We start from the raw sequence: 72,089 nt of genomic DNA on the forward strand, positions 1-72,089 counted from the left end.
TCTTTTCACATAGTTCCATATTTCTTGGATGCTTTGTTCATTTCTGTTCACTCTTTTTTTCTCTAAACTTCTCTTCTGACTTCATTTCATTAATTTTATGTTCAATCACTGATACCCTTTCTTCTACTTGATTGAATAGGCTACTGACACTTGTGCATGCATCATGTTGTTCTTGTGCCATGATTTTCAACTCCATCAGGTCATTTAAGGTCTTCTCTCCATTGTTTATTCTAGTTAGCCATTTGTCTAATCTTTTTTCAAGGTTTTTAGCTTCCTTGCAATGGGTTCGAGCATCCTCTTTTAGCTCAAAGAGGTTTGTTATTACTGATCTTCCAAAGCCTACTCCTGTCAACTTGTCAAAGTCATTCTCCATTCAGCTTTGTTCCATTGCTGGTGAGGAGCTGTGATCCTTTGGAGGAGAAAAGGTGCTCTGGTTTTTAGAATTTTCAGCTTTTGTGCTCTGGTTTCTCCCCATCTTTGTGGTTTTATCTACCTTTGGTCTTTGGTGATGGTGACCTACAGATGGGGTTTTGGTGTGGATGTCCTTTTTGTTGATGTTGATGCTATTCCTTTCATTTGTTAGTTTTCCTTCTAACAGTCAGAACCCTCAGCTGTAGGTCTGTTGGAGTTTGCTGGAGTTTCACTCCAGGCCCTGTTTGCCTGGGTATCACCAGCAGAGGCTGCAGAACAGCAAATGTTGCTGCCTGATCCTTACTCTGAAAACTTCATCACAGAGGGGCATCTGGCTGTATGAGGTGTCAGTCGGCCCCTACTGGGAGGTGTCTCCCAGTTAGGCTACTTGGGGGACAGGGACCCACTTGAGTAGGCAGTCTGTCCATTCTCAGATCTCAAACTCTGTGCTGGGAGAACCACTACTCTCTTCAAAGCTGTCAGACAGGGACTTTTAAATCTGCAGAAATTTCTGCTGCCTTTTGTTTAGCTATGCCCTGCCCCCAGAGGTGGAGTCTGCAGAGGCAGGCAGGCCTCCCTGAACTGCAGTGGGCTCCACCCAGTTCGAGCTTCCTGGCCACTTTGTTTAGCTAGTCAAGCTTCAGCAATGGCAGACGCCTCTCCCCCAGCCTCGCTGCTGCCTTGCAGTTCAATCTCAGACTGCTGTTCTAGGAGTGAAAAATGCTCTGTGGGCATGGGACCTGCCGAGCCCGGAGTGGGATATAATCTCCTGGTGTTCCATTTGCTAACACTGTTGGAAAAGTGCAGTAGTAGGGCGGGAGTGTCCCAAGTTTTCAGGTACTGTCTGTCACGGCTTCCCTTGACTAGGAAAGGGAATTCCCTGACTCCTTGCACTTCCTGGGTGTGGTGATGCCCCGCCCTGCTTCGGCTCACACTCTGTGGGCGGCACCCACTCTCCAACCAGTCCCAGTGGGATGAACCTGGTACCTAAGTTGGAAATGCAGAAATCACCTGTCTTCTGTGTCACTCATGCTGGGAGATGTAGACTGGAGCTGTTCCTATTCAACCATATTGGAACACACACTATGGTAATCAAGATTTTAATAAACTTTGTTTTGAAAATAGTTTTAGATTTACAGAATGTTTGCAAAGAAAGTATAGAGTTTCCCTATAAGTTGCACCCAGTTCCCTCTATTATGAAAAAAGTACATTAGTATTGGACATTTGTTAGTTTTTTCTATTTGATACATTAGTAACTAAAATTCATTCTTTATTGGGATTTCTTTCCTTTTTATCCCCCTTTTTTTTTCTATTTCAGGATACTACATTCCATTTAGTCATGTGTTTGGGAAGGAAGATAACAGGTTAAGTACAATTTTTATCATATGATATCAAAGATACACAAATTATCAACGTGGCTTCCATGCTTGGTATTGAGCTTGATCACTTGGTGGAGGTAATGTTTGCCCTGTTTCTCACCAAAATCCACCAGCTTTTGCATAGTATACTCATTCAAAGGAAGTCAATGTGCACAGCCTGAACTTAAGGAGTGGAGAGTTATGCCTCACCTTCTTGAGATGAAGTATCCAAACAAACTACTGAAAATTATTCTACAGAGGAGATTCTTGGTTTTTTTTCCCCATTTTCAAAATTTATTCAATGATCTCTTTCTATCTGTGTGAATTAATGAATATTTATTTCAAACTTTGGTAATAATCCATTAGCACTTTTTTCATGTTGTTGCTTAGGTTGCTTCAGCTTTGACCATTGGGACTTTTAGTGGGCTCTTGTGTCCATTAGACATATTCCGTTATTGTGTGTGCATGTGTGTGTGCACCCAGCACTTCTTTCCTTCCTTCCACAATAGGCTGCTCCAGGCTCATCTTGTATATTTCTTGTTCAACCCTAGAATCTACCATTTCTCCAAGGACACTGATTTCTATTTATTGGAGAATGGTTTTAGATCTGAGACCTAGGTGCATAAGCTCATCGTTGCTGGGGTTTCATAGCTTCTAAGCCTTCTCAGGTGATAGAGCAAGAAAATATCTGAGTGTACACTAATCTGCGCATTTACGTGTGCCTATAAAGATGTTCATATGTAAATACCTGTATCTATATTTGGCTAAGTGTGAATTCATACTGATGTCTTCAATTCTAATTAATTGATTATCACTAGGATCATTCTAATCTCTTCTCTTCTTATCTATGAAATCCCTCTCCAAAAATAAGAAACCTCACACCATTATTTGCCATCTATTAACTTCATGGTGAAATTCCAGGATACATGTATTGGAATACCAAAATTGCTAACCATAGACCTGGAAATAACTTTATCATTGGAAATACAATGCCTATGCAGTGTCTTTTGCCTTACTTTCATGGATTCCATTTATTTCCAAATTTAACCAATCAGACTTTCTTTCCTATTTTCTTCAAGAACAGCATACTTTTCATGGTGAACCTAGTTGAATGCTGTGATTTGCATTTTTATTATCAAAATAATGTATACATACTCTTCTGAATTTTTTCTTTGCAATGTATCATTGTCAAAATCCAATGTATTCTTTATAACTGTTTTTAAAAATAATTTATTTTATTTATTTCTGTTTTAGAGATGGGATCTCACTGTATTGCTCAGGCAATTGCTACAGTAGCTATTCACTTTGTGATCATAGTGTGCTGTAGCTTTAAATTTCTGGGCTCTACCAATTCTCCTGCCTCGGCCTCTTCAGCACTTAGGGCTATAGGCATGTACCACTATGTCAGACACATAATTCTTTTTAAATGTCTGCCTAGAAATCTGTTTTTGATGCACATATATATGTGTGTATGCGCATATGTGTGTGCATATATTGAATATGTATATATACTTTCCCTTTGTAATTTTATGTTGAATGGATACAGCAGGATGGGTGAGTACACACGCACTTTTATCTCCGTCATAACAATGAGAATGGAAACAAGTGTCAGTAAAATGCAGTTAGATAAAAATTGTAGTGATCTCTGGGTGATCATAAACACATTTTTCAAGAACATTTTCAATTTTAAAACTTTTCTATATTGAGTATATATTAGATTTAAATATGAAACAAAAATTATGAAATAAAGTATATTAAATATAGACATTTCTCTCTATGTATTTCTCTGTATTTATTTCCCTTGACATGTTTTTTCAATTTCTTCAACTTCACTTATTTTTTAGTGTTCCAGTAGTTACTTATAGTAAATATTATATTATTGTTTTCTAAATGAAACGTAATTTGCATTGTTGCATAGTGAGTGAGATAACAATACCCACGCACCAGCTGAAAGCTGCATAATATCTTGTCTCTAAAACTTTTTGCCAGTTGGATAATAATATTAATATTAAAGTTAGATCTAGGCTGGTTCTGTAGTTTTACAATTACAAATTGTGATGCTATAAACATGTGTCGGCAAGTGTCTTTTTCATATAATGACTTATTTTCCTCTGAGTAGATACCCAGTAGTGGAATTGCTGGATCAAATGGTAGTTCTACTTTTAGTTCTTTAAGCAATCTCCATACGATTTTTCCTAGTGGTTGTACTAGCTTACATTCCTACCAGCAGTGTAGTGTTCCCTTTTTACCACATCCATGCCAACATCTATTATTTTTTGCCTTTTTAATGAATGGAATTCATGCAGGAGTAAGGTGGTATTTCATTGTGGTTATAATTTGCATTTCCCTGATAATTAGTGATAACTTTTTCATATGTTTGTTGGCCATTTGCATATCTTCCCTTGAGAATTGTCTATTCATGTCCTTTACCCACTTCTTGATGGAATTATTTGTTTTTATCTTGCTGATGTGTTTGAGTTCCTTGTAGATTCTGGATATTAGTCCTTCGTCAGGTACACAGTTTGTGAATATTTCCTCCCATTCTGTGGTTGTCTGTTTACTCTGCTGAATATTTCTTTTGTTGTGCAGAGTTTTTTTAGTTTAATTAGGTCATATCTATTTATTTTTATTTTTGTTGAATTTGCTTTTGGGTTCGTGGTCATGAACTCTTTGCTGAGGCCAATGTTTAGAAGAATTTTTCTGATATGATCATATGGAGTGTTTATGATTTCAGGTCTTAGATTTAAGCCTTTGATCCATCTTGAGTTGATTTTTGTATAAGGTGAGATATAAGAATCTAGTTTTGTTCTCCCACATGTGGCTTGATACAACATGGAATATTACTGTCATAAAAAGAAATGAAATAACGGCGTTCACAGCAACCTGGGTGGAGTTGGACACCATTATTCCAAATGAAGTGACTCAGGAATGGAAAACCAAACATTGTATGTTCTTACTTGCAAGTGGGAGCTAAGCTATGAGGATGCAAAGACATAAGAATGATATAATGGACTATGGGGTCTTCAGGGTAGAAGGATAAAAGATTACAAATTGGGTACAGTGTACAATGCTTGGGTGATGGGTAAACCAAAATCTCAGAAATCACACCTAAAGAATTTATGCATATAACCAAACACCACCTGTTCCCCCAAAACTATTGAAATAATAATAATATTAAAAGGAAATAGATACAAATAGAATAAATTTAGATCTCTTTATTTATAATCATGTTAATTTTGGACATTATTGCTTTCTATTTTTCATATCTTTTGCAATTATATTTCTAAGTTTTTGTTTGACACAACCAACTTTTATAGAATAAAAATCAGTCATTTTGTATTATTATTTTTAATTGACATAATGATTATACATAATGGTAAGGTATAGTATTATATTTCCATACATGTATGCAATCAGTAGTGATCAGTTCAGGGCAATTGGCATATCCATCACCTCAAACACTTATCACTTTTTTCCTTTGACATACATTTTCATAATATTTTCAGATAGGAAACTAGTTTTCTGAATTATATATTTCCATTATTTTTGTAATCTGTGATGTCTCTGAATTATCATATTTAAGTTGCTGTGTTGGTTACTTTTAGCTTTAAATTAGAAATCTTGAAACACACTTACTATTAAGTAGAACTTGTGTGGAATTTTTACTTCCTTATTGAGTGTTTGGGTCAGGCGTTCTTTCATTCCAGGTGTTTATGCTTTACTGATGAAATAAAATGCATGTAGTATTTGATGCTAATTTGAAGCTGACCTCTACAAACTTAGTTTGCATTGGCAATAATTCATTTAATGGATTTCTCAACTAATCAGCCACAATTAATTTATAGTCTTTGGTGCAGAAAGAAATTCCAAGCAACATGAGCAGCCAGTCTCTTTATAATTGTGCACTTTCAGTGCACAGCAGTAACTCACAATCAATAGGTAGTCACATCTGATTAGCATCTCAAATTTAGAGAGTGCACTGTCTCACTCTCAGAGTTCTTAGTAAATGGGAATGCATCTTAGAGTTGGAAAGTGTGTGATTTTGGCCTGTGTTAACCAACATTCCCCATTCTAAATCAAATTATCAATCCAACAAATGTGTAATTTCTAAGAACTGGATACCTTACTCAAAGTTCGAGAGCTTTCAAACGAACATGGAGAAGAGTTTTCCCCTTCGGGTTCACTCTTATTCTCTTTAAAATTATGTCAGTCACAATTCTCAGCTGATCATCTATGTATCTGTACAGATGGATTATTTTGAGGTGTAGCCTACCAGATTCTTCAGCTCATCTCCAACGAACTTGTCTTTCTTCCTGCTTCAGCCACCCATTCCAACAGTTATACCCTGAGACTTTATCTTACCTACTCAAGTCTCCCTCCCCGAATATTTCTAAAAGTTCACTGTCTTCTTAGTGAATCCTGCCTTTTCATATCACCTTCTCACATACTGAAAATCTGTCAAAAGTTTGGCTCCAAATACACAGTCTTCGATGTACTAATCTTGCCACAATTTACTAACAACCCCATTTATTCTGTATGTTCCACTTAGTTTATCCAGTTTAAATTAGCTGGTCATTCCTTATGCCCTTTCCCTTGCTTGCGATCAAGACTACCTTTACCCCCTTGAAAGGGCAATAAAAACTCTGGTTAAATTCCTACCTTGACAACCTCATTTCCTGTGCCCTGAAAGCTACTGTGACTGGAGAAAAATGTGTAACCATACTGAAAGGTAACCTTTTCAGTTCCCAGTCCCTGTGTTGCATGTAGTCATTCATTCTCTTCAGCAATTGTGCTACCTTTCTCTACCCCTTTCTCAAAACTTTGTATCTTGTCGATTTTTCTCTAACCTACAACACTGCTTCCCCCATTCATATTCAGTTGATATCCTTACTTTCTATTTCACTGGGAAAGTGCGTTTCTTATATCTTCCTAGATGAGTTCCCACATATTCCAGCTTCTCTCTTGTTATTGGTGGTTAAACATTTCTCACTCCAGTTAAGACCAAGCCCTCAGGGGGAGGATTTGTCTATCTGTTCACCTCTTTCAATCTATCCTCAGCACCACAAACAGAGGAATATTGTTAATTTAAAAATCAGATCATGTTGCTATCTCACCTCATTGGTGAATGACTATAGAAACAATTGTTGTTTATTCCCCAATAACCAATTTCCCCCGAAACCCTAGCAACATAATTACTAACACTTTACCTTAATTGCTCACTACCATGGATACCCCCAACATCTCTTACTCATTAGAACCGTTCTGCTTCTGAAATAAAAATAAAAGTTAGATTCTCTAATCTTAGCACAGCATGATATAGATAGATATAGATATATAGTTTCATTTCTTTTGCCCCATTCAAATAATTATGGAGATTCCCAACATCTGACTCATCTTTTTCTTTAAATTAGGACCTTTGATCATTTTCTAGTAGAGTATTGACAAAACTTCCATTCTGGTACATATGACCGCATTCCTCAAACATATTGATTTTTTGGGGGGAGCATTTCACGTAAAAGCCTAGATTTATGCAACTATAAACTTATGATGACTATTTCAGCTGGGCCACTCCGTTACTCAATAACTTTTACTTTGGGAGTCAGTTTTCTTCCTGTCTTCTCCCTGTGCTACCCACCTTTATTCCTCACATTCAAACATTTCCTCCTTATTCTTAGCAATGATCTTCATTTCTCTGCAATGAAAACAGAATCTTTAGGCAAAAGCTTTTAAAACTAGGCCAGGTGTGGTGGTTCACACCTATAATTCCAGAACTCTGGGAGTCTGAGGTGGGTGGATCACTTGAGCCCAGGAGTTCAAGACCAGCCTGGGCAAAATGGAGAAACCCTGTCTCCACAAAAAATACAAAAAATAGCTGGAGGTGGTGGTGCTCGTCTGTGGTCCCAGTTACCCAGCTACTTGGAGCCTGAGGAAGGAGGATTGCTTGATCCAAGGGAAGAAAGGTTGCAGTGAGCCATGATTGTGCCACTGCACTCCAGCTTCCAGCCTGGGCAACAGAGTGAGACTCTCTCTCTTTCTCTCTCTCTCTCTCTCTCTCTCTCATACACACACACACACACACACAAACTTCCAAAACTACATTATTACCTACAAATGTATGTTTAAATGTCTCCTTCTCCTATGTTACTGATAGAGGTATTTCTTGTGCAAGACTAATCCTTTCCTCTTTAGATTGTGTCTAACACACCTTCCTAAGTAGACTGAAGCCCCAGCTCTTATTGCAACACATTTTTGGTGCTAACTTCTTTTCACCAATCTGTCTTCAACTTGTCCCTTACATTTTAGCAGTTCCTCCACTCTCTGGCAAATGCCCTTTTCTTTTCTTACTGGTTTTCTCTGTAATCAGTGTCTCCAATGTCTTCAGTTTCATTACCATCCATAAGTAATTCCCCCCACACCAATATATATTTACAGCCACTGTCTCCCTGGAGCTTCGGGCTTATGTATCACAGCTCCCTAGTAGACTTTCATATGTGGATGACTCACATCCACCTTAACCTGTTCAAAGGTTGAATCTACAAGATTCAGCTTCATTTTATCTCAGAGGTTTTCTCCAATCATTTTATCCTCTGCTTAAATTGCCCAGATAAACCAAAATATCTGTTTAGTTTTTGGGTAACTAAACAGGTTCATTTTATTTCATAGGTTTTCTCCAATCATTTTATCCTCTGCTTAAATTGCCCGGATAGATCAAAATATCTGTTTAGTTTTTGGGTAAGTCATGTTTTCATTTGCTCTTGTAATTGATTTTTACAGTTATATCTGTCTACTCCTCTGACCTCTTCTAGGTCACTCCGGGTCACAATCAGACATTTTTCCCTGAGTAGCATTTACATATACATGGATTCTACACTTCTTCCCATTCTGTGTTTCTCTAGCTCCTGGTACCCCCTCCAGGCTCCATTTATCTTATTGTTTTGTTTGAATAATTGTCTGTTTAACTGACAATATTATTACTTTCACTGAAATCGAGATAAATGCCTCTTTCTATATCATTTTTATCTTTACAAATTGATAAAGAGAAGATACCCAATAATAGTTAGTAAAATAAATTAACTGTTTTCTTCTCAGGTAGTAAATATAGAATATGTTAATATAAAGAGACATTTTATTCTTCTTAAATATTTAAATAACTTATAGTTTTGCAGTATAGCATCATGATTAGAAAGCAGAAGTTATAAAGAAGAAAAAAAATCATTTGAATACCCTGAAGACATTCTAAAAGTCAGAAATGTCTAGACATAGAATGTCAAAGCCTAGGAGGATGGGAATCCCGCACATCCAAGGCTGCACGCCGACCATGGAGGAATCATGTAGAGGCAATTCATTTATGTAGTGAGTTGTATTAGGATTCCACAAAAATGTGCTGCATTATGAACACTTTGAAGACACTGGAAAAGGTTTGAGAGTCACATATATTATTCAAAACCTGCATTCAATTTTGCCAGGGGTAACAGTGAGATCTTAATCTGCATGGGGGAGAAATGGTGTCAGCACCTGTTGTTGGTCTACACTAATATTCATTTCCCCCAATTCTGAATCTGTCTGTTGGCATTAGTAGGAATAAGAACAAACACATGGTTAAGCTTGCAGTAAGACATCTCAGAGACACCACGATTCAATCATGATCTCCAAACTCTGAGGATTGTGTCTGAGGGTATCTTAATGTTTCTAAGAGAATGAAGAATATAAATTTAGAAGCAGGACCTGCTTCATAGGATGCCACTAATACAGTCACATAGAGCGTGTGCTAGGGGCTAAATGTTCTGTGGTTGCTGTCCTGAAACTCTTAGTAGTTTTATCACTGAATTTGTGTTTCATAAGATATGTCTGATAGAACAATAACGCACGTATGAGGGGCTTGGTGTTTCAGCCACACGCAGTCCCAGCTCTCACTGCCTCCTTGCCCACTGAGCTCCCTCCTTTTGCCCCTGTACCATAACCACAACTACCCCCCAACTGAAACAGTTATCAGGAAGTCTTATGTGTGTAGATGTGGATGAGTACATTCTGCTGTCACCCTCTGTTCCTTGGTGAATACTTGAACTCAGGGGAGGGTTGGGTCATCTCTGTGCTGAACAAATCAGTGACCATCCCATTTGTGGCTTACAAGGTCATGGTACCTTTGCTGGACAACTCTGCAATGGCCTTTCACCCACCCGCAATTTAGGTACTGAGCGTATCAGGCAGAGAGGTTACAGGGAGGTTGCAATGCCTTGGGTGGCACCTGGCCCCCATGGGTTGGGAAGGTAGGCTCTGGGAAGGGATGTTAATGTCCTCTTCCTCAGCTGGTGTCCTGACTTTTCATTTTGCTCTGGGCCCCACAAATTACGTAGAAAGTATTATCTGGAAGTCAAACACATATTCATTAAAAAGGAGCTTCTAAGCTCCTTTTTAAAAGGGAGCCTCTAAACTCCCTTTTAAAAGGGAGCAAGTTAATGATAGTGGAAGTGTGATTTTTTTTTCTATAAATGCTACATATATCTATCTGTGTTTACATTTAATGAAAGATTTTCATACAGATAAGCTTGGAAAGATAAAAGGAAATTTTGAAAAATTTAAGACAAGGATAGATTCTATAAGGAAATAAATAGTTAAGCATCAGAAATGTGAGGTACTTTCACGCTTGAGTTTAAGTATGTATTTTTAAAGTCTTTTATAGCCAAACATCCTTAAGGAATCTGTGGTACCTTTATACTGTGATTCTAGTCTGTCTCTTTCTGTTAACATATTTATGTTTTCTTAATTTTGCAGTCCTATAATAACACAATGCATAGAGTAATTGGATACATGACTTTTGCTACTTCAAGTCTCTAAAAGGTTATTCAGGTACATCAAGTAAGTTGCTGTCTTCAATTTGGCAGGACTAGTATGATAAACTCTAGCTTGTTGAGTCTGTTTCAAAAATTAATTAAAAAAAACCTTTAACTCACATTGCTATAGATAGATAGATAGATAGATAGATAGATAGATAGATAGATAGATAGGTTGATACGTGGCCCAATAATAGGTTCTTCTCTGTTGTCCCCACCCTCATCTTTGAGGCTTAAAAGGCCTTGGGTGTCTCCTATGAATGCAAATAAACCAGAATTTGTTGGGACAGGATGCATCCCAGTAACTTCCTGTGAAATACTAACTGATTAAATTTCAAGTGCCCAACCATCTTTTTGGTCCATTACCTCTTGGGACTAATTCATGGAAATTAAATGATACATTAACTTAGAGGTCAAAGTCAAATGCGCTGCCCCAGGCAGGAATTTTTGTTCAAATTTCCATTTTGCTTGAAATAAAATTCCTCTTACACTTCAGTAGCCTGAATCCAACTTCCAAGCTCTGTGGTGACTGGTAAAACATCCACCAAAGTTCTTTTCCTGGACAGAGAATCCTATTCTGACATTCATTTACCCAGAAAACCCTTGCTGCCTTGAGTGCTGCCTGTGACAGCAATCAACAAGTTACAAAGATTTTATCCAAATCAGGGTTAGATAACTGGGCTTGGGACAGTTTAGTTCATGTGGATATAAACTCTCCTATCATTTTAATACCACTATCCTTCTGAAGTTATGGTCTACGGAGGTATGAAACTATGAAATGAGAAGGCAAACATAGGTTAACCAAAACTCTCAATAAAGATAATACTATACTAAATCATCTTTGAATTTAGAAGTAATTAAGATATATAGCAGAGATACATTAAAAGATAATAATAAATGTTAAAATAATAAAATTATAGAAAGAGACACTTGAGCACTCAACAATAACAAAAAGCCAACATCATATGGTATCTTGGCATCAACTTCTAAGCTAATAACCCTCTACTCTTCCACACAGATAAGTAAATTATTTTAAATAGTATTTCTTTGCTTTCAATCCTTAGACAAATTTGACTGCTTCACACAAATATGGGGCAGGATTATTGATATGGTGTGGCTGTGTCCCCACCCAAATCTCATCTTGAATTGTAGTTCTCATAATTCTTACATTTTGTGAGAGGGACCCAGTGGGAGGTAATTTTATCATGGGGGTGGTTACCCTCATGGTGTTTTTCTGATCGTGAGTTCTTGTGAGATCTGATGGTTGTATAAGGGTCTTTCCCCTCTTTTACTCAGCATTTCTCCTTGCTGCTGTCATGTGAAGGACATGTTCTCTTCTTCTTCTTACATGATTGTAAGTTTCCTGAGACTTCCCCAGCACTGTGGAACTGTGTGTCAGTTAAACCTCTTTCTTTATAAATTACCCAGTCTTGAGTATTTCTTCATAGCAGCATGAGAGTGGACTAATATAGTTCTCATAAACATCCTTCAGATAAGTTGGACAATTTCATTTTTCAGTGACTCTCATTCTTTCCAATTTTTTTCAGGGCTTTTCCAGGGCTTCTCTTATAGATTGGTGGGATTCACACTTCCTTCTTGACATTCAGATGTCCGCCTTCTTCTACACTGGTTAAATTCCCCAGTATGTCTCCACTCATGTCTTTCTTCTTAAAACTGACCCCACATCCTTACTGTTCTGATGTCCCACACTCCAAATGTCACCCATTCACATGAATCTATCAAGGCACTGTAATTTTAACAGATTTTCCAGGAGTAAAAAATGGTAAATTATATCACATGCTTTTGAATCCCTGAGTTAAATCTCCTCAGCTGAGTTCAGCTGCAGCTATGGGGAACAGTTTGCTAGAACTCAGCCTCAGACTGAAAGCATCCCACGTCACTGTCATTCTTTCCTAATAATCATCTCCAGTCTTCTCGGAAACATGCTCAACTGACATACAAACATAGTCTGAAAATTGGAGGAGGGAACACTCTTGAGTACAATCCTTCATTCTCCTTTTCTTCATATGAATAATTCTTAGAGGCATTATTTCTAGCCACTATTAAGTTATGTGTATATGTGACCCACAGTCTGATGTCACCTACGTCTATTGTACCACGGAGGCACACCAAGGTCACACCTTTGACTTCAGGTATTTGGAGGCACACTGAGAACCAAACCCAGATCTGGCTCAGAGATGGTTCTGCTCAATATAAGTTGAATGATCTGATTATGGGCTGATGTACTAAGCCCCAGTCAAAGAAGAGAAGGTTTGGACATGAGAAATAATATTCCCAGAGGGTAAAATGGTGAATGGTATGTAGTGATTGTCTACTTTGTATGGGGGCAACAAAGGTATTGTGATAAATACACACATGAACTTCTGAGCTGTGGCAAAGAGTTGGCCATTTAGTTAGGGTCCTGGAATGACCTAGACCAAAAGGTCTGAGATAAAGGCAAGAGGCCTGAGGACAGACCTAAAGAGTAGGTCCTTAGTGTGTAGTTATGAGGTCACAAGGCAAGGCCCTCAGGAGAACACTGCAGAGCAAGAATTTAACCATTAAGTAATCATCTCATACCGAGGATGTCAGCCAGACTCTATCCTTGGTCTCCCAGCACTTGGATATGTGCCCATAAAGAGAGTAGCTATTGGGGTGACAGATATAACACTTGGATCCTATAGGAAAGTTTCACTCTTACCAAGGCTGGCCTTGGCCGCCTGTGCCTGACTACTACTCTCTCTTGAGGAAACTAGAGGAAACTACTACTCTCTCTTGAGGAAACTCAGTGGCAGATTGAAGTCCTTCAACTCTAGATTTGCACACAATGAAATTCACAACTAGCCCACATATGTGGTTGGTGTTCTGTTTGAGTTTTCTCTGGTTTTACCCCTATCTGAAGGCCTACAGGATATCTGATATACTGACGGGGAATCCTACATAATATTGTCTGTGTCCACGAGATGGGTTTTATGCTGAAGGAAGTGGAGTGTTTTATACATAATCATAAGACCCACTGGCCCTGCTATACTGCATTCACAGGAAGCAGCTGACCTCGCAGAGCATTGGAAAGGCCTATGGAAAGCTCTGCTAAGGTGACAGCACACCTTCCAGGTTGAAACCGTGCTTCCAGGATGTGGTGCATACATTCAGCCAACCCCCATATCCTAATGTGGATCTCCACAGTAAAAATGCATGGTGCCAGAAACGAAAAAGTGGAAGTTAGAGTGACCACTCTCAACTCTGCATCATCCCAGTGACTGACTTGAAGACTATTTTTTGCTTTCCTTCTCCACAACTCTTAATCTCTGCTGAATTAATCTCCAGAGGAGGAAATGTGCATAAAGGTAATTAGAAAATTTTCTACTATCTGGTTAATTTGGTGTTAGCATGATGGTAGACCAACAGGCACAGAAAATAACAATTAATTTAATTAAATAAAGACTTAGTATTGACGGTAATGAGAAATAGAGAGATTCCTGAGCAGACAAGGATGTGTCCCTAGTGGGGTTCAATCTTCAGGCCAAGGGCAGTCTGAAGCCTGAAAACTGAGAGGCCAGTTCTGGACACAGTCCATGACTGGAGTGAGAACTTCCATCCCCTTCTTATCCACTCTCTCTCTTTTGGTTCCTTCTGAATGATGCCTTTTAACCAATCAAATGGTGCCTTTTCCAAGCCTACCTATGGACCAATCAGCACACATTCCCCCATTCTAAGCCCATTAAATCCCAGGTATGAGCCTCACAGAGAGCAACCCCGTTTTGGGTTCTCTTTCAATACTGAGAGTTTTCTTTCCATCACTCAGTAAAATTCTACTCTGCCTTACTGGCTCTCCAGTGTCCGCATACCCTATTCCTCTTGGTCGTGGGCCAAGAACCCGGAACTCACTGAACTGCAGAAGCAAAAGAGCTGTTAAGCTCCTGCTTGCTGAACTGGGAGTGGTGGGAGTGAAAGAGCTCTAAACACTCACTCCTGCTTGCGGAGCTATGGGAGAGAAAAAGCCACAACAGTGTGACAGGAGGGGCGATAAACCTCGATTATCACAAGGAACCAGTGTTGCTGCTATGTAATCGTATCTGAGAGAAATATCCAGTCAATCTTGGAAATCCATGGGTTCCACATCTGTGAATTCAAGCAAATGCAGACCTAAAAATTTGGAAAAAAAAAAAAAAAATACAACAATAAAAATAATGCAAATAAAACACAGTGTAACAACTGTTTATATAATACTTACATTTTATGCATAAATATATATATATATAGAGAGAGAGAGTTTATTTTCCTCCTTCTTGTACAAGATTAAGCATACTATGCACACTGAGTTTCACTTAACTATGTAACTTGGAAATCACTGTGTATCAGATATAGGTAGCTTCCTTGTTTGTTTTTATAACTAAATACATGTAACATAAATGTTCTTTTTTCCCCAATCTCTAACTATCATAGACAATGCCACAATTAATCATATTGTACATGTACCAAAGTTGTATTTCAAGTCCATGTTTAGAATAGAATTTTAGGAAAAGAATTGTCGGGACAAATACATACGTAGTTATGCCAGATATTTGCACAATGTTTCTTTAATGAGAACTGTACTATTTTGCATTTCTAATATCAATGTATTAAAATTGATTTTCTATATCCTCTACTCATCAGTTCATTCTCAAGCCTGTAATCCCGGCACTTCGGGAGGCCGAGGCGGGTGGATCACCAGGTCAGGAGAAGGAGACCATTCTGGCTAACCTGGTGAAACCCGTCTCTACTAAACATACAAAAAATTAGCCGGGTATTGGTGTCACATGCCTGTAATCCTAGGTACTTGGGAGGCTGAGGCAGGAGAATCGCTTGAACCTGGAAGGTGGAAGTTGCAGTGAGCTGAGATCATGCCAGTGCACTCCAGCCTGGGTGACAGAGCAAGACTCCATTTCAAAAAAATAAAAATAAAATAAAAAATGAAAAATATTCTGTTTAATCCAGGAGCATATCTACATATTTGTATTCTGAACTAGGTAATATTTACACCCTTCCACTTCATTTAACAAAATTATTTTAAGTAATCTTGAAATGCATAATACAAATGGACAGAAAAAATGCAAATGGTGAATCTTTCATTTCATAGAAATTAGTATATAAAATAAAGCCACTTAAATAATGTAAAAACACAATAAAACAATACAAATGTGAATAATTTAAAATGATAATGTAAACTTTATTAGTGCATTTTAAACAAAGCAGCCAAGTGTACCTACATTTTGGTTTGTCACAATAGTGAATAATACATTTACCACTTCTGTTAAATTTTAACTTCTGGAAATGTGTTACTGGCTTAGTCAAAATTGAGGATTTTTTTTTTTTTTTTTTTTGCATTTTCTTGTTCTATACACAGTATAGTCAGAATAGCAATATTGTTTATTTCTTAGCAGATTAACACTTTTACATTCATTCATTTTTATTTTTAATATTTTCTTTCCATAAAACAACAGATATGCAAATATTAGAAAAAGTATTAAACATAAGGATACTTTTGTAAAGGGCTCATACAGTACAATTTCACAGCAAATTCCAGAAATGGAGATATTACCCATTACCTTTTTACTGGGAAGATTATTGCAGGTGTCGTATACCTCCATAGTCAGGACATTTTAAACACAAATTAAAATAGCAAATCATTTTGTATACTGTGATGCATTTGGTGTAATTTGAGTTATTTTGGATTGTATTTGTAACTAGTCTGCTATCATTAATTGTACCATATATATGTACATACACAAACACAAATACACACACACACATACACAAGTACCGACAGGGGCTGAAGGCAAAGCTGGTTATTTCAGATGCCTCTTACTAACTTGAGCAAAGTTTGCAGCTCAGTCTGCATTTATAGGGAGCTAGTAGTATAACTGAGAGGTCCCCATGTTAATTTCCACACAATGTTTATTAAAGGATAAGTAATAAAAATGTGGAACTTTAAAGCTTTAATGAATATTAATAAAACTCAACAATAATCATAGTCATTGTTCAAAACTTAGCTCAACACATAATTTTGGGGGAAAAGAATCATCAGTGACATCATTTAGAAAGACCAGCCCTCAGTTATCAGGAAAAGCAGATAACTTTCTCATTGGTTTTATGACTGTTTTTATAGGAACTACTGACAATGAGCTTCCTCAATAACTTATGCACAGGTGTAGACTTTGCCTGTGACCTGGGGTACAGAGCTAATCCCATGACTCAGAGTTTTCACATTCAAATGTTTAAAGCCCCAACTTTGTTATTTATATATGTTAACAACTTACTCTTTGTTAAATTATCTCTCTGGATCAAAAGGTTACTATTCTTGCCCTCGTGTAAATAGCCTTAGGTCTCCTATCTTCATTAATCTTACATACATAATTGAATCCTATGTAATATACATTGTATTTGAAGCTTCAGTTATTCTTGTGCAAAATAAAGGCCAGGTCAAATTGGCTCTCCCAGCTTCTTCAGCAACTTAACTGTCTGTGTACGTGTGCTTCATGAAGAGAAATGATGAAGATAATCACATTCACTGCTTCTTCCTCATACACCAAATTATATCAAAGTTGTATCACGCCAGAAAGAGGCCAGGTCCTATGTCTGACCGGTTTGTGATTGCTTAGTTAAGTCTTGGGTTGAACTTTACTTTATTGGATAGGGGATATGTTTGTGCACCCAAAAGTACATGAGACAGATTTCCATCGATTTAGGAAGTTTATTTTGTCAAGGTTAAAGACACCCCTCTAACATAGCCTCAGGAGGTCCTAACGACATGTGCTCAAGGTAGTCGGGGCACAGCTTGGTTTTATACATTTTAGGGAGATATAAGACATCAATCAATGTGTGTAAGATGTACATTAGTTTGGTCTGGAAAGTCCCCACACTTGGAGTTGTGGGGACTTTCAGACTGAGGTAGAGAGAGACAAAAGGTTGCATTCTTTTGTCTTTGATCAGCCTTTCACTGAATACATGATTTACATATGAGAGGAGGGTAGAGGCGTAATCACATGTCTTAGTTTGGATTAGTGAAACAGTAGGGCAGAGGAGCAATCAGATGTGCATTTGTCTCTTACAAGCAGAGGGATGACTTCCAGTTCTGTCTTTTGTCCACAAGAAATTTTCTTATGGCAAATTTTGAGGGACGTATGCAGTTTGTGTGTGTGTGTGTGTGTGTGTTGTTGTTGTTGTTGTTATTGTTGTTGTTTTATTTTTGTAGCTATCTTATTTAGGAATAAAATGGAGAGCAAATTTGCTTGAGGCAGGTCTCAGCCTTACTTCCCTTTGGCTTAGTGATTTGGGGGGTCCCAAGATTTCTTTGCCTTTCACACATTAATCTTAGGAGAACCAAAGAACAACACTCCATTGTAAGATAATGAGACAGTCCCTTCAATCTAGGCGAGAAGCATGTCCAATCTGCAGTGACTGACAGGAGGGCTCAGTTGGTGGAGTTGGGTTGCCCATGGCTGCCTGTGAGGCAGGAGAATAGGGTCCTGGAGGCAGGAAACCTGAGGCTGATTCACGCTGACTTCCTAGAACTAAATCAAAAGGAAAACCCCCACTTTCCACACCTAAGTAACAAAAGGACTTGAGGCTAATCCAGAAAATTTGAAGTATCTCTGACTGGTTGCTTTTCACAGTCAATCAGATGCTTGTGTAGGGTGTAACCTTTGTAACTTCAGTTCAGCCTCTGATTGGTTGCTTTCCACAACCAAAAGACTGATTGCCGGCCACTATATCATTTACACAGGGTATATGTAAATGAGTAACTGAGTAACCAATGGGAAACCTCTGGAGGGTATTTAAAAATCAGAAAATTCTGTGAGGGGGCTCCTGAGCCCCTGTGCTTAGACCTGCTCTCACACTGTTGAATGTACTTTCATTTTCAGTAAATGTCTGCTTTTATTGCTTCATTCTTTCCTTGTTTTGTTTGTGCATTTTGTCCAATTCTTTGTTTAAGAGCTAAGACTCTGGACACCCTCCATTGGTAACACTAGAAGGTTGGTCAGGATTCAACCAACCTCTGTAGCATAAAATAGGACAAGCAAACCAGCATTTAGAGGTACTAGCAATGACCAATTTCAAGCTCAAGAAAGGTGGGTGTGGAGGGGTTGGCCATGTTTTCAGCTCTACTAGAGAACTACAAGGACAACTGATGCAGGGAGAAGAATGACCCCTTCTCTAGGCCACCACATGCTTCGACTGTTTAACAGCACATGCCCGTGGCCAGGAGAATGAGAATGTCGTAAGCAGTCTGAACGTTAGAGGAGGCAGACAGTAAGAAGAAAGAAATTGCAAAGGCTTCTATGAAGTTCACAAATGACTAAAAAGTCTGAGAAACTCTCAGAAATAGCTGGGAGACACTCAGATGAGCTAAATCATAGCAGACTATGAACTAATTTTTGATTCGTACCCAATTACGGTTTTACATTTGCATCTAAACTAAAATGCATTTTGTTTTAAATTAACAGGAGGATAACCCAGCTGCAAATTCAGTAGTTAATTGTGTCATTTCTTCACACCACCTATAAAGAGGCTGGGATAATCATTGCTTCACTTTTAATCTATTTTCAAAGTATTTTGCTTTTAAACTGCATGATATCCCCCACTTTGCTTATTCCTTTAGTGCCACCAATTCCAGTCCCCAATTGTAGCATATCAGGAAAACTATAAACTCTGCCTCTCTGTATACTCCACCTAAACAACCAATTCAAATTAAATTGTACATCACTGGGAGTATAGTAGAGATTCTCCTTTCCTTTGCTTTTGTTTTGTTTTGTTTTTCTTGTTTGTTTGTTTTGTTTTGATTTTTGATACAAGGTATCTCTCTGTTGTTCAGGCTCGAGTGCAGTGGGATGATCATGGCTCACTGCAGCCTCAGCCTCCTGGGCTCAAGTGATCTTCTTGCCTCAGCCTCCTGAATAGCTGAACTACAGGTGCATGCCACCACATTCAGCTAATATTTGTACTTTTTGTAGAGATAGGGTTTCCCCATGCTGCCTAGGATTCTCAAACTCCTGGGCTCAAACGATTTGCCTGCTTCCACCTTCCAAAGTGCTGGGATTACAGGGGTGAGCCACTGCACCTGGCTGAGATTCTTTTCTGAAGTACGTTTGCACAATGTCACACAACGTCAAACACAAAGTCATGAGTTTTACAGTCAAGTTTCTTTTTTTTAAATCTTTATTACATCTCTCCAGTCCCATCTCGTCTCATAGATTGCAGTCTTTCTGTGCTAGAAATGGAAAGGGTTAAAGCAAAAATAATTGAAAAATACTAGACACATCAAATAATTTGAGGTTCAAAACCACACAGATTCAAGAATACAGAGTTAAGACAAATAAGTAAAGAACAAATTACCTTGCACTTTGGTAATGCAGTGTGTTGCAATTTGTGTGCTGTGAGAAGCTGATTCTGAGATGAAAATTAGCACTGGAAAGCTTATTAGAGGATGTTCCCAGAATTAACACCTGCAGAAGGGAATTAAGGATAAAACTAATCTGTGATGCTGCCATAAGGAGTCCTTAATAAACTGCATACAGAGTTGTAAAGAGAAGCCCTGAGTTGAATCAAAGGAGGCAGAACTTTATTCTCTCACGTGGTTTAGTCAGGCCACGAATGTCATTCTATAAGAAGGCATGACTCTCGGTGAGGCAGGACTCCTGAACTGAGGCAATCTCTGTAGGGGTGACAGCTACAGGCTTTCTGCTGGAAGTATCACATACATGGGAAAGGGAGTTGTTCATTCCTGTGAGAATATGTGGTGGACTCATCTTAGCATCTGCCACACTGTGATGAGTTGGTCAAGTGAAAATTATGGGGGAAAAAAGTTCCTGTCTGCTTATGGAAAGGTCCAAGACTAAAATGAGAATTTAATATATTTGGAAATTTCTGGTACTTTCAATGACCATAATAGTAAGAGACAGTAGATGAGATTGGAGAGATACAGAACATGCTATGTATGCTCCACTAAGAAATTTGATTTTTATCTCATTGAGTGACCAATGAGAAACTGAGAAACCACCGAATGATGGTGAAGCTGGAATTAGAATCATGCAATTTACATTTTATAGGTAGCTCAATTTATTTATGAAAGTCTAACGCTTTTGAGTTCATTATAGACTATGAAAGCATAAAAGGTATGTCTTCTTAGCTATTTTTCTTTTCTTTTTTTTTTTTTTTTTCTTTTTTTTTGAGACAGAGTCTCGCTCTGTCGCCCGGGCTGGAGTACAGTGGCCGGATCTCAACTCACTGCAAGCTCCGCCTCCTGGGTTCACACCATTCTCCTGCCTCAGTCTCCCGAGTAGCCGAGTAGCTGGGACTACAGGCGCCCGCCACCTCGCCTGGCTAGTTTTTTGTATTTTTTAGTAGTGACGGGGTTTCACCGTGTTAGCCAGGATGGTCTCGATCTCCTGACCTCGTGATCTGCCCGTCTCGGCCTCCCAAAGTGCTGGAATTACAGGTTTGAGCCTCCGTGCCCGGCCCTTAGCCATTTTTCTGTACCACACAACCTTGCAGATTCTAGTTGTTCAATAGATTTGGAAAAATGAATAAATAAATGGAACTATTTGCTTGGTTGGGTGGTGATGGGCTTGATTTGAACATGTGGTGACCATGAGGACAATATCAAAGATCAACAATATACAATTTGAATTTTGTTCTTATTAGAGGATGTTCTTGGAATTAACACCTGTGAAAAGGAGTTAAGGATAAAACTATACTCAAAATAAACATAAAACATATTTGTACTCAAAATAAACATTAAAAATTTAACAGTTGTTTTAAAATACAAAGGACATTAAGTAAAATTCGGCATTTAAGAAATGCTCTCAAGGGCTCAAGGCTTCATGCCCATTTCTACAGTTTGTGATCCTTATGTCATTGCTAATTGGAAAATATCTTTTATGTATATTACCTAACATGGTTATTATATTAGAACAAGTGTTCATTGCACTTTTAATTCAATATCTTACTAGAGACAACAAGGTCAAGAAACAGGCAAAAATAATTTCAAATAACAAACACCACAACCACAAAGGTGAGCCAAAAAAGCAAACACTCGATGACATTCTTTTTTTTTTTTTTTTTTTTTTTTTTTTTTTGAGGCGGTGTCTCGCTCTATCGCCCGGACTGGAGTGCAGTGGCCAGATTTCAGCTCACTGCAAGCTCCGCCTCCCGGGTTTACGCCATTCTCCTGCCTCAGCCTCCCGAGTAGCTGGGACTACAGGTGCCTGCCACCTCGCCCGGCTAGTTTTTGTATTTTTAGTAGAGACGGGGTTTCACCGTGTTAGCCAGGATGGTCTCGATCTCCTGACCTCGTGATCCGCCCGTCTCGGCCTCCCAAAGTGCTGGGATTACAGGCTTGAGCCACCGCGCCCGGCCAACATTCTTAATTATTAAACAGCACTTATCTTTGTTGAGTATGACTACTGTAAAACAAATATATCTATTTATAGTGAGAATATATTTTAATACTAATTCAGACAATCAAATCTACTCTCGCCATATAACCCTTTTCTTAGAATTGTCTGCATTCTAAATTTATGTAGGTATTCACAAAGGTTTCCATGCCTGTAATTTTAGTCTCAGAGTGCAGAGAGTGAGAAAATAAAACAGGAAAGTAAATACTTGGAGAAGTAATGGCTAAGTATTTCTTGGTGAAATATACCAACCTAAAAACTCAAGAAACTCAGTGAACCCTAAGTACGAAAAAGGAGAGTCCATGAATTACACCACAGTCAAACTTCTGTAAACCAATCATGCAGAAAAATTGAAAAGTCAACAGAGAAGAAAAGTATACATTACATTAAAGGAAACAATTGTATGAATATAATTCAAGAAAATTCATCTGATAAGATAATTCAAGTATAATTAGAATGACACATGAACTTGGATCTGAAGAAATGAAGAAAACATGAAATGACAAAAGTATTATTAATTATAACAATTTCTTTAAAATTCTCTCAAAAGTTTAAAGAGACACAATGGATAGGTTAAAGCAATAATTGTAACATTGTGAGATCCATAACATACATATATACAAAATATATTTCAACAATAAGGCAAGAGGTAAGAAGAATTACACTGTAGTAAATTGCTCATATTTTATATGAGGTGGTACAATATGAACTCAAAGTAGACTATGATATTTTAAATAAAACTACTGTAATTTTCACAGCAACACTGAAAATAATTTTTAAAAATTATAACTAAAATGTGGGAATTAATTGAATTAAAATACTAAGATAAAGACAAGTCCATTAGTTTCCTAGCACTACAGTAACAAATTACCACAAACTCAGTGACTTCAAGAACACAAGAGACACTTATCGTTTTTTTTTTTTTTTTTTTTTTTTTTTTTTTTTTTTTTTTTTTTTTTTTTTTGAGACAGAATCTCACTCTGTTGCCAGGCTGGAGTGCAGTGGCCGGATCTCAGCTCACTGCAAGCTACGCCTCCCGGGTTTATGCCATTCTCCTGCCTCAGCCTCCCGAGTAGCTGGGACTACAGGCGCCCGCCATCACGCCCAGCTAGGTTTTGTATTTTTTTTTTTTTTTTTTAGTAGAGACGGGGTTTCACCCTGTTAGCCAGGATGGTCTCGATCTCCTGACCTCGTGATCCGCTCACCTCGGCCTCCCAAAGTGCTGGGATTACAGGCTTGAGCCCCTGCGCCCGGCCAAGACTTATCTTACAGTTCTGGAGGTCAGAAGTCTAAAATAAGTCTCAAAAAGCTTTGAAAATTGAAGTACTTAGGTATTTTTTTCTGGAGATTCCAGGAATCTGTTACTTGACTTCTAACTTCGAGAGGCTGCATCATTCCTTGACTTATGGTTGCATCACTCCAATATCTGCTTCTGTCATCGCAAGTTTTGCCATTTGACTCTGACTCTTTCCACATCCATCTCATATTGACAATTGTGATCACAATAGGTCCACATGGTTAAATCAGAATAATATCTTCATATGAGTCTCTTTAACTTATTCACGTCTCCAAAATTACCTTTGCCACATTCACATCTCCTAAATTACCTTTGCCATTCATAGGTTCTGAGCATTACTAAAGTAGACATATCAGGGTGGAGGAACATTATTTAGCTTACCACTGTAAGAAACTTGAAACTGAAAGAAAAGAAATGGGATACATAGAAAATAAAGAGTAAAGTGATATACTTAAATTCAATTATACATAGTTATATTAAGATAATCACACACTAATGTATGATTACATTACATGTAAGTGAACTAAACACTTTAAACACAAGACAGATTGTCAGAAAGGGTTTTAAAAAAACAGGATTTTTAAAAAGATCCAAATATGAGCAGAGGGAATGCACATCAAAAGATGTAGAATCAACCTAACTGCCCATCAACCAATGAGTGGATAAAGAAAGTGTTGTACATATATGCATGGAATATTACTCAGCCATAAAAATGAACAAGAATATGTCTTTTGCAGCAACTTGGATGGAACTGGAGGCCATATTCAAAGCAAAGTAACTCAGGAATGGAAAAGTAAATACCACATGTTCTCACATAAAAGTGGGAGGTAAGCTACGGTATACAAAATGGTATACAGATATTGGAGACTCAGACTGGGGGAAGGCACCAGGGGAGTGAGGAATGAAAAATTACCTAGAGAGTATCGTGCACACTATTTGGGTAATAGTAGACACTACATGCCCAAACATCACCACTATACAATTCATTTATGTAACCAATAACTACTCATATGCTTAAGCTATTGAAATGAAAAAATAAACAAACAAACAAAAAGAAATGCACTTCAAATGTAAACGAACAGATATAATTAAAAGTTATGTAACCAAAAACTACTCATACACTTAAGCTATTGAAATGAAAAAATAAACAAACAAACAAAAAGAAATGCACTTCAAATATAAACAAACAGATATAATTAAAAGCGAAAGGTTAGAAATAAAAGACATATCATGCAAATTGTAAGAACAGGAAAGCTGGTATGACTATTTTAATATAAGACAGAGACTTTAAGACAAAATCAGTAATAGTGTTAAATAGGAATATTTTATGACGAAAGGTTCAATTCATCAGTATGATGAGCTATGTAACTAATATAAATAGTTTCAAAGTGAAGCAAAATATGATAGAATAAATGAAGAAATATATAAATCTTTAAACATAGTCAAAACTTTTAATGTTCCTCTCAATAGCTGATAGGGCAAATAAATAGAATTTCATAAGGATGTGAAACACCTGAATAACATAATTAGTGAATCAAAAGAAACTGACATTTATAGAACAAAGTACCTTTATAACTATAGAATACACATATTTATCAATTGCTCATAAAACATTCACTAAAATAATAATAGTCTGAGCCACAAAACAAATCTCAATAACTTTCAAAGGGTTAAAATAATATGGTGTGTACTCTGTACAAATGAAATTAAAATAGAAATCAATAGTAATACCTAGAAAGTATCTAAATATCTGAAAATTGTAATGTATTTTAAATATAACTCATGGATCATAGTATAATTTTCAATGAAAATTTAAAAATATTAGTTTCATTTTAAAGCACCATGGAGGAGAAATATACGTATTTAAGTGCTAGTATGGTGAAAGAAGGAAGGTTTAAAATCAATAATTAAGTTTTAAATTAAATTATAATTGTTTTCACCCTAGTAAGTGAAGAAATAGCAAGTTAAACTTAAAAAGTTTAAAAGCAAAAAATAAAAATGTATCTCAAAGTTATTGTTTTGAGTAAAGGAAGCCTGGCACACACACACACAAAAATAGGTATTGTTTTTGTTTAATTTTATCATTTTCTTGAAGCTCGAGAACAGGTAAAGCTAACCTATGGTGCTAGAAATAAAGCAGTAGAAAATGACAGCATCCATGACCTAGTCATTCAAACAAAAAGCCTTGTAGTTTTTCTCCTCTCACTTTCAAAACCAAGAGTGAATGACTCACCGAACATTGCTTCAATATTTTTGACCTCTTTTATTTTAGTTATTTCATCTTTTGCACTGATATTGTAGCAGTCTAAGCCATGATTCTCCCTCTTTGTGGTGATTACATCAATATAACCCCAGGTTTTATTTTTCATCTGTAAAATATTAAGAAAATGACAACTACATGGCAAGTAGGCCCCGTGACACTTACAAGAGGTAAAAAAGAGCTATCAAATATACATGATCCCTCTCTCATGAGGTTTACTGACAAATTGAAAAATAAACATTATTCAAATAGTCAGATGAAGGAATACCAAATAAGAGAGCTGCATTCCTGCTATGAATAAAGAGTATAGAGTGGCAGCCGAGTATGTTACAAGCGTATGCACAATGCTGCAGGAAGGTAAAGACATGCTGAGAAAAAAGTCACATTATGGAGATCCTGAAATGTGGATAGAATTAATTCAGTTAAAATAAGGCGACACATTTCACATAGAGGAAACAGCATGACCCCATTTCCATGATGTGAGACGAAGCATGGCACTTTTAAGGAACTGAGAAATGGCTGGAGTGAAGGAGCATAGATGGTGGAGAGAGAGTGGAGGTAGACAAGACAGAGGTCTGGTAGGAATGAGAATATGTAGGCCCTTGTAGACCATGGTAAGGATTATCTTCTTTAAACCAGTGTAATATAATCAGGAAAGAGATGTTATGATATTTTTAGTGATTCTTGTGTTTTCAGAGTGCATGTGAGGAGCACAACGGAATGCTTTGTGTTACTCCTGCTAGGAAAAATTTGTGCTTTGGATGGGATTTGTGGAGCAAAGAGGACCACTTCATGTATAGATGAGAGGTAATACACAAACAGCAGGGTGATAGTTTGGATATGGGAGACATAGAAGACAGGCAGATATTAGCGATATCTGCCTGACTTCTGTGTGGCAGATTAGGAGGGACATGCAAATGTCCTTCTATAAAGAAATAGGAGCAGAAAAAAATAATACCAATTCTACATATATGATTCAAGAACATAGAAATAGCTTCTAGCTCAATATATGAGGCAAGCATTATGCTCATCCTAAAGTCGAAGAAGAAAATGCAAAATAAGAAAACTATAGAACAACATTCCTCGTGAACATATTTTCAAAACATCTCTTAAAATTTAGGAAATACAATACTGCAAAATATAAAATAATAAAACATTACAACTCATTGGCTCCATAGCAGGAATTCAAGGGAGAATTAGCATTGAAAATCCTTATAGTTTGCTTCATCCTCAACAAGGGCATCTATGAAAAATCTACAGCTGGGCAGAAAAGAGTACATAGTGTACAACTTCGTGTATGTGAGACTAGAAGAGAAAGCAGTGAATACACAGTGAAAGAATGAAGAGCTGTGGCTGCTTATAGCAGAAGGCTGAGGGATAGGTTGACTGCAAAGGAGCATGAGGGTGCTATTTGTGGTGATGGACAGCTTCTAGATGTTGAATGGAACGGTAATTATATCATTATTTACATTCATCAAAACACATTCACCAAATTGTGTTCATCACACTCAAAATGATTGCTCAATAAAGCTTATTTTGAAAGTGAGAAAAAAAGTGTCAGGAAAAGCTAAAAATAATGAAATGTAGTAACTGAAGAGAAAGAGATTGGGGGAAAATAGAGTAATCTGGAATTTTGAAGCATTATTCTCAATAAAACTAATTATCATTATGTAAGTTAGTTAATGCACGAAAGTGCTCTCTGTGCAATTCATTATTTTTAAGAAAACAGGGAGAAAACATACCACAATTTATTTAATTGTATTATTATTTAGTTTTCATTCACATAGAATCATCTGAATCAAAAGGAAAAAAAAATACAACAATAACAATTCTAAAAAATAATTTGTAGATTAGGTTTTACCTGTTTATTATTTTCTTATTTCAACAAAATGAAAACAGTCATAGATCATATAATAACAGTTATGCGGCAAAAAGTGAAATCTGTAGTGCTGAAGACAAACTTAAAGAAAACTTGAAGTGGAAGATACACTTGGAAAACATTGAATTAGTGGACAAAGAATAACTCATGGACAGAATGAGAGTGAGACATTTAGAGACGTTAAGGGGAGAGTATCAGTATTCAACTCACAAGTGTTTAGAGTAACTAAAAAATAGACTATCCAAAAGACAACTAGTGTGACTACCGCATGTGTTCTAAATGCTAAAACTGCATTTTGGTATTAAAAGCAGGGTAATCATAACGTAAAACTGGGCTTTCTCTCACAAGACCTCTAGTTCTATCACCACATTCCCTAATTCTGAAAACTCTGAGACGTTTCTTGAACTCTCTCTTCACTGCTGCATTGTATCAGCCGCTTTGCTTCCTCTCCTGATTCCATTAGTGGTTTGCTACTTCTTACTACTGACACTGAAAGGGGCAACGAGACTTCACAAGTTCCCTGACGGCACTAACTATAATGTTGGCAAGAGCTGGTGCCCTGCGGCTGGGAGCTGCTGCCCCACTGCTCCTGCTGTTCCCTGAGGTCTACATCACAAGACTGAATGATCCTGGAAGTTGCCTTCATCTTATCGAAATACTAAAAGTAATTACTCACTAATTAGTTAATTCAACTATTCGTAAATAACACATATTTATTTAGCATTCACTAGCCCTGTCACAGGCTCTAGGCAAGGGGTCAACTAAGCAGATAAGGTCTTTGAAAACAAATTCTCATGGCAACAAAGGCTGTGAAAATTAGAATCCAACATTCTTTTAATTTTCACCTGGTTTGTATTTCGAACACCTCACTCTGATGTAGGCATAAATACATGTGATTATGCCACAAGGGAATCTAATACAGTGTTCAGAAATGTCTTATTCTGCTTCCCTTTGACTTTAAATACATGAGTTCATCTACATCCTACCCCTTGCCATCTGTATTCACTTTCCCCCATAAGCTTTGGTTGCTCGTGGAGGCTGAACACTTCAATCCATATTCCCAACTCTCCCAGATCAAGATGTGTCTGAAATATTCAAGGGAACACAGTTCAGTTTAACTAAAATGGGGTCCTTATTACAAATGGTATAGTGGAACAATTTCAATAATTACATGGAAAAACAATAAATACAAAATCTGATATTTTACATTGAGAGTAATCCATATGTTCTAGGCAAAGATTTTGAAATCACCACCTGGAAATTCCTTTTAAAAAATCAAACATTTTTTTGAATATTCTCATCAAAATCTGAAGCTAATTGCAGAGGGGTAAAAAGAAGATCAACTTCCGACGTTCATTTTGCAACTGTAAATATCATTAAATATAGAAACAGTCAACCAACATGAATGTTGTCCAAGAAGCCCATACATATTCCAAATGATTAGCATATGAAAGCCACAAAAGGACATCTAAATTATGTAATTTATTTGATATAATACCCATATTCCTATGCTGCAAAAGGTGTCAAAACATAATATTTATTATGATAAGGAAGTAGTGAAATCTTGCAATTAGTGACTGTTAAGCTTAATTTGAATGACCACATGTAGGAGATTTTAGGAAAGGGTAATGAATCTTCAGGTATGTAGAGTTTAGGTTATTTTCCAAATCTCATGTTCCACTACAATGAATTATACCTTAAGAAATGACTGTGAAAATAAATTTTATTAACAGATACTTTTAAAAGATATTAATTTATATATTTAGAATAAATGACACATTTATAAAAGAATGATGACTGCCAGCATGAAAAGGCATAATATGTTCATCATGCATGGTGAACAAAGAAAAGGTTAAAATTGTCATTAGGAATTTCTTTTTGGCAAGGGCTTTATGCTTTCACTTACAACATATACTTTTAGAATGCTATGGGGAACTCATCAATTTATTCCTAACATTTTAGAATAAAATATTTAAGTAGTACTAAAATTAATATGGCACTGGAAAATAAATGCACTTTGCATTCATTATTAGGTAGAATGTAATGAATAGCCATTAATCAGAATTTATTTCTCATACCTACTAACACTGATAAAAAATATTAGGACATACTCTAAATGGATGAACAAATTACATTTTCTTTTATAAAATATAGCCAGTAGTTTTGGAAAAATAAAATGTTAAAGTTTTACCGTAGACTATTGCCATTTCTTGAAAATGTCATCAATTTAAAAATTCAAATAATCATTGTGGTCAAATCAGCCTCAACTGTTATGCTTTTTATTTCAACTTCCACTCTCTTAGTTAAGTTATTTCCTAAAATAATTTTATAGAGGCAAGAATATGAGTCCTATGTGGTTTTGACTAATCTGAATTATGTAATTGATATGATTGATAATGACTGAAGAAAACAATTATCAGGCTAGCAACTGGAACTCCAGGAAAGATTTTACTGTCCCAGTCCATAATTTCACTAAATTAGCTCTTCAGTCCTTCTTGACTCTGAGACCATAGTTCCTCTTCCTCCTGTTCCCATCCCCTCTTCAATATTATGATATTTGTATAGGGATAATGTCCACCAAGAGATTATGCCAGTGACCCTTTTCACAATCATATCTTGAAATCTCCTACTTCAAAATTTGCTTCTTAAAAACCTTAGAGATCTCCCCATGAATCTCTCAGTTTAATTGTAAAATGTTAGCTTTTCTTATCCTAGTAGTCCCCAGTATATTCCTCTGTTGAGTCATCTTAACTAGACTCCAGTAAGACTGTAAATACATTAAACCAATTTCTATGTATTGTTTGATTTTATATCTCATTGAACTGTTCAGGAGGTATCTAGTGCTAAATGTAATTAATATGATTGAATGAATGAATGGACGAGACATGGCTTGCAGCTGCTTTGGTCTTTCTCTTCCTTTGCTTTTTCAGAATCTCTTGAAGCTGCCCTCCAATGCTCATCCTTGTTCTTTTGGGAGAGCTCTTTCTCTCCCTCTATTTTAAATGTTCATATTTCCAAGATTCCTATTTTAAGCAACTTCTTTTATTCAGCTGTTTGTACTTTTTATCTCATTCATTCTCATCCCTTCATTTTCTACCTAAGATGAACCAAATTTTACAGGTACAATTTCCCTTCTATCTCCAGGCTATTATTCTTACTTTCCCAATAGACATCTCCAAAATCAAAATAACTTCCTCTTTCTGTGTATCATAACCCTTGCCACAGGTTGGCTTTTCTAGAAAGCACACTCTAACGCAGAGGTTAAGAAGCAAGACATTTGAATGACAGTGCCTTTGGGATCTGTCCCTGCAGAAGGGATGATAAAAGCAGGTGTAGCCAGAGAGGGAAACTAACGTGTGATTCAGCCCTGACAACAGCGCTAGCCAATGACAATGAGGAGTTTGGAAGTTAATTGAGCAGTCAGTTTTCCTGAGTGGAGTCAGGATGGTCAGAGCTTCGTAACTCCTCTCAGTCATTGCAGGTGAGTCATCCGAGGAAGACCTTGAGTTTCTGATGAGGCAATCCCTGAAAGGATAAGAGCTGCAGTCTATCTTCTGAGCACATTCCCAGCAGTTGGATTAATTTATCCTCAAAGGGAAAACTGGAGAGTGCCTGCAATGTCCATCACGCCACTCATATTTTGTTTCCAGGCAGTAAAACACATTATGATTCCCTAGAGCATCCCATTTCCTAATTCTGGCTTCACATACATCTAACTCACTGCTGAGTCTAAATAGCAAGGATTCTATGTTTGTGTTCTTAAGTAAGCGTTTATTTCAGTACAGTTTCAGACTTACAGAAAAATTGCAAAGTTAGTACAGATAAGTTTTGTGTAGAGAATGTGTCCTAGAAACATAGACTATAGGAGTGGATCATCAATATGAGAAAGGCTGGGGACGTTAACGTTGTTCAACACCAGTTTTCTCTACTAGTACCATTCTACAACAATATGGCACATTTGATGTAATTAATAAAAAATCAATCCATTACTGTTAAATACAGTTCATACTTTATTCAGATATTCAGATAAAATCCTTAGATATTACCTTATTATTTTGGTTCCAGTATCTCATGCGATATACTGCATCACAATTAGTAGTGACCTCTACCTAATTCTTGGATGTGACAGATTCTCAGACAATTTTTTGTTGATGAACTTGACAAGTTTAAAGATCATTTATCAGATATCTTGTAGAATATTTCTCAATAGGAATTTTTCTCTGTTTGCCTTATGATCAGGCTGGGGTTGTTGGCTTTTTGGCGGGAAGACCACAGAGGTAAAGTGCCATTTTCTCTCATCATAGGAAGGGTGCATACTACCACATGACTCATCGCTGTTGGCATTAAACACGTTCACCTGATAGAGTGTTGGTGAGGCTTCCACGGGGGAAGGTTGACCCTTTTCTCCTCCTTCTATATTAAACTTTTTGGAGGGTATTCAGTCACTACTCATAGCACACTCTTAAAGAGCGAGAAATTATTCTCTACCTTCAAAGTGGAGTATCCACACATATTACTTACTTATATAGAGTCTATGTAAGTAAATAATGAGATAAATAAAAATGAGGGAAAAATGTAGCACTCCTTCACAGAAGAATTCCAAGTAATACATATGGATATTCCCCTTTCATGTGATAGATTATAATTCATCACTGCTTTATGTGTTTTGTTGCTCAAATAGCTCCAGCCTTGGTCATGGAAGCTCTTTCAGTAGGCTCCTGGGTGCCTCTGACATACAACAGTCGCCGTAACATTTTTAATCACTTTAGTACTTTCTTGCACCACAACATGATACAGACTCATTTTATATATTTCCTGCATAAGTCTTAGAATAAGGTATTTCTTTCAGGAGCCCAGGTTACTTTTAATGGAGAATGGTTTCAGATGCCAATATCTGGGCATGAGGTGTTCTCATTGTTGCTGGGGCTTTGTTACTTTTAAGCACTCTCTGCTAACAGAACAAGGAGATGTATGTGAGTATTCTAACCCATCACATACACATAAATATTTCCACATGTAGCTATGTGTATGCATATTAAGCTACAGAAAAGTTTATACTGCTGTCTCCAACACTATTTCATTGCCATAGAGATCATTCTAGCTGCATCTCCTTGCTAATCTATGACCTCCCTCTCCAACTTTAGGAAGTCTTGGCCCCCACCATCTGCCACTTCACTAGTTTAAATGTTCAATTTCAGTGTACATATATAGTGTTTTTAGAATTGTTACCCCACACTCCTATGGAGTCGGGCGAATTTTGTCGACTAGACAGACTGCAGTGATCATATGTACTTTTGACCTTACAGACTCCACTAACTTGGAAAGTTTCTAGATCAGCATCCTTTCCCCCCATGTTTTGAGTTGAGGATGTTACAAATGATTACATTGTTGTCACATTTTGCTTTCCATTCTGGATCCCCCAACCTCCTAAATGATTTATTTTTAGTTTGTATATATTAAAATTCACTCTTTGTTCTATAAACCTCTATGGTTTTTGAAACATGCATACTGTCATGCATCTATCATTAAAGTACCACGTGGAATAGTTTCACAATAATAAAAAGTCCCCTGCACTTCACCTCTTCAACCCTCCTGTCCTCCTGAACCGCTAGCAGACTGGCTTTTTTGATTTAACAATATGCATTTAAGATTCATCCATCATGGCTTGATAGCTCATTTATTTTTATTGTTTAATAAAATTCCATTGTATTATTGTGTTAAAGTTCAATTTATTCATGTTTTGAAAGACATCTTAGTTTTCAGTTTTTGGTGACTAAGAATAAAGTTGTCATAAGTATTCACTGGCAAGTTTTTGTGCAAACACAAATTTTTATATCAGTTGAGTAAATACTTAGTAATACAATTGATAGATCACATAGTAAGTCTATGTTTAGCTTTGTAAGAAACTGTTAAATTGTCTTCCAAAGTGGATGTACCATATTGCATTCTACGAATAATGAGAGTTCTTATTACTCTGAATATTTGCAAGAAATTACTATTTCTTTTAATTTTAACCATTCTATTGTCTAGAGGTATCTCGTTGTTTAATTTTGCAATACTTTAATGACAAATGAGGCTGAGAATCATTTCATAGGCTTCTTTGACATATGTATGTTTCTTTTGGTGAAGTGTCTGCTTATAATGTGTTCCTATTGTTCAAATTTATTTGCCTTATTATTATTGACTTTGAAAAGTTCTTTAAATAGTTTAGATTCAAGTCCTTTACCAGATACTGTGTTTTGAAAATATCTTTTCTCAATCTGCAACTTATCTGTCTTCTCTTAACATTGTATTGTTTTGGATAAATATTTAATCACAATAAAGACCAACTTAAAATTTCCTCTTCCATGAGTAATGCTTTCAGTGTTTTATGTGGAATTCATTACCAAACCCAAAGTCTCATATGTATTTTCCTGTTTACTCTAGAAGTTTTATGTTTTTGCAGTTTATTTTTACTTCAATGATCCATTTTCGGTTAATTTTTGTGAAGGGCGTAAGCTCCGTGTCTAGGTTCATTTACATATTTTTTTGCATGTGGATGTCCAATTATCCCAGTACTATTTGTCGTAAATACTATACTTCCATTAATTAACTGACTTTGCACATTTGTCACAGGTATGTCGTTTGTGTGGCTTTAATCCCAAGCTCCCTATTTTGTTTTATAGATTTACGTGTTTGTTCTTTATACCACTGTGTTCAATACTGTAGCTTTACAGCAAATCTTAACACAAGGTAGAAAGCCAGCTTTGTTCTTCTTCAGTATTGTGTTGGTTAATTTAGGACATTGGACATTCCATATAGACTTTATAATTAATTTGTCAATATCTATAAAATAACTTGCTGGAATTTTAAGATTGCATTGATTTTATGAAGTTGACAATAATTGACATCTTAACAGTATTTTACCTTCTAATTCATGATCATGCAATATCTTTCCATTTACTTAGATATTCTTCGATTTTTTCATCAGAATTCTGTAATTAATTTTCTTCAACTTGATCCTGTATATAGTTTTTCAGATTTATATCAATCATTTTTTAATTTGATGCTAGTGTAAATGGTATTGAGTTTTATTCAAAATTCCGGTTGTTCACTGTGGTTATATGTGAAAGCAATGACATTTGTGTATCAACCTTGTATTTTGCATCCTTGCTATAATTATTGGTTTCAGGAATTTATTTATTGATTCATTGTGATTTTCTTCACTGACAATTGTGTTCTATGAAAACAGTATCATTTTGCCTTCTTATCTATATAGCTTTCATTTTCTTGTTTTGTCTCAATGCACTAGCTATGATTTCCAGTACAATTTTTAATAGGAGCATGAGAGGGAATATCCTTGCCTTGTTGCAGTCTCAGGGGAGAATTGTCCAGTTTCTCACCATTTAAAATGACTTCAGCTGGAGGTTTTATAGATTTTTTTAAGTTAAGGAAATTCCCATTCTATTCTCATTTTTGCTGACAGGCTTTAGTATAAACTGGAAATGCATTTGTCAAATTTTTGCAAATATTGATGTAATAATTTGATGTTTTCCCTTTAACCTGTTAAGATAGAATTCTTGAATGATTTGTGAATGTTGAACCAGTCATGAATACCTGGCATAATTCTAACTTGGAAATGCGGTGTAATTATTTTTATAAACTGTTGGATTATATTTGGTAATATTTTGTTTGGTATTTATGAGTATATTCAAGGGAAATATCAATTTATAGTTTTATCTTTCTTGAAATTTATTTGTCTGATGTTGGTAATAGTGTAATGCTGGCATTGTGGAATGAGTTAGAAATTATTCCCTCTGCCTTTATTTTCTTGCAGGGATTTTAGAAAATGGGTATCATTTCTTCTTTAAATTATCAGTATAAATTTAACAGTGAATCCGTCTGGAGCTGGCACTTTCTGATTTGGAAGAATATTTACTATTGATTCAATTTATTTAATAGATATAGGACTCTACAGATAATCAGTTTCTCCTCGTGTGAGTGAGTTTTTGTATAAGAGTACCAATGGCTTTATATAGAGTGAGGTGGAAAGTATTCTCTCAGCTTCTTTCTTTTGAAATAGTTTGTGAAAGATTTGGTGTTCATTTTTTTTTTTTTTTTTTTTATGTGTGAATGTGTGGTAGGTTTTATCAGCAAAGCCATCTGGGTGTGGGCTTTTATTTTGGAGTATTTTTCTGATCATTAATTACAACTTTTTACTTATTGATTTTCTATTCCAATTTTCTGTTTCTTCTTGAGTCACTTTCAGTAGTTTGCGCCTTTATAGGAATTTCTCCATTTGATCTAGGTTATCTAACTTGTTGGCACACTATTACAGCATTCTTTTATAACACTTTTGTTGGTTCTGTGTTGTTAAAACTAATGGCTCTTCTTTCATTCTTAGCTTTAATGTGAGCCTTCTCATTTTTTTTCTTCTTGGTCACTCTAATAGTTACCAATTTTGTTAATCATTTCAAGGAACTAACGTCTTGTTACACTGATTTTCTCCATTTTTCTATGCCTACTTCATTTATTTCTGCTTCAAATATAATATTTTTCTGCCTTCTACTTGCTTTGGAATTAATATGCTGTTTTTTAAGGTGGAAAGTTAGGCTTTTGATTTGAGATTATTTTGAATTTTAATATAGGCACTTACAACTATAAATATTTCTCTAAGCACTCATTTTGTTGCATCTCATACATTTTTATATGTTTTTGATTTTAATCATATCAAAATGTTTTCAGTATTTTCTTGTAATCTTTTATTTGACTCAATGGTGATTTAGAAGTGTATTTGTTAATTCATTCGTATTTGTTATTTTCTCAAATTTTAACATTTATTAATATTTTAATCTCATTCTATTGTAGTGGGAATACACACTTTGTATAATTTCAGTCTTCTCCAATTTATGAAAACATATTACATGGCCTAACGTATTGGTCTAATCAGAGAATGTTTCATGTGTGTTTGCAAAAAATGTGTGTTCTGCTGTTCTAGAACAAGAATTTTCTAAACATCTCTTAGGTCAGGTTGGCATATTGTGGTTTGTTGTTTAAATTTTCTGTTTCCTTGTTGATATTCTGCCTAGTTTTTTTATACGTTACTGAAGATCAGTTATTGATATCCCCAACTATTAATGTTTTCTTGTCTACTTTCCTTTAATTTATGTTTTATGCATTTTAAGTCTCTCTTGTTAGGTGCATATATATTTAAATTTTCATATCTCCTTGATAGACACTTTTTATCATTATGAAGTCTTGATTTTCTTGCTAGTAAATGTTTTAAAGTTTATTTTGTTTGATATTAATGTAGCAACTTCTTTGATTATTGCTTGCATGATGTATCTTTTCTCATTCTTTTGATTTTAGCATATTGTACTTTTTTAATGTACATTTCCTTTAGACAGTATATAGTTGTGTTAAGTTTAATTTATTCTGAGAATCTCTGCCTTTTGGTTAGAGTTTTTAATCTATTTACATATGTATATATATGTAGTATTATATGTGTGTGGAACAAAGCTTACCACTTTAAACACTTTAAGTGTATATTTCAGTGGCATTTAGTGTATTCACAATGTTGTTAAATTATCACAGCTCTTTAGTTCTAGAACGTTTTCGGCACCAAAAAAGAAACTCCAAACCCATTAAGCAGTCACTCATTTCTCTTTCTCTTACCCCTTGGACACCACTAATTTGTTTTCTGTCTCTCTAGATTTGCCTATTCTGAATTTTTTGGTATAAATAGCATCTTTTGTGGCTTTTTCTTTTCTTTTTTTTTTTTTTTTTTTAAGGGGATGAGTACCTGGCTCATTCACTTGGCTTAATGATTTAAGGCTCATTCATGCTTTATCGCTTATCAGTACATCATTTCTTTTTTTGGCTGGATAATATTTCAATTTATGGATATGCCACATTTTGCTTATCCATACATGAGATGATAGGTGTTAAGCTGTTTTCTCTTTTCAGTTATCGTGAATATTGTTGCTATGAACATTCATGTACAAAGTTTATATTTGAACACATTTTTGGTTCTTTTGGGTATAATTACGTGTTTAATTGCAGGATCACGTGTAAGTTTGTTTAACTTTTGAATATTTAAATTGTTTTCTGCAGTGACTGTACTATTTAATATTGTCACCAGCAATGTGTGCAGGTTCTAACATCTCCACATCCTCATCAACACATTTGATTTTCTATTTCTTTTCTAACTATAGAAATAGTAGGGAATATAAACTGGTCTCTTGTTGTCGGTTTTTGATGCACTTGCTGATACTAGTGGACTTATCTATCATTTTACTATTTATTTTTGATACATCTTATGTCTTTTTTTATCTCTCTACTATTTCCTTCTTTTGCATTTAATAGATACTTTCTTGTGTGCTATTTTAATTCTCATTTTATTTCTTTCTCTACAAATTTTTACTCAGTTTCTTAGTGGTTTTCCTGGGGATTACAACTGATATACTAAGCTAAACCAGTCAAGTTTAGATTAATAACAATCTTCAAAGGCATACAAAAATGCAAATGTATATAGAAATTAATAACTTTTATTATTATTATTTTACTTTAAGTTCTGGGGTACATGTGCAGAACATGTAGGTTGTTACATAGGTACATACGTGCCATGGTGGTTTTCTGTACTCATCAACCCGTCACCTACATTAAGTATTTCTGCTAATGCTATCCCTCACCAACCCTCCACCCACCAACAGGCCCCAGTGTGTGATGTTCCTCTCCCTCCGTCCTTATGTTCTCATTGTTCAACTCTGGCTTATGAGTGAAAACATGCGGTGTTTGGTTTTCTGTTCTTGTGTTTATAGCTAAATAAATAAATAAATAAATAAATAAATAAATAAATAAATATCTTGATAAAAAATAAATGAGTTTGAAAGTAAAAAATAACAATAACACTTAATTTTAAAGGTATACAGAACGTTGTCCCATATAATTCTTTTTCTTCTCCTTCCTTTATGTATTATAAAATCACCAATACATCATCATTATTGCATTATACAACTACTTTTAAATTAGATAAGTTTAGGAAAGCATTACAAATAAATACAAACTTACATTGTCCCTTACATTTAGCTATGTAGTTACATACACCAGTGATCTCTATTTTTCTGACTGAATTTGAATTACTGTCTCGTGTTCTTTCATTTAAAACTGAAAGACCCCAGTATTATTTGTAAGACACATCTGCTGGCAATTGTTTATTTCAGTTACTGTTTATCTGAGAATGGTTTAATTAATCTTCATTTCTTAAAGATAGTTTTGTAGTTCATAAAATTCTTTGTTGAGGATCCTCAGTTTCAGCAGTTTGAGTATATTTCCCCACTAACTTCTGCACTGCATAGTTATTGATGACAATTCAGCAGTTAGTCTTATTGACTATTTCTTGTATGTGTTATTTCTTTTTCTGCTTAAAGATTATATCTTTATCTTTGACTTCAAAGAGTTTGATTATGATATTTGTAAGCACAAATCTCTGAGTTTATGCTATTTGGAGTATGTTGAATTTCTGAGATGAGTAGAATAATGATTTTTATCAATTTGGAATAATTTGGTCATTATTTCTTTTCATTTTCTCTCTGAACCCTTCTCTTTACTCCTCTGGGATTTCCATTTTGTGTAACTTAATATGCTTGATGGTTCTCCATGTGTGGCTGGCTCTTCTAATATTTCTTTATTTATTTCTGTTTTTCAGACTAGATAATCTCACAATTATCTGCAAGTTTGCTGATTATTTATTCTGCCAAATTAAATCTGCTATTTATCTCTTGCAGATAATTTTTTAAATTTCATGCATTGTACTTTTCAATTAAAAATTGCTCTTTGGTAATTTGTATAATTTACAAATTATTATTCATACTCTATTTGGTTAGATTTAATTTTCATACTTTTCTTCAGTTTTTAGACATGGTTTTCTTTAGTTTTCAACATCTTTATTGTAATAGATGAATAACAGTGTGTGTTTAGTAAGCAATGTCCGGGTTTCCTTAAGAAGAGTCATTGGCCAAACTTATCCACTTACATGAATGTCTAATAATTTTGTTGTTTATATGTTGAAAACTAGATTTTAAAATAACAAAATATGGCCGTTTTGGAAATCAGATTCTTCCCTCTTTCCTGATGTTTGTTATTTACTCCCTCGTTTTAGATGTATGTTGTTGCTGCATGTTGCCATTGCTGTCATTGTGCTGATGTTATTGGTGGTGTTTAGTGATTTTCCTGAATGAATTCTGTAAATTCTGTATTCTTTGTTATATATCTCCACTGCAATCTCTGCTTAGCTAGTTCATTAGTTAGCTAGTGATGGGACAGAGATTTTCTAAATACCTAGAACCTATGTCCCTCAGTCTTTACCAAATGTCTGCATGTGTGTTTTGGGCATGTCTCCAGTGACTTAGCAAGCATTTAAAACTCCAGTGATTCACTTTCTGTTTGTGCTAAGCCTTAAGGTCAGTCAGCTGTGAGAATGTAGACCCTTCTCTGATCTTTCCTTGTCATCCACACAGCCCTGTATATTTGTGAGGCTTTCTAGAGTCTCAAGAGTATTTTAGAGATTTTCAAAATGTCCTATGGTCTTTGGATTATCCCCTCTACTTTTCCTTTTGATTTTACTCACAAACTTTAGGTTTGCCCCAGTTGTCAGTGTCACCTGAGGCAACTGTGGTTGATTTGTGGTTTTTGTTGTTGTTATTCATTTGTTTTTTTATTTTGTTTTGTTTTGTTTTTGTTTTAAACAAAAACCCAAGATAAAAACCGTTTACTTTGAACAGGTCAAATAAAACCAATCCCTGAGACAGGAGATTCTAGGCATCTGACAAGCAGGTGAAGTGGTGAAAATCATCTGAGAATTGTCTTTCAGGGACTCCAAACCCATTCAACCCCTACAGAGTTTGTTAGCTTGCTGTTCTCTTGACTGTCATGATGGGGAGGCTACTGATTTTCAAGACTACCACGCAGTCAAGGAAAGATGGAAAGGAATACACTAAGTTTATAATGCTATAACCCTCACTTTTCTTATCAAGATCCTGCCATTTTTCTTGAATATACTTTTGGGAGATTGATACAAGTATTGAGTTAATTTTAAGAGTTTGAAATTTTTATTTTGTCAATTTTTGCCAGCGTTTTCATAGCTCTTTTGGAAGAACAGATTTTTGAATGTCCTTATTCTGCTTGTCCAGAATGCTTATTCCGCTAGCCTTGCTTACTCCATATATAACTTTGCCGAAAAGTGTTTTGTTGTACTCATTCAAATGATATGTCACCTGAATGAATAGAAGATTCTTGACTATGTTTAATTATTAGAACTCAGCTGGTAATTAATGATGTAATACATAAATAGTTTTACTTATATCATTGATAATTTAAAATATGTTGAAAGCAACAAAAACAATAGTAGTTGCCAATTACTGAGTTCTTACTATACACCAGAATTTATGTTAATTCATTTGCTTGTATACTTTAGTCCTTAACACGCTTATTATAACATTAACATATAAGGTTCATCCCAGGGAAGATGAAAAATGGAGGCTGATAGACTATACACTTCCATGATTCAACATAGATAGAAAGTGTGGACGTTAAGATGAGCTTCTGATCTTGTCTTACTTCAAAGCCTATGCTTCAATAAGTGCCCTTTACTGTCCCTCCAATGATTAATGACTTGAGCTTTCCAGAAGGAAAGGTTTGTAGCATAAAAACTATTGATTTTTTCTCTTTTGATTAAGTTTAGTTAAATCCATACTTCAGTGGTAGCATGGCACAGTATAAAGAGATATGAAGAGGAATAAGGAAACCTCTAGTTCAAATCTCCTGTCAACATCTAACCATAGGAGTGAGGCTGTGAGCAACAGAGTAACTGAAACAAAATGCCATTTTAGTTAGTTCAGAAAAATAAGTTCCTTCTTGAATATACATCAGTACATCAGTGGAAGCCAGTGCATTCTTTGTTCAAATTATCTAGAATCGCCACATTTTCAAGAAGTTTGAAAGTGTATTTTTTTTCATTTCTTTATATTCAAAAAACCATATTACTGGGTAGCATTTATAAAGGGATCAGCAGGCATCAGCTGGGATTTTGCTGATTAATTTTGGATAAGCTGCAATAACATTACTGGCTACTTAAGGGTTAGACTCCACATGAAGCATTATTAAGATTTCTTAACTCTGCTGGAGTCCTACAACTCCCAGTAGTGTTTATATGCATCCATCTTTGTCTTTTTCTCTATCTGTATGTAATAGTATTATAAAATTCAGTTATTGCAGCATTCAGAGATTTTCAAATATAAATATACCATTTTATACATAAAATCAGTAAATGTTTTTCATATGAAAATAATCTTAACATTGAAGGAATAGGTTTTAAAGACCTCCATTTGGCCTTTAAAAATGGTCAGTGTTATCTATTCTAAACCTTTAGAGCATATATTGTTGACATCATAAGCATAAAACATATTGCTCTGCTTCCTACAAACATACTGTCAAGGAAGGGAGAAAAGCTGGTTAAATTATGAACTAGCTGTGTAGTCTGCAGAGTGCTTTTCAACCTCATCAGTCTCGTTGATGGTATTGACTTCGTAATATTCTGATATTTTATTATGTTATCTGCATTTGAATTAAATTTTAAACTTCTAAAACACATTCTCAATAATAACCTCTCAAGCTCAGAACAAAATGTAAGGCAGATGCCATTACACCCATTTCAAAGACCAAGAAACTAAAGAGCTAAAGCCCAGATACTAGGAAATACAAATGGGTATCACAGCACTGAAATCTAGGGTATACACTTTCTTCTATACCATTTTTATACAAGAATATAGTATAAATATATGCATGTATGCATATATACACATAATTATTTTTAAAAATGTACATGTAATAATAATAAATACAGACCTATTCAATTTATACACATGACCATTTATATTTTATATTGTCATTATTAATAGGTAACATTTCAATTAATATTGCTTTTTACAATAGACAGGATTAGGATACAGGAATAGAGGAGGATACACTGAATGCTAGGACAGATGAAAGTGTATTTGCAATGGATTCGATATAGCATCTTAAAAAGCTGTAGCATTTTAAATTGATGCTTTATAATCAGCTTCTTTAAATCTATATTGGGAAGAATGGCATTTGATACAATCAGAGATTGAAAGGAACCAAGTTAGAATCTTTAAGTAGCTTTTGTTATTTTAATAACAAATTGTCATAGCAATAACTGACCTAGAAAACCCTATGATTTAAAACTTCTTTCACATGGGAGCTCCTTATTATCTCCACAGGCCTGGTTATAGCAACACCTATTAAAAAAATCATTATATCTCTCATGGTCCAGTAACAAGGACTTTTGTTGTGTTTTCTTTGTTGGCACATGTACATAATGAAAATCACTAATGGAACAGCACCCACTGGACTGTTGTGTATCTTATTAAAAATAGTATGTGTCCCCATGAACTGTCTTAACAATGTGCTATAATTATTCCTTCTCCTTCTCCTTCTTCTTCTTCTTCTTTTTCTTCTTCTTCTTCTTCTTCTTCTTCTTCTTCTTCTTCTTCTTCTTCTCTTCTTCTTCTTCTTCTTCTTCTTCTTCTTCTTCTTCTTCTTCTTCTTCTTCTTCTTCTTCTTCTTCTTCTTTCTTCTTCTTCTTAACTTCTTCTTTTTCTCTTCTTTTTCCTCTCCTTCTTCTTCTTGAGACAGAGTCTCCATCTGTCACCCAGGCTGGAGTGCAGTGGTGTAATCACAGCTCTGCAGCCTCTGCCTCCTTGGCTTAGGAGATTGTCCCGCCTCAGCCTCCCAAGTATCTGGGGACTGCAGGCATGCACCATTATGCCTAATTGATTTTTGTCGAGATAGTGTCTCATTATGTTGCCTGGACTGGTTTTGAACTCCTGGCCTCAAGCAATCGTTCCACCTCAGCCTCCCAAGCTTCTGGGATTACAAGTATGAGCCACCATGCCTGGCCATACTTTATTATTTTTTGACCGTTATTAAAATAAAATTATATAATATTAAGTTTAAGTCAACCTATAAAACACACACTCACAGACTCACACTCATACACACATATAATGACTTTTAGACTCCAGTCCCAGTGCAAATTCTTCCTGTAGAGGAAAAGCAAGTGTTTGAGCCCATCTCTACTGTGAAATGGTAAAGTAAAAGTCATTAAATATCTGGGGCATCTACCTATCCTTGTTTTGAAACTATTTTCAAAACATTCAAATTTTGGGCTGTGTATGGTTTTATAACCAAATCTCCCTAAAGAAAAGAATTCAAACATAGCACTGGCTTCACATATTCAGGCTCCTAAGGCAATTTCTGATTGTTTTAAATCAACGTGTCTGTCATACTGATGTCAACCTCAGCCTCAGGTACAATTTGATGAGTAAGAATGGTGGCATTGAGGATTTTAATAAGCCCTTATCATGAACAAAGAACATACTTGCACTTTCAAATCCAATAGACACAATCTTCTGAACTTCCCTGAACACCTCCATTTCTCCTTAGACTGATTTCCAAAGTATTTTTTTTCTCTGTTTATTAAAGAAGTAACAGCAGACAGATCATAAATGTGGTATAGCACATAATTTTTTATTTAAAGCAGATGAAATAGAAAAGTTGAAAATAAATTTAACATTCTAAAACTTCAGCATAAAGTATGTTTTTTTGTCAAAATACCAAATTTGGACCTTATTTTTGCTAAAGAGGATGGATGAGAAATTTAATATTGATTTATTACTTTTAAGATAAAAGAAGTGTATTGTGAAGCTTCTTTTTGGAACAAAGTTATAGAAAAACAAAAATAAGTAATATTAGAAATAAACTAGACCATACATCAGATGAAATATCAAAAGTGGGAAGGGAAAAGATTTCACAAAACCTACATAAAAGAAAAATAAAACTCTGGGAATATGATTCAAAAATAATGTCAGAAATGTTACTATTAGCGTCATTAAGGACTGCTAGACATTCTTTGGGGGAAAATATTGTAAAGAAGAGCCTTACATTCTTAAATGTCATAACTTAAACCTGCACTCTGGCTCATTGCTTTCTAAATTTTCATTTTAGGGGTAAAAATAAAATTATGAATAGAAAAAGAAAATCAATAGTGAAAATAAAGAGCAGTCTTCCTGGCCTACAAAATAAAGTCTAGCAAGTTCTAGGGGCCCCACTGACTTTGGTGATTTGTATTACAAAGGGTGAGGTATAGGGCTGATTTAGGAGACAGGATCGGGGCGGCCCATGGACTGGGCTCTCTTGTGCTTTACATCTACAGCATCCGGAGCCCCCCACGGTAAGACGAGGCTTTGAAGTATCCTCATGATGGAAGTTCTAGCCTGGGCAGCAAATAATTCCTGCTTATGAAGAGGTCTCCAAGATGAATCCCCTTGCAAGAGAGAACATTTCTGTCTATTCAGTGATTCACACTACTAAAATATGTAAATAGTGGCTTTGTCCTCGCTGTGATTATTATGAAGTCATTCAATTACTGTGAATACAATCAGCCTGCTTACTAGAATTGTTAAACTTTTATTTACATCTTGGTATGAGAATATGGGATTAACAACAAAGAAATCGTTATTTAAAAGGTAGTATGTCATATACCTCTAAAAGAACATATAACAATTATATGACTTTGCTAGAGTTATCATCCCTATGTACAAGAGAGGTTGCTTAAACCACAGAAATGTGTTTTCTCACAGTTCTGGTGGCTGGAAATCCCAGATTTAGATGTCAGTGCTGTTGGTTTCTTCTGAGACCTCTTCTAGTTTGCAGATGGTCACCTCCCTGCTGTGTCCTTGTATGGTCTTGTGTCTGTGTGCTCGTCTATCTGACCTCTCCGTGTGTCCACACTTCCTCTTCTCATAAAGGCACCAGTGACACTGGATTAACGCACACTTTAGAGCCTCATTATAACTTAACCACCTCTTTAAAAATCCAATCTCAAATGCAGTCACATCTGAAGTGCTGGGGTTAGGGCTTCAACACATGAATCTTGAGAGGACATGATTCCCCCCATATCAATGATAGTAGAAACATGTCAATGACCAAAAGTCATGAGAGAGATTTTTAAAGTTTCTAAAAACAATCTTGTTGTAATTTCATTTTTAAGGATAAAGATAATTTCTGTGGTTTCATAATAATCCAGTAAATAGAAAATGAAGTGTTGAAATTAATTCAAATAAAAATAAGGTATTGAAATTAATGCAATAAAGCAAGATTACTCTGGTTTTTAAAAAACTTTGTATTTTTAAATCTGTTTTAGGTTCACAAAAAAATTTCTAGGAAGGTATAGAGATCATCCATATCCAGATAATGATGCTTAAACTATCAGATTCACTCTACTTTTTTCAAAATTACTCAACAAACCAGAAAAAGAAAAAGTTCCCGGAGTGGAGCAAGGTTCAGACATAAAAAGAACACATAATGATTTGTCAATTTGCCTAGTACTGTCTTCTTGCGGCCCCTAAATGAGTGTTTTTTTTTTTTTTTTCTTTAACGTAATAAAACATATAAAACCTTCTGTGATTATGGTTAAATAAAAAGTTAATATATGAAAGCCAATAGCTTTTCTGTGACCAGAAAGACTAGGCAGTAATTTAAAAAGAAAAAAAATACCGCTGATCACAAGTGGAAAAAAGTGTCAGAAAAATGTTTAATGTTAAATATAAAGGTCCTCTAGAGATATATTTGAGAGACATAAGAAGCATAATTAAAACGTATAGCAATTAAATTAATTTATTTTTAATTAATTTATTGATATAAACACTTTAAATCCAAAATATAAAATCTCCAAATAATTAATGTAAATTAATTTAAAGAACTAAAAGTTAAGTGATTAAAGCTACAACATTGTTAGAGAGAGAAAGAGAGAGAGAGAATCTTAGAACCATTATAGGTCCTCACACTAACAACTATACTTATCACGTCTGTGTGTGTCTATAAAATTATACTTGGGAATTTTATTTATAGAAAGAATCTCTTAAGATGCAGCTATTGTTGCTATTACCTGCACAATTACCTTGACTGCCTAAAAAGTCTTTAATTTTAACTGGTTGTTTTGCTTGATAATGATATTCTGATAATACAAGATCTTGACATCTCTTTATCTTTAAAATTATATGTAATTGTACAACTGCTTTCCATTTCTTCCCTGTTCTCCCTATATGTATGAAGGCATAGAAACCACTCCTTTGTTGGAGTCTTAATCCAAACAAAAAGTTTGAAGTTCTTGGTTTTATGTAATTTTCAGCCCTTTGCCTTTTTTATATTGACAGCCGAATTTCTTTTTTCCCTTCCTTTTTGGCATTGCTCCTCTTTATCAGGAGGAGCAGCAAGTAGTTTCCATTGCAGAGAATAGTTTCTTGATGGAGGAGGACATCTCTTCCTTTTCTTAATAATGATAATAATACTTGCTTTAATCCTTATGACGACAATGTAAAACAGGTCCTGTGGGTGTCTTCATTTTAAAGCTGTCATTGTTAATCATATTGTGTAAATGCAATTGTCTACCCTAGAGAGGAGAAATGAACCGGTGACCCTTATGAATGTGCCCAATGTAACATGTTATGTATTGACTTTTTATTTAAAAGATATTTATTGAATGTCTAGTGTATACTTTCATGGAGTTAAAATTCAAGATTACATGCTTTGACCTAGTTTCACGATAAAGACTGACCCCTTCTTTCTGCGGGGAGAGGGATGTGGAATTATTACTACCTCCGTTTCTTTGTGTGATTTCAGCTTAGTAGCAACACTTTTGGATGGATTTCTAACCGGTAGCAATGAAAGTAAATTAAAGATTGGCATAGTTTAATTGTTGTAATTAGGAGATTAGGACTGAAAAGGATGAAAGGGATTTTTTAAAATAAGTGGTAGGTGAAGCTTGAAATGTTCTTTTAGTATACTACTCTAGTTCAGAGGCTGCAGTGGAGCTTTGTCTCTAATTTCTCTCTCTCTCACTCTTTCAGGTTTGTTCTTGTAAGAATTGTTTTCCTTCCTGGTGATCTGAGTACTGGTGGGTATGCAGTATGAGTTTGGTGGTGAAAGATGAATAGAATGTTGCCCCGACTACATTTGTAAGATATAAGATTTATGTCACCTTCTGGTGCGGGTAAAAGAGTTGCAACTGAGAGTCTAAAGGCGACTGCTTTATTTTGTGAGTGAAAGCCTCTAACTGGTGAGGAGTATTTCTAGGACCTTGCCTTCTGTCATATATATATATATGTGTGTGTGTGTATGTATATATTATACATATATGTATAATAAATAATATATAAACATAAATATATTATATATACATATATACACACACATATATATACACACACACACATCTCTCTCAAGAAAGATAGTGGAGTAATAATGCAGAATTAGTTGATGATTCAGAGATATGTAATTTGGGCTGGGCGTGGTGGCTCACATCTGTAAGCCCAGCACTTTGGGAAGCCCAAGTAAGTGGATCACTTGAGGTCAGGAGTTCGAGACCAGCCTGGACATCATGGCAAAACCCTATCTTTGCTAAAAATACAAAAATTAGGTGAGCGTTGTGGTGTGTGCCTGTAATCCCAGTTACAGGGGAGGCTGAGGCACGAAAATCACTTGAAAACCGGAGGCAGAGGTTACAGTAAACTGAGATGGCACCACTGCACACCAGCCTGGGCGACAGAGTGAGAATCAGACTTAAAGTAAATAAATAAATAATTTTTTTTTAAAAAAAGAGATATATAATCAGGATCCTCAGAAACAATCCTACAAAACAGTTTTCTCTATATCTAGAAAGGAATCTATACACATCTGTACCTTTACAAGTCATTTGTTGAAGAAGACTCATATTGGCTATAACTTTTCCTTGTTAACTTTAAGTATTTTATATTTTCACAAATAATATTAGTCCAATTTTTTCATTTTTCATCATAATCTCTATTCACTTAGTTTTTTATCAATGTATTTGCATCAATAGGTCACATCCAGAGAACTATAATTAATTCTAATACTTTTTCAGTCATTTTGGATTTTACAAATAACAATTTTAGCATAAGCAAATAGTGATAATGTTGCTTCCTAACACCTGATGTTTATACTTAACCTTTTCTCAAACTATTACATTAGTTGAGTATTAAAATAAAGTCTAACAGTGTGGTGATAGAGGCCACTTGTGCCTGTATTTTAATGGGAATTTAGCAACTTTCTATCAATTAATTCATTGCTTATTCAAACAATTGTCAATTTGTCAAATGCCTGTTATGTGCCAGACATTGTGTCAGCCACTAAGAATCCTTACTTTGAATTTTTCTTTGACATTGATATTATTTATTAAATAGATAAATTGTTCTTTGACTTCATGTCTAGCCTGGACTTTTTATTATAAATATTGTAGATGGTTGATATTATGTTTGAGTATTGATCAAGATGACTCATGTTTAGATTAATTTTTTCCTCTTGTCTAATTATAAAATCAACTATAACAGTAAATTCAAATGGCAAAATATATTTTATGATAATTACATTTATCATAATATAATTAATAACATTGCTGAGGTCTTTCTGCTTGATTTAAAATTTAAATGATACGCGAATATTTGGCATTGTTTAGCTGTCTTATATTTTTAAATAAAATTCAGTTCTGTGAAATATATGTGATATGATATAAATATTTTAAATTGGCATAAATATGTATGTAGACAGATACCAACATATTAAAATGGTTAATTTGAGCAGTACAATTATAGCAGTTTTTTTGTTTGTTTGTTTGTTTGAGACGGAGTCTCACTCTGTGGCCCAGGCTGGAGTGCAGTGGCGCGATCACGGCTCACTGCAAGCTTCCGCCTCCCGGGTTCACGCCATTCTCCTGCCTCAGCCTCCCGAGTAGCTGGGACTACAGGCGCCCGCCACCATGCCCGGCTGATTTTTTGTATTTTTTAGTAGAGACGGGGTTTCACTGTGTCAGCCAGGATGGTCTCCATCTCCTGACCTCGTGATCCGCCCACCTCGGCCTCCCAGAGTGCTGGGATTACAGGCGTGAGCCACCGAGCCCAGTCAAAATTATAGTTTTTATATGTTCTCCTTACAAGTGTCTGTATTTATTAAAATTATTATATAGTATATATATTAGCTTTCAAACTTATTTTTAGCAATTCGTAAAATGCCCAATGCCTGCTGTTAAAAAATGGAGAGATAAATGTAAAGGGAATTCACAAAAACACCTAATCTAAAATGCAATTATAAATATATGGATATGCCTAATTTCACTGATAACTCAGAAAATGCAAATGGATTAAAAAATGCTTATGGCTGAAACTAGGGATTTCTAAAAAAATAATATCAAATGTAAACAAGAATTTTGAGAAATTAAAACCCTTTCACTCAGAAACAAAGCAAGATGTCCTCTCTCACCCCTCCTTTTTAATATCATGCTGAAAGTCCTAGCCAATGGATAAGACCCCCCACAAAAGGAAATACAAGGTAACCAAATTGGGAGAAAAGAAATAAAACCGTATTTTTTCACAGATGAAACGATTTTCTATACAAAAATCTGAAGAAATCAACAAAATACTGCTCTTGGAACTTCTGAGTGATTTATAGCATGGATGCAGGATAGATTAATGAGAAAACTTCATCACTTTCCTATGCTCCCGCAATAAAAAAGTGGAATCTGAAATTAAAAACTAAATATCATTTACATTAGTACCCCCCAAAATAAATCTAACAAAATATGGACAAGGTCTATGAGAGAGAAACTAGGAAATTCAGATGAATGAATTCAAAGAACTAGAGAGATATTTCATATTGATGATTTGAAGATTAAATATTGTCAAGATGTCAGTTTTTCCTAAATTAACCTTTATATTAATATAATTGGGATTTCAATTGAAATTAAATTTTTTTTGTGTGGCTATTGACAAACTGAAGAAAAAAGACTCAGATAGTCAACACAGTATGGAAGAAGAGCAAATACAGAGGACTGACTTCAAGACTTACTCCAAAGCTATGCTAATCAAGACAGTGTGGTATTAGTGAAAAAAGGACAATTAGATCAATGGAACTAAATATGGAGCCCAGAAATAAACCCACACCAAATATAATAATCTGATATTTGACAAAGAAACAAATGCAATGTTTTGGAGAATGTAGACTCTTTTCAACAAGTGGTGCTAAAATAACTGGAAATTCGCATGCAAATAAATGAATCTAGATATAGAACTTATGCTATTAACAAAAATTAACTCAAATGAATTATAAAAATTATATATATTTATAATGTATGTAATTACATTTATTTATAATGAATTATAAAATTAACTCAAAATGAATTACAGACCTAAATGTAATAGCATAACAGTAAAACACCTAGAAGAAACATATGTGAAAATCTAGATGACCCTAGGTTTGGTGATGACCCTTGAGATACAACACTAAAGATACAGTTTGGGATGGAAATAATTGATAAGCTGGACATCACTAAAATTAAAAACCTCTGGTCTGTGAAAGACCTTGTCAAAGAATAAAAGTACAAGCCACAGGGAAAACATTTGCAAAGTTTATATCTAGTCCACAATTAATAAACAACCAGATTAAATAATGAGCAAATGATTTTAACAGACACTTCACCAAAGATGTTTAAATGGCAAGCATATTAAAAGATGTTTAGCATCATATGTCATTATAATGCAGTTGAAAATTAGAGCAACAGTGAAATATCATGACCCATATACCAGAATTAACAAAATCCAAAGCACAAACATTAAGTGTTGACAAGGTCTGATAGTTTTTGTGGAGCAACAAGAATTCTCTTCTCTTATTCAGTGCTGCCAGGATGGAAAATGGCACAGCCACTTTGGAAGACAGAGTGACAGGTCCTTACAAAACTAAACATATGCTTACTACACAACCCAGAAATTGTGATTCTTAGTGTTTACCCAAATGAATTAAAACTTGTGACCACACAAAGCCTTGTATACAGATGTTTATAGCAGCCGTATTTATAATTGCTGAAACTTGGGAGCAGCCAAGATATCCTTCAGTAAGTGAGTGAACAAATAAACTGTGGTACATTCAGACAATGGAATATTATTAAAGAAATGAGATATCAAGTCATTAAAAGACATGGAGGAAATTTCAATGCATTTTACCAAGTGAAAGAAGCCCATCGCAAAGGTTACATAGTGTATCATTTCAACTCTATGATATTCTGGAAAAGGCAAATCTATGGAGATAGTAGAAAGATCAGTGAATGTCAGGATATAGAGAAGGATGCATAGGCAGAGCACAGAGGATTTAGGGGACATTTTTTAAACTATTCTGCATGATACTATAATGGTGAACACATCATCATACATTTGTTCTGACCCATAGAATGACCAACATCAAGAGTGAACCCTAATGTAAATTATGAACTTAGGGTGATAATAATGGGTTAATGTTGGTTCAATGATTGTCACAAATGTATCACTATAGTGTATGAAATTGATAATAGGAGAGGGTGGTAGGGTGAGCAGAAATATATGGGAATGCTGTACTTTCTGCTTAATTTTGCTGAGAACCTGAAACTACTCTTAAAAAGTGTATAATAAATTTGTTTAAAATTTATTTTCTATCCTGCTTATATCAAAATTACTAGAAATGTAATTTTTGAACAGTTATATTTATGTAAATGCAGCTGCAAAAGCTTTATTTTGATAGAAAAACTAAATAATGTGTGAGTGCCAAAAATAAGAGACACATTATTTCAATTACAGATATTCATTTATGGGAAAATAATATTAATATCATTATTTAAAATATTTAGTCACATCAGAAAATATTTGTTATATAATCTTTTTTTTTTTTCCAGTAGAGATGGGGTTTCACCGTGTTAGCCAGAATGGTCTTGATCTCCTGACCTCGTGATCCACCCTCCTTGGCCTCCCAAAGTGCTGGGATTACAGGCGCGAGCCACCACACCTGGCCGATTTGTTATATAATTTTAAGTAAAAAGGAAACATGATATGTCATCATAATTTATAAATTTACAGTTCTGACATATAGATTACTTTTACTTTATACCCATGGGCAGTGGGTTTAGGAATATTATTTTTCTTATTTATCTTTCTATATTTCCTGAATTAAGTTATAATTAATACATGCAATTTTTCTCATTAGAAAACAGTGTTTTTTAACTTGCATTCTCTGAGCCTTAGGTCAATCCAGAATCCCACCTTCTGTGTTCCTCACTGATGGCTTTGCCCACACGCTAAGTCCTTTTGGGTTTGCTGCTTCTCATTCTGCTTTTGAACATGATCAAATGGAATGATGAGAGAATGCATGTCTGTAAACTAAAGGGCCATAATAATTTGAGAGAATGACCTTTCAGTTCTGAAATTACCAGCGCTCTCTGTATGAAGTTAAATTGATTTTGTTTGACATCTTCTGCTTTCTTTCTGCCCTGGGGTTATTCACTATTTATGTCGGGATTCCGTTTTTAGTGTTATGACTAATAACTAAATAATTCTGTGCAGATTTTCTGGGGTTTCTGAGCATGGAATCATATACTGAAATCATAGAATTCTGCAGTTGAAGGGACATCACTGAATATCTTAATGGGTAAACTGCTGAATCTAAAGAAATATCACTTATTAGACTAGCACAAACTAAGGATTGTAATCTGACATACATAGTTCTCTTAACATCAGTTACTTAGTATTTTGATATCACATCATTCCAAGAGAAAAAAATGAAGATTTATACATCTGCAATTACAAGTTCCTTCTGCACAATAACTACTGCTGTTAATTGTTTATAATTTATCCTTCTAGAAACATATTACACGTTTCCAAGGAAATTCAAAGAGATAGAAGAGATAGTATGTGTTTTCTTTTTCCGCAAAAAGTGATAGCATGTCATACGTAATATTCTGTACTTTACTTTTTTTTCCTAGAGAGTGATAGCTTGCCTATATTTTCTTATCATGTGTAATGAGATTCCTAATTCTGACTTAGGCATAAAATACCATTTTATTGATATATCTTATGGCTGGATCCCTGCCTAAGGGCATTTAAGCTATGTCTACACTTTTGGCGCTATCAACAATGTTGTAATGAATTACTTTTAAGGTAGATTACTTTTAACACAATTTTGCAAAAGTGTACATGTGTCTCGAAGATACATTTTAGAAATTTAATTATTGAGTTTGACTTTTTACACCTTTTCACAAGTAGCTATGCACACAAATTGTACCAATTTTATTCTCATCACTTACATACGCTGTTTACCCCACAACTTTTTTCCCTCATAGCCAAACATAGGGTATTGGCAGGCTTTCTGGTCTCTGTCAATGATGGGGGAAAAATGACAGTAACATAACTTTCTTTGTTGTTTATTTATTTATCATTTTTTATTTTTATTATTTTTTTTTTCAAATTAAGGAGAAGGAGTAATTATGAACTAAAGGAAAACACCAGCCTGGGCAACATATTGAAATCTTGTCTCTACCAAAAATAAATAAAATTAATCAGGCAAGGTGGTGTGTGCCTCTGGTCCCAGCTACTTAGGAGGCTGAGGTGGGATGGTCATTTGAGCCCAGGTGGTTGAGGCTGCAGTGAGCCTAGATCACACCACTGCACTCCAGTTTGGGAGATAGGGTGAGATCCTGTCTCAAAACAAAACAAAACAAAAACACAACCCCATTAAAAAGTGGACAAAGGATATGAACATACACTTTTCAAAAGAAGATATTCATGCAGACACAATCCATATTAAAAAAAAGTTCAACATCACTAATCATTAGAGAAATGGAAATCAAAACCACAATGAGATACCATCTCACACCAGTCAGAATGGCTATTAAAAAAGAACAGATGCTGGCAAGGTTGTGGAGAAAAAAGAATGCTTATACACTGTTGGTGGGAGTGTAAACTAGTTTAACCATTGTGGAAGACAGTGTGGAGATGCCTCAAAGAACTAAAAACAGAACTACCATTCAACCCAGCAATCTCATTACTGGGTATATGCTCAAAGGGATGTAAATCGTTCTCTTATAAGGACATGTGCATGCTTATGTTCATTGCAACACTCTTCACAATAGCAAAGACATGGAATCAACCTAAAAAATGCCCATCATGGTAGACTGGATCACAAAAATATGGTACATATAAACCCTGGAAAAAGAATGAGATTATGTTCTTTGCAGGAACATGGATGGAGCTGGAGGCCATTATCTCTAGCAAATTAATGCAGGAACAGAAAACCAAATACCTCATGTTCTCACTTATACATTATACTTTATACTTATACATTATACTTATAAGTGGAAGCTAAACGATGAGAACACATGGACACATAAAAAAGAACAACCCAGACTGTGGCCTAGTGAAGAGTGGAGGGTGGGAAGAGGGAGAGGATCAGGAAAAATAGCTAATGGGTACTATGCTTAATACCTGGGTGATGACATAATCTGTACAACGAACCCCCATGACACAAATTTACCTATATAGCAAACCTACACATGTACTCCTAAACTTGAGTTAAATAAAAATGAAAAAAAGTAAAAGGAAATATCTATTTGTCTATAATAGCATTGTCTGTGTTTTTTCTTGATTAGTCTGCTTTTTCCACTTGCTTTATGATACTTTTTAAATGCAGATTTATTATGGTAACAGAAATTAATCAATCTTTTATTTATAAATTTTTGATTTAGGTAGTAACTATAAACCTCTTTCTCAATAAACAGTTTTAAAATAGCATTTTTGTGATTGTATTTTTTAAATAATTGATTTATTTGGTTTATTTGACATTTTTTTCTATAAACTGGGAGGCTTGCATCAAAGTTGCTTGTCTCCCAAATACTTCTCAATTATGTAAACTTATATGTAAGAGTGTAAATAATTGTTTGCATTGATTCAGACATCACCTATATTGTACTCTAAGCTCTTAAATTTATTTGTGTCTACCCACAGTCTATTTTTTTTATTGGTCTGTGTTCATGTACAAATACTACAATGGTCTTTGTTAGAGTGTTCCTGAGAGTTTTAAACTTATTAGCTCATTAAGTTTATACACTGGCATTTTATAATTTTTTTTTGGTGTCCTATAAAGTCTCTGGTTTGCTAAATATTTCAACTGTGTTGGTTACATATATAAATGGTATCGATTTCTATTAATTTTTCAAATTGCTTACTAATTCAGTCATTGTATGAAATTTTTTTAAAGTTTTTTCTCTTAAATATTTTTGGTAAACCAACATAATATTTGCATAGTCATAAATTTACTTCCTTATTTCCAATTTGTGTATGTTAATCTCATTATTTGGCTTAGTTGTTTGAGTAATATCTCCAGAAAAATGTTTGATTATAGGGATAATAAGAGTCATTTGTTTAGTATCTTTGACCATAGTGTAAAAACATCAATAATTATCCCATTAAACTTAATGGTGGAACTTGGGCTGTGTAATATATTTTATTATGTTAAGATAATGAATATTATATTTTATTTGTTTAATGAAGGGAAAGATTCCTTAAGTACAAACACATGAATGTTAAGGAGAAGAAAAAAACCAAAGAAGTATAAATCAAAATTAAGCTATTAAAAATATCATTTGGAGGAAAAAAGAGTAAGTTACAGAATTGTCGGAGACAAAGGACTTGCATGTAAAATATGTAACAAACATTAACAAGTCAGTAAGAACCAGACCATGTAATGGAAATAAATTCATGAGAGACTTGAGCTAAAACATCAGAAAACAGCATGCCCAAATGACCAAAAACATAAAAAGGCACCTACCTACTCTCAGTCAGGAAAATACAAATGTAAATAGCAATAAAATGTATAACAATGGCTAAAATGTAAAAAGAAATCATATTAAATATTGACAAAATTGTGTCAATATCAAGTATGACATAGTTGATAATATAACATATTGAATCAATTGTGAAGTAAATGGACCTCTCATAACATTTTGGAGGGAGTAAAAACCACTTTGGAAAACTATTTGTATGTGCCTAAAGAGTTGGATGTCTCTTCGAACATACCCATGTCACATGACTCAGCAACTCTATTTCTACTTAAATCACCCCCCCCCCAAAAAAAACCTGGTGCACCTGTGTATTCTTGTAGATGAATTTATGCACAAGAATTTTCACAGCTGCAATAGTTATGATAGCAAACTGAAAATTATCCACGTGGATGTCACCAATAAGAATGGATAAATAAATTACAATAGAGTTACTGATAGAAATAATATAGGTCAACAACAATGAATAAATTTGAGCATTTTTTAACAATAACCATGAATCTCACCACCACTGTTAAGATAAGATGCAAGGCACAAAATAATACGTATTTCTTGATCGCATACATAAACCCAAACTTACCGCAAAACTAAGTTCAAGTTCAGTTGATTTTAAGGTAACCACTGAAGGTAAGTGGTTTCCTTTACAGAACCAAAAAGGAGGAATGATTGAGAAGGAGCTTGTGTTGGCTGTTTCACTTCACAGTCTAAGTGGTAATCCCACAAGTGTTCATTATGTTCACTGAGCTGCACATTCATGTCGGGTGTAATTTTCATTGTTACATTCAAATATTCAGAAAAAAGTCAATGATGAATGATCTGGGAATGTTTCTCTCACTATAGGATATGTCTTTAAATTGAAAAACTATACGTTGCATAATTTAATATTTATTCCATTCCTTAAAATGTGCGCTTTTTCTTCACAGACTCCAAATGCTTACATTGGCTCTAATTTACTTGACTTTCATTTTACCTATCCTCATTTTAAATTTCTTGTTCCTTTTAATACATTTCTCGTATCCATACTTACTGTCTTCATTTTTTCATACTGTTTATTTTCCTGTATTTTTCCCATTTGTCATAATATAGGCGATGAACTTTCTCTTTATTTTCTCTGTTCTACCAGTTCCACTGCATAAATACAGATGTTTTGTAATTTTTCCCTGATTATTTTTGTGTTTGTTTAGTTGTTGTATTCACAGATGTGAGTGATTGACTTACTATAATTAATTTGAGACTCAATGGTTGCATTTAAATTTTCATCTGCTTCAGTAATTGTTTTTGAATGTGTTCTGTTGATAGATTTGCCTGTACTTTTTCTTCCCTCTCCATGCTTTTGTTTGACATTGTTATGTGGATTCTTGTTCAGCTTTTTTGAAAGATTGTACTTATTTTTAAAGCAGTGGATTTTTCCTGGCCCAGCTTTGGAGGGGGTTTCTGGAGGGTGAGGACAACCCATGCCTCGTGTCGCAGGTTGTGCAGTGTTCACAAAGCAGAACTTCCCTCATTCCTTCTTTTGCTTCCTGCAAGTATAACTTAGTTCTCCTTGGCACAAAAAATGAGGGCTGGTGCTAGTTTGCTATTAGGCCATAGAATTTTGTTTATTATTATTATTTTTGGCCATGCACTTTAGAGCCTCCTGTTGCAAATAACAGATGCAGATATGCGCCCCGAGCTGGACATCTCTCCATTAGGAAGTGTGGCTGCTGGTTCATTCTCTGCACACTACTCTTACTACTTAGTCCTCTCTGTGACATATCTACCTGCTCATCTCCTCCCTGCATAGCCCGTCTCACTGGAGCCCATCTACAGCATTATTTTATGTGTAAGAAGTTTCTATTTTTTCCCATTTGCTAAAACTGGAACTGCATTTTCCTTTCTCCTTTGTTCTTAGTTTTCAGGATTTGAACAAGTAAATATTGAATTTCAATTACTGTTCAAACCATACATCCAATACACCTGTTTTATATGAGATATGGGATGCTTGTGAATTCCATATTATCAGTAAATAAAAAGTGTAAAAAATGCTTACTTTAATTATCTCCTGTAAATGATGTTACAGATTGTACAATACTTGTGTATTAGTTCCTTCCCATGCTGCTATGAAGAAATACCCGAAACTGGGTAATTTATAAAGAAAAGCAATTTAATTGACTCACAGCACCGAATTCCTGGGGAGGCCTCAGGAAACTTACAATCATGGTGGAAGGGGACGCAAACATATTCTTCTTCACATGGTGGTAGGAAGGAGAAGAATGAGTGCCCAATGAAGGAGAAAGCCCATTATAAAATCATCAGATCTCGTGAAAACTAACTCACTATCATGAGAACAGTATGGGAGAAACCGTCCCTATGATTTAATTACCTCCCGTCAGGTCCTTCCTACAACATGTGGGGATTACGGGAACTCCAATTCAAGATGAGATTTGGGTGGAGACATAGCTAAAGCATATCAACTTGTATGTATGACTGACTACGACATGGAATTTGTAAAATATATCCCATGGCATCCATTCAGATACTTATGTGTTTGAAGGAAAATTGTATTTCTCTCAAGAGGAGAACTAAATAGGGCATATAGATCTTTAGTTGATATTATTCTGTGATTATTTACATTACATAATTATTATGGGAATATCCAGTTGATGTAACGTGTCATTAACCAATGCACTAGAGGATAGGTGTCACCTAATTCCTTAGGGGATCAGCCAGAAAACTGCTTTCGATATTAATATGTACTAATTCTAATGAAGAAATAAGCAAATGCAGTATAAAATTTTATCTGTAATTTTTTTATTTGCTAGGAATATTGTTTGAAATCCACAATTTTTTAAAAAAATCAGCGGTTGAAATATGAAAACACATTGGATTTAGATTGTTAAGATAATGCCTCAGTGAAAAGGAGAGAAACTTCATCAGTTTCAAGTATATATTTGCCAACCTCTGCAGAGACTTTTCTCTGTGCCATTATGTGCATTTATCCTACTTAATTAAAAGTGCTGTGTGTGTTTGTGTGTGTGTGTGTTTTGTGTTCTGAACTGCATATCTGAACATAGCCCTCACATCTTCCCACTTGTAATTTTGGTCCTGTTGGATTTAAGAATCATGTTAGATGCTACTCATTATACTGATGTTTATTTAGAATATTTGCTTGATACTGAGATTTTAAAAACAAAAATATATTCCCCTTTTGGTTATTATATATGTATCCATTATAACAGATAAATGACTTAGTTTGTGTTTTGGGTTGAATGGTGTGAGCTCAAAATCCATATGTTGAAGTCCCTACCCCAGTACTTCAGAATGTGACAGTATTTGGAGATAAGACCTTAGAACTATTTAAGTTAAAGTGAGGTTACTAGGGTGGATCCTACTCTGATATGACTGATGGCCTCATAAGAAGAGATTAAGACAAAAACACCGAGGAAGAAGACCACGTGCAGACACTCGGAGAAGGCATCCATCTGTAAGCCAACAAGAGAGACCCCAGAGGGAACCTACCTTGCTGATACCTTGACCTCATACTTCTAGCCTCCAAAACTGTAAGAAAATAGATTTCTGTTTTTGAAGCCACCCAGTCTGCAGTACATTTTAATGATAGCCCTAGCAGACAAACAGTGTACAAGTTGTATGGAGATACTCCTGCAGAATAAGGAAATAGGAGAATAAATAGGTAGTCAATGTAAATGAAGGATAAAGAAAATTAAATGTCTTCAGGGAGGTTAGTAGCAGGAATAAAGGTGCCTTCTTTCTAAATTGCTGCCATTCATCTTCCATAATCCTAAACCTACTGTGACGCCCATTTCTCACCCCCCACCAGTCTCTGACTCTCCCTAAACCAGTTTCAGCCATCTGGGAGAGACATCTGAAGTCTCAGTTTTGAGCGAGGGTCTCACTGTGTGGCTAATTACTAACGTGGGTATGTGCATTTAAATGTGGTTTTAGGTCACTTGGCCCAGCTAAGGTCTTGGAGGATAGATTATAGACCTAACTCCCCATATTTCATATACTCTGAAAAAGTTTATAAACACTTAGATTTTTAAATAGAAAAAATAATCGGTTTAGATTTTTAAATTAAAACAATGGACTCATTGTCCCAATGTAATTATTAAGATGTATTTCTTTCTACTCATTCTTTTATGCTCTCCTATTTTTTTTCTGGTTTTAGCTATGTTTATACAACTCTACTTTTTTGTTTGGTATAACAAAACATGTATTTTCCACAGTCCTCAATTATTTATTGTTTATTTACTTTAAAAACAGAATATCTCACCTAAAACAAAGGCTACTATACTATACATCTCCACCATTGTTGTGCATTTAGGAATTTTAGAGAATTTGCTCTTTCAGTTACTGTTGCAGTGAACAGATGGAGGATCTTTTTATTGTTTTCAGTAAGTGCCTGTAAATAATCCATAAGGCTTGCCACCCAGTGAGGCTGAGTGCATTTCTCCTCTCTGTTTAACCATGATGCTACCAGTGTGAACTCACTACAGGAGATGGGTCTTGGTAAGCCCTTCACCATCTGTCCAGTAGAAGTTAATCTCGAATTCCACCGAATTAATATAAAATGCTTAGTGCTGTATAACATAGAGTTCCATGCTTCTCATGAGAATAAGCTTTAAAAAGGAATCTCTGCTCCTTAAAAATATAACAAATAAATATAAGTAGATGTTATATAATATGTAGCATATCATGTGTATTTTGTATTTATCAAGAGAATAAGAATAGAAAGATAATATTTGATCTCTAAAGTATAACAACATAAACTGGTGTTTTATTGGTGAATTCTTAGATCACAAAATGAAAGATATAATGGATATAAAAGAACAAAATATCTTATTTTTAAAATGAGAGTAAGAAATATTTTTAGTTACATGAAAGTCAAGTGGATATAAACTCGTTTTCTTGCTTCAAGTATTAAACAAATTTATTATAACTGCATTTGTATTTTGACCAATCCAAATCTACTTTTTACCTTTATTACTAGATGTCAGCTATCATAACTTCTTGCTCAGTTAGGCAAAGACAACCCATATTATATTTAGGTCAAATACTTATTTTAATTTTCTTTGCAGCATCAACATTTATGGCTTATTCAGAAAAAATCAACTTTTTAAAGTTTCTTTTTTTTTTTTTTAAGCAAGGCAATGCAAATTAAGACATAATGTAACACTCTTTTGCATTCATAAAAAATGGCAAAAATGAACATGTCTATTAACATTATGTGTTAGAATGATGACTAATAAAATCCTTTATGCATGACTTTTTGAAATTATTTGGCATCATCTACTAAAGTTGAAATATGCACACTCTATAAAACAGCAATGTCATTTTTAGGTGGATATGTAAAACAAATTATTGCATATGTGCATCAGATATAAGACAATGCATACATCAAAAGACTCAAAATAGCAAAAAAAAAAGGAACAATCCAAATGCTCATTAACAGTACAATATGTTATTAAATTATATTTTACAGAATCAATACAACAGAACAACACATTCCATCTCAAACAAAAGATCTCCATTTTCATACAACAACGTTGATAAATAACTTTTCACAATATGGTATTAAGTGAAAAAAAAAGTCCAAAAGAAAAGAAACAAACAAAAAATCCAACAATATTCTTTTAATAAAAATTAAATGCAATTAAAACAAATTACATATTATTTGAACACAGTTATGCTTAATATATATTAATATATATAATGTGTGTATGCACATATATATGTGAATATGTGTGTATTTCTACATATCAAATAATTCAAAATATAAAATTGAGAATATTAATAACTGAGGTGAACACTGATGAGGAAATCAGTCTCTTGGTAATCAATGAAAAATGGATGTCGCATAATCAAAAAAAAGAACTATCTAAACTAGTGAAGAGATTCTTGACATTTTATTCCCTTTCACACTCACTACACTCCTTTTACAGATATTCCATGTTTTAAATCCCTAGAACAATATTGTAACCCTTTTATAGATCTGATATGGTTTGGGTCTGTGTTCCCACCCAAATCTCACCTTGAATTGTAATAATCCCCACACGTCGTGGGAGGGACCCAGTAGGAAGTAATTGAATCATGCGGGCAAATTTTTCCCATGCTATTCTCGTGATAGGGAATAAGTCTTATGAGATTTGATGGTTTTATAAAGAGGGCTTCCCCCGCACATGGCCTCTTGCCTGCCGCCATGTAAAGGGCGACTTTGCTCCTCCTTCCCCTTGCGCCATGATTGCGAAGCCTCCCCAGCCCTGTGGAACTGTGAGTCAATTAAACCCCTTTCCTTAATAAACTTCCCAGTCTTGGGTCTGTCTTTATTAGCAGCATGAGAACAGACTAATACAAGATCCTAAATGTTTTATTGGACAAATGCTGGAATCTCCTTTAAATATGTATCTTCCTTATTTCTTTTAAATGACCTTTTTGAAGTTTTCTAGCCAATGATAAGAGGCTTTCCCCTCCCTTGCTGAGTCACCAGGTCTCGCTGCCTCCTTGTGGTTTCACAAGAGATCGCCTTCTTGTCTACCCTGAGACAAACTGTGGAGGTATGCTTGACCTACATCTAAAAGAAACTGACCGTTTTGATGTGTGGGGGATATGGGGTGTGGTGGGCCTCAGTGTCTGGCTGGTAAGCCTTCTCCTCCCCACAATTTCTGCAATGCAATTTGTAAATTTGTAGGTGTGTGTATAATACTATGTATGTGTGTGTGTGTACATACATGCATATATACACACATAAAATTATGATTATGGCTCTCTTCTTCCTCATAAGAAAAAGAAGTGGAATGAGAATGCATAAAAATATGCAGGTTGATATAACTTTTTTTTCAAAGTACTAGCTTGTAAGTTGGGCATAGATACAAAGTGTCATTATCTTTAATAAAGACAAATAAAAAAAGCAGAACAAATAGAAAAATCAATACAGAAGCACAAATAAACTAAAGATAGAAGATTTTCTTGAACTGATGATTAGCATTAATCTAAATTATGCACCTGAGTTCTATAATGAATAATCATTACACAAATATTCTTTGAGTTCTGATTTTATGGCAGGTAACAACTAGGTTTAAAAATATAAAATAGTAACATATTCAATATTGTCCAGCTGGTGAAAATACAGTCAACCACAAATAATTAGAAAAATTATTATATTCTTATGTAATTATAATGATTCAGTTATGTCCAAGAAGGCATTTGTCAGCAAACAGTCATATTTAAAGATGAAAATATTCTTAGAAATTGTTTAGCTACAGAAAATTACCCAGTCTCTGGAAAATTGTTCTTCTTCAAAGTGTATTTTTGTTTTGACATTATTTACTTTTTTGCCTTAAATGGTGAAGTAGAAAATTATTTTACAAGTCAAAAATTCCTATTACACATTGTCTTCTATTCTGTGATGACCAAAATTGAAGTACACTTTTTTCAGAGTGTATATTATTTTTATGAAATGTGTGATGTAAAATTTCAAAAAAGATGACCTGAATAGTAAACTACAGGTCAGAAATAAGTAAATAACAAAGTCATATAAGGTCAATTTTAGTCAATGAAAATGTGAATTAGAAACAATTCCACCACCTCCATATAGGGTAGTATATACTATTGTTTTAGTTTCCCTTTAGCAAAGTAGAGAAAATGCAGGTAATAGATTATGTTTAAAATTTTTCAGTATCATTGCTATACTTTATTTGGAATACTGTGGTATTGCAACCTCATTTACTTTCCAAATGGTGTTATCTGCACTTCTCAAGCTACTGCAATTGCGCCCTTGTTTCAAGGCCTTTGGCTGGAAGACCCAAAACAGATAAAGATTACATGTTAAGGCAAGAGTACTGTCCTTAACCCAAAAAATTGTAACCTAGGCTCTGTGAGATGACTGCACCCCAAAGTAGCCTTAGAGAAATGATGTCTGAATATGAAGAGGGTGGTCCATGGGGCAGATTCTTGATTGTACTAAATATCATGTAGTCATGTTTTCTATGGAAACAAGAAGAAAATTTTGAGGTAGGCATTCTTTTGAAATTGTAACACGTATTTTCATATCAGTTTGTTTGAGCTCATTATGTTATAGAACACAAATGTATTGTAATTCTAAAACCCTTTATCGTCCTCAAACTTCTATTATAAGACTATTTTTTTAAACTCCCAGTCTCAATTGATGATTTTGTATTCAATTTTCTAAAGATAAACTAAAAACTCTTTTCTCTCTGATCTAAATATTTTTTTCTCAAAAAACAAAACGACACTGGCTACAAATCTGCTTTCACGCTTTGATGACTAATTCTCCTTATTCATCTCATCATATTTTAAAGTAATATCTCTTACAATTTGCACAGCCTTTGTGTCTTGGCTCAAATGCCTTTGGAGATGAATATCTTACCAATTCATTTTTGCTGGTGGTCATTGATAATGCTTAGCTGGTTTCCCTTTAAAATAGCAGTAAGTCTGACCAAGCTCAAGTAATTCCTTGCTTACATGGTTTGAAACACGCTCCACAGCCTTTCAATTCCGACCTCTGTCAATGCCTCCAATTGGCTGGAGTTAAATGTAGATATTTTCCAAATGTTAGCTATAAGCTGTTAAGCAGCTTCAAATATCATGAAAATAAAATAACATAATTAGTGCATTATGCACAGATGGTCAAAACAGTGTCCAAGGAAATGCTTCTGGTGAATACAAACCAGTGGAGTTACTAAGATCCTTGCCATGTAAACAGGTGCTTACGAAAATACTAAGTCATTTAACATCTCTGATCAGATAAGTGACATAAATAAGAGGAATGAGAATTGTCCAGAATAAATAGGAAGTTGCATATACAGCATATTCCTTAAATTCTACAGTTTTTTTTTATCAGTTCATATAAAACTAAAATTTGGATCTTGAGGTAGATAAATTTATAATTTTATGCATAATATGACAAAATGCCAATGACACAAGCTTATTTGTTATGTCCCTCAAAGCCTCTCTCTGACAGTTTTAGGACATCCAAGCTATAAATCCTATCCCACGGAGAGGAAAGAACCTCAGGATCTTCCTAGCTGCCTTTAAGATAATCGGCACTATGTTGAATCATTTATAAAGGGCACATAGACATATTACACCAATGACTTTTTTTTAGACAAAATAATGTATATGGATTTTTACATACAAGAGCTTTATTTTTTAAATTAATATATTTTAAAGCAAAGATATTGAGCAAAAATAATATATATATATATATAAAAAGCATGTGTTGATATTGTTTTTTCTAAATTTATGAGGCCAATCTCCATGTTGACGATAATTTATGGCACATTTAACTTCAATTTCTGGTCTATTATAATTTGTCAGTTTGTGGTTTTTTTTCATTAAAATAAATGGGAAGCAATAGGAATGAGAATCTTGCTGTTATGACACCCAATACCAAGTTTCTGATTGAGGTTAATATATATCCTAAAGAAAATCCACAGGCATATTTATAATAGCACAAAATGACTAGAAAAATAATTGTTACAATTCGCTTAAAAAATAAAACATGGCAAGTAAAAGGGTTATGGGTTTGTTGCATTCAGTGTGGGTTCATGTATCCATCCACTGGTTTTCTCCAAGTGATGACTGTGGTACTGGAAGCTACATTTTCCAATATAATATTTTCTCCTTCAGACAAACTAGCATGCTAGGCATGAACAGAGTGTAAGCTGTGATATCACTTAGAAATAATGTAGTACCTCCAATTCTCCGTATGTTCGTTAAAACACTAATAGTCCCATTTTGATGCAATATTAATTACGTGTACATAGTCGTTTAAAATTTCAAGTGGGACACAAAGAATAGTTCACAGACATTTCACAAATAAGACGGGAATTACTTTTCAGGTTGAGAAGTTACTAAACCTCTGTTACTATCAATTTCCTTTTCTGTCCAAAGAGGTTCATAATCCCTTTCTTTCTGAGTTACTGTGAGCTTAAAAATGACAGTTTCCCACTTGAATTTTTACTCCCTGTCCCTAAATTTCTCCTGCAGTACTCCTCATTGCCTCCTAGCACTCAGGTCAGAAAAGTGGAGTCACATTTGTTTTCCTTTTCCTTCTACAACTATAATTCTACTCATAATGGCCAGATGTGAATTGTATTTCTTATCTACCTTTCGGATATAGTCGCTTCTTTTCATCCATGCTGCCCATCCTGTAGAGAGCACAGTCCACATCCTTTCTCCCCAGGGCTGAAGCATCCTAATATGCCTCAGGTGAACTATCATTCAAAATCCTTCAGGTATTTCCCACTTTCTGGGTTAAATTCTTATTTCCTTAAATGTCTTACAGAGTGCTTCATGGCCTTTTGCCTTCCAGCCTATCCAGGCTACATCTAACTGTCAGAGGCATTTGAACCAGAGCAACTCCATCTTGAATAGGAGTTAGATAAAACAAGGCTGAAACCTGGGCTGCATTCCTAGACAGTGAAGGCATTCTAAGTCACAGGGTGAGATAGGAGGTCAGCATAAAATGCAGGTCATAAAGACCTTTGTGATTACAGATTGCAGTAAAGAAGCTGGCTAAATCCCACCAAAACCAAGAAGGCGAACTAGAGTGACCTCTGGTCATCCTCACTGCCACAGTCCCACCAGCACCATGATAGTTTGCAAATCCCATGGCAACATCAGGAAGTTACCCTATATGGTTTAAAAAGCAGAAGCATAAATAATCCACCCCTTGTTTAGTATATCATCAACAAATAACCGTAAAAATAGGCAATGAGCTCTGACTGTGGAGTAGCTATTCTTTTATTCTTTTACTTTTCTAATAAACTTGCTTTCACTTTACTCTATGGACTTGCCCTGAATTCTTTCTTGTGCAAGATCCAAGAACCCTCTCTTAGGGTCTGGAGCGGGACCCCTTTCCTGTAACATAACCACTCTAACTTTCAAACTGTATTTTTAACAGACACTGATATTTCATTTTTCCTTTATGTTTCATGCTTTATTTTATATCGAAATTTTTCATAGGGTGTTTTCTTTACTGGAATATTCTCCTTTTATATGTTCTCTTTTGCTACCCATTTATTTTTAACCTTAGCTTATATATGACTTCTCAAGAAGACTTTTCTATCCTCTTGGAGAGTTCCGCTCTCCCTAAGGTAACTTTTCAGTTTCCTTTTTTTTCTATATTCTATCTAGCTCATTTCTTTGTAAAACAATTTGTTAACATTCTTGTGATTCTTTTCTTAGGTCTTAGCCTCATGAGGACAAAAACTCTCTCTGCTATGCTTGCCATAGGCACAGAAGAGGTTGTTTTATAACAAGGATGTTTTTCTGATCTTTGTTCTGGGTGTCTGAGAGGAGGCTTCTTAACCCCTGGGATTTCCAGGTGATTGGCATGACTTTATTATTCCTGCTGACCTCTTGGACCACACCTGACCTTATGCTAAAAGCAGGACTCAGCATGGAAGCTGGTCACAGGACTAATGACTAGTGATGTGAGTGTAAGTTGAGGAATTGAGCCACGGGATATTGGCCTAACTTCAGAAAAGAGAGAAGCTGGAGATTGAGTCTAACCACATCACTTGGGCAAGGATTCCATCAGTCATGCCTAGGTAATGGAACCCCAGTACAAATCCATACTGGGGAAGCTCCCTGGTTGATGAGCACATTCATGTGCTGGAAGGATGACAGTGGAGAGGACTTGATGTTCTGTATATGGAATCTTGTCAGACTTTCACTGTGTGTTTCTTCATGTGTCTGATTCTGATATGTATCCTTTAAAATAAGACTATAGTTATAATTCCAGCACTTTCCAAACTTCTATCAGCCATTCTAAGAAATTATCAAACATGACAGGGTTGTGAAAATGCCCAGATGTGTAGTTAGCCAGTTGATCAGAAGTGTGGGTGGCCCAGAGACCCCGGAACTTATGACTGGTGTCTGAGTGGTGGCAGTGATCTTGAGGACTGTGCATTTAACCTGTGGAGTCTGTATTAACTCCAGCTACTTAGCATTGGCAGTGCATTGCAGTCTTGCAAAGGCACTTTCAAGTCTTTACTGAAGGAATGAATAAATATATGAATATATTAAAAATAGAGTCTCTAAACTTTCAGAAGGCATTGGAATCTTCGAGCAAACTATATGTATTTTCTTGTATGTGGCAGATTTCTTTTTTTTTTTTTTTTTTTTTTTTGAGACGGAGTCTCGCTCTGTTGCCCGGGCTGGAGTGCAGTAGCCGGATCTCAGCTCACTGCAAGCTCCGCCTCCCAGGTTTACGCCATTCTCCTGCCTCAGCCTCCCGAGTAGCTGGGACTACAGGCGCCTGCCACCTCGCCCGGCTAGTTTTTTGTATTTTTTAGTAGAGACGGGGTTTCACCATGTTAGCCAGGATGGTCTCGATCTCCTGACCTCATGATCCACCCATCTCGGCCTCCCAAAGTGCTGGGATTACAGGCTTGAGCCACCGCGCCCGGCCTTGTAGGCAGATTTCTAACATGACCACTGAGATTCTAGTCGCTAGTGTATGCGTCCTTCCCTTGGAATGTGGGCAAGACCTTGAATATGAAGAGATAGTCACTCTCTTGATTATGTTATAAGACAAAAGTGAAGAGAGGGTCACTCCTGTTATGTAAAACTCCATTTCAGAAGACTGAAAGGAGATTCCTGCTAGTTTTCAATAAATATGCTCCCATATTGCAAGAATGCCAAGTATCTAGACCCTAAGATAGACTCTGGGGTTTGAGAGAGATCCCCAGCCAGGAACCAGCAAAAAAAACAGTGATCTTATCACCACGACTGCAAGGAAGTGGGTTTTTCAATAACCTGAGTAAGCCTGGAATCGGACTCCAAGCTCCAGATGAAAACAAGGTACACATCTTGGTTTCAAGCTTTTGAAACACTGAGGGGAAAATCCCAACACACTGTGCCTGGATTTCTGACCCACAGAAGCTCTCAGATAATACACGGGCTTTTTGCCTCACTGACTTTGCACTAACTTGTTATAAAACACTAGAAAATGAACACACTTATACATTTGCCCACAAAACTGCTAGCAACCTCAATGTTTTATTTTTTATAGTCAAAACTTACAAAGTATTTATTTTATGTTGCTGAATAAAAGAAATTTCGTATGTTTTGATGTTCAGCCAAGCATTTGGAAATTTGATATCTTCCTAGAAAAATCAAGGTGGAAATTTCATTTTCTCTGTGATATCTTAAAATAGTTATTCAGAACTGAACTGGACTCAATCTCCAGCTTCCCTCTTTTTTAAAGTTAGGCCAATATCCCGTGGCTCAATTCACATATTGAGTGCCTTACACATGAAGAGATACATGCAGGAAAATAAACCATCCTATACATGAGTCGTTATCTCAAAGGTCTAATGTTCTCAGTTAGAAATGTTTATTTTCAAAACTACCACAGGTTAACAACACAAATGTAACTTATTTAAATATCGTGCTCCCAGGGCACTAAACTAGAAGACAAATCATGGCAATAGCATAAAGTAAATACAAACACAAGAAAAACATTTTATAAGAATAAAGAGGAATTTGAACAAGAAGAACTAACCAGAAGGTTTTAATAATGATTGAGCTCATGTCCATTTGTGTACAGTATTGGATATATGCTTAAAGAACACTGATTGTCTTCTTCAGCCTTTTCATCCAGGAGCCTTGTAATAAGTAGATCACTATCACTCTTTTCTTAAATCTAGAGTACGGTGAATGCAGTGTAAGTCAAGGAGTTATCTGGACAAATAGCAAATAATTACCTACGTGGTTTCAGTTGCACTTTTAGTCCTGTGCAGACAGCTCCCTATTTTCTGCCTAAAATCTGTGGGCAATATTGAGTGCTGTGTGGTACTTGTTTGTTTATTTATTTATTTATTTATTTATTTATTTATTTATTTGCAGGGGGATTCTGTTTAAGAATCAAAGCTTGCTTGTTGTAAACACCATTATACACCGGTTATATATTTTAAGCTTTACATTCCAGTTGGGAACTCGTATAATTGGATAAGCATGTCATCTATGCCATCTGTGGCTTGATAAAAATGTTGAACAGATTAAGGCAAAGGATGATAATATAAGTCATTTTGTAGATAATTCAATTCAGTGGACCTTTGCTTCTCACTCATCTCTCTTTGACTATGATTGCTCAACCCATTTTTATTTCTATCACTAAAAGTATAAGCACAGGTAAGTCCTAAGGGATCATGAAAATGATATGGTTAAAATTCAAATAAACTAGATATCCCTGTAGTTCTTGAAATTGTGAACTTATTACATTTCTCGGTAAAATAGTAGCCAGAAAGTTCTGGCTTTACCTTCCTTTTGTAAGATTTAGATACAGCCTATGAGTTGGCCAATTCCACTGGCTTGTATATGTGGCTACTTCATATCGACTTTATGCTAAGGCATTTTTAAAGGGTCCAGCAATGTGTCCAATACCAAATGTTGTCACTCTGTGTTTTTTCCTCCTCCTCCCAGCCTCTGGACATCAAGACAAAAAACCCAACGAAAGCTTTACCAAGTCAACATCTAATTTACAACGTTTGTCTACATTCTGCCTAGTTTCATTTTGTTGCATTATTATTTTAAAATATTAAAGTATATTTCCTGTATTTTCTAATCACTCTCAATATAATTTTAAAATCTGATGTTATAGTTAAATTTGCACTGACTTATTTCCTTTCTCCTGAGAAAATTTGGTAAGCTTCTATTATGCATAGCCCTGAGTTTCACACATTTGAAACTGGGGAATGAGGCTGCTAGGACAATGGTGTTATTTATTATGGTGCATTATCCAATTGCACTGCACCTGTCTGGATCATAGGTTTGCAATAATGCAATGAAAATGATTTGAATGGGTCATAGGTCTAATGTGTTAAGCACATAAACAAAGACTGCCCAGGGAGAGTGTTAATCCATGCTCATTAATTTTTAAATTCACATTCTGCAAGTTCATCCAAAAATTTATGAAGCACGTCAGAGTTTGGCTTCAGCAGCAATAGAGACATACTGAAACATATGGCTAGGGGGCAAAATAGAGTCCTTGGCAGTGCTCCTGCAGAGAGCCAGGTGAAGTGAAACCCATTAGAACTTCCACCGTGGCCATGAGAGTTACAGCCCACAGAAGAGGGACGCTTCCCAGTGTCTCTGAAACCGTGAAAGGCAAAGGAGACTCATTTCAATTCCTTCCATGGGGAATATCACTGCCCTAGTCTAGTGGGTTCTGTTTATTAGAGGATGTCTTTATGCATGATTATTTAAAGCAGGTAAAATCCATCCCCCTTATTTTTTCCTGTTTCATGTATATACATAGATATGTGTGTGTATACATGTATACATAATAAATACATACATATGAACCACTGTTCTAACAAATGAAATCAATTATGAAAAGCATACTAAATATATTTCTAACTACAAGAATATATTCTATTTTTTTTAATTTTACAATTTAGTAATGGTAAACATTCATTTGGTGCTAACTTATTTTAAATATCTTATTTTCAATGACAGTAAGGCGAATGAATACAATTACTATTGCTTAAATCTTGGTTTCACCCTCAGTGATATATACTAGTCTGGCTATTTTAAGTTGCCTCTATCCCACAATGGCAAGAACTATCATTCTTGGAATAATAATTCACAAAGGTATGAGGACACAAATGTAAGATTCAATCATGATGTTCATGTTTCCGTGACAGACATTGTTATAATATTTAAAAGTAAATATCCCTCTTCGCTGATATTAATTTTTCTTGGAAAACATGAAAAGGATTACTTTAAAAAATAATAAGCATATATAAAAATTCCTTATTTCATGTTTTATATGTATTTCATGTGTTCATAGATTAGAAAAGGAAAGAAGGTTTATTTAAATGTTCAAATA

Source organism: Rhinopithecus roxellana, chromosome 6 (assembly GCF_007565055.1).
Source record: "Rhinopithecus roxellana isolate Shanxi Qingling chromosome 6, ASM756505v1, whole genome shotgun sequence".
Taxonomy (NCBI): Eukaryota; Metazoa; Chordata; class Mammalia; order Primates; family Cercopithecidae; genus Rhinopithecus; species Rhinopithecus roxellana.